We start from the raw sequence: 71,721 nt of genomic DNA, 5'->3' as shown, positions 1-71,721 counted from the left end.
GGCAGAGGCTACAGGTGGCATCAAGCCAAGCCAAGATCGAACCTGCATATGTTCGAGCTTGGCCTAATCTGAATACTTTGAACTCGAGGTCAGCCTCAAGCCTAAAATTGGTATCAAACTCCAACCAACATTTAAAACTAAAAATATAGAGCCAAGCTTGAATGATTTGCGAGTCAGTTTGGCTTGGTGCCACCCCTAGGTGGAGTGCTACCCCACCTCCTCTAGTTTTCTTTGACTATCAAAAAATAACTAATCAAAACCACCTTATTAATTTGAAAATATTTGAAATGGCGAGATATAAAATGCTTATGTGCTAGAAGTTCTGCTTAGAAGTATCAAAATCATATCTTGAATATACAAAGAAAACATAGATAAAAAAAACTAGCTAACAACAATTAAGAAAAATCTCATTTTCCCTATTATCCAATCCATAAAGAATTCCAAAAAATATAACTGGAATAAAAGCTAGTGAGGCACTTTGCCGAGGACTCTATAGTGCACTATGAAAGTGAATTACCAAAAGAAAGTCGATTACTTTTATGTGTTAGTGTGCACAATAAAAAAGTATAGTGGAAAGTAATTTAATTTGTTAGATTATAGTAAAAAGTTTAGTGGAAAGTGTATAAGAAATTTATTAATAAAATATTCTAATAGATTTAACTTTTATAAGATATTTTTATTTAATTTTCCTATTAATAAGTTAAGAAAGATTTTAGATTGTTTGAGTTAACAAAAAAATAAAAAATTAAATATATTTATTTATTTAAATAAATATATAAAAATAAAATATTTAACCAATTTTTACTTTTGAATATCTAAATTCTCTCTTAAAATATTAATTAAATATAATATCTAAAATAATAAATTTATTTAAATAAAAAGAGGGTATTTTATTTTACAAAATTAATTTTATAACATAGTTTTATTTAACTAAACTAAAATATATTTTGAATTTTTAAATAATTAAATAATAATACTAATAAATAGTATTTATTTAATTAAATATATAAAAATAAAATGATTAAACAAATCCTTATTTTTATAATATCCAAATGTTAATCAAAATTTTACTTTAAAATAGTTAAATTCTCACTTTAAAAATAGTCATTAAAAATAAAGAATTTATAACCCCAAGATTTTATTTTCATCTAACAATTACAACCCAAGATCTCTTGTCTGAGATTATTAAAACCAAATCTGAGATTATTAAAACCAAATCTCTTGTACGAGATCCTGTCAGTTATTATCCGGATTTTATCAGGGTAAGGAAAGTAAATAATGGCTAAAATATGAGTACCTTTCATACTCAAACAAGGGTTTCAAGCTACTCAAAGACAACGACGCAGTTCAAGCTATTGAAACACATCTCGGCTTCGTAGATTTTTAGCTAGAGATGAAGAAGATTGAGAATTGACAAGCTCTGCAAGTCACCTTCTCCAAGAGGAATAAGGGACTATTCAAAAAAGTTGAGCAACTCTCCCTTCTAATTGGCGCTTCAGTCCTTGTCATTGCCTTCTCTCCCGTCGGTAGGCCCTTTGTCTTCGGAGACAAGGGTTTGATGCAGCACTACCTCGAAGGCAAGACGAACATCCCAAAGGCGGAGGAAGATGAAGAGCATTTCTCGTTGGACAACATCGACTTGGAGCAATGCACCGTTGATGAGCTCGAGCTTTTGGTCGCCAATCTGGAGGAGGAAGAAGCCGATAAACCGGGGCTCGCGAACGAACTGAATGCGACAAAGCCAGCCTCTGGGCACCAGTTGACGTTCCCGACATTGGAGGTTGCACCTGCTGTTGTAATTAACGGAGTGGAGGCTACACAACTGCATGACGATCTTGAGATATTTCTTATGGAGACCGAAGAAGAAGGAAATACCTCGTCCGAGATTTCGCCAGCATCGGATGATTTCTTTAATGATTTGTCGCCACTGAATGTCTCCGATTACTACCTGGATTCATTCCAGCGTTGATGTTGGGTTTTTTAATTTTTATACTATTTGATTGCTCACCATTTCTGGGTTCTTGCACTGTATTTGTCACATTTGGCTTTTTATTCTATAAAGAGATGATTATACCTTATTCTAATTAATTGACTCTCAAAACTCTCTTTGGGATTGAATAATAATTCTTGCTCATTTTCTAGAAAATTTTCCCTCTTTCACTGTTTACTTCTTTACAGTCGTTACTTCATGGCTTCTTGTGTATTGGGAGTGTATGTAGGTTTCTGTAAATCTCTTGCCCGTCTGGAGACTGGAAGAAAGGTAAATTAGTTTATATTTTTCTTAAATCAAAGGTAGAAGACGACTATTAACCCTAAAACCTATCCAAAAATCTAAAGTCCAACACTAGAATTGCATAAAAAAGGAACCCAGAAATAATCGACCTATCTTGCACAAATTAAAACTTGTATAGGTATTGGTAAAGATCTGGACAACCAGATTGATCTTGCAGAAGTAACTTGTGGCCAGTCCTTTCCAATATAATTGTTAATTGTTCATTTTACTCACTTTAACACCCACTTAGGTCAAACAAGTGAAGACTTTTGTGTGGGGAAGAACCAAAAGAAGAAACAAATAAAACCATCTTTATCCATGACAAAAACCCACCGAATTTAATAAAGGAAAAGCGAAATATAGTACTAAGTCCATATACTAAATTAGGGAGTCTAATTCCTAACATCATACACCAGTTAAAACGGACATAGTTTAAAACACATTCCATTCAATTTCAAAGGTGGAAAAATATCCCAACTTTAGGGCGCAATAAAGAGACTCCTCACTTTCGCAGGATATCTCAAACTAAAAAAAACCTTGGGTGAAGCATAAAAAGACTTGACTCAATCTGAATGTTGGGCACACTCCTATACTTTTTAGGTAGTGGGTTTATATGCATTTATGTAAAGTAACTTTAACAAAAACAATTAGAATAACGTACTTTGAGGAATTAAGGGTGTGAATAAAAAGATAAAAACTCTCATACTTCAAAAAGAAATGAAGCACACGATGCAGCTCTTCATACTTCTAATTAAGAAAAGGCGTTTTTAGACCAATAGATGGATAAAAAGTGATCAAGTTTTACACAAGATGGATAAAAAGTGATAAGGTTTTACACAAGATGGATAAAAAGTGATCAGATTTTATGCTAAGCATATTCGTTAACCGACTTGGTTAAAGCCTTCCACTTGGTCATATTTTAATTACTTAATTGGAGAACTATTTTACAAATCAACTTGCCTTCTATGGCTGAAGATAATATGAATCACAAAATTGACATACTCAGAATCACCTCCATAATGAACTGGTCCACATCGGGTCAGTTTCTTATCACAAATGACCTAGTTGGTCATCTCACCAACCGAGGACCATATATTCATGAAGATGATATATTCTATACCAAAATGGTTAAAGGAGGATACATTGTTTATTAGTTGGCTTATCAACAGTATGGAAGAACATGTCTCCAATAATGTCATTCACCTAGAGACTACTAAACAAATTTGGGAGACATGCGCCAAGTTGTATTCAAGCTCCGACAACTTACAAAGGCCATATGATATTTTACAATGGAGGCTTACCACCAAAGAAGAAGACAATATACATAAATATTTGGACGCTTTCGAGGCTTTCTTCAAGAATGGAAACTTGTCTAGCCAACCTCTATAGATATCTCTGTCCAAGATAAACAGAAAGAGGCCTTGATAACTGTCATATGCCTTGCAAACATTAAACCACATCTTGAAGTTGCTAAGACTCACCTTCTTAGCTCTTCCACGGTTCCCCACTTTTGATGATGTATGTGCTACACTTCTTCGTATTCAGAACACTTCTCCCTCTACTATTGAAATACCATCCACTATGTACTCTGGATATAGGGAACACCATCTGACCAAGGCCGATGCCGAGGAAGAGGAAGAGGTGGAAGGACTGGTTTTGACTGAACAGATGAGAAGGAATGCACCCATTGTAAGGAATATGGCCACACTAGATACACATGCTTTCACCTGAAGGAATGCTCTATATGTGGTAGATTGGGCCACTCTCGAGAAAGATGTTATAAGGCTAATGAGAATAAGGCTAACCAAGCCTTAGTAAGTGATACAAAACTGGAGCAGTCTACCACAACAACTGCAAGGAATACATTTACTGATGAAGACTATGAATTGTTCCAGAAAATAAAGACCATGATGGGGTCCTCCCCAAGTACTTCTTCGTCGACCGCTGCCACCACTGCTTCGGGTATGATTTATGTCTCTTCTTCATCCTAGATATTTGACTTAGGAGCCTTTGAGCATCTTACAAGTAACAGACATCTACTATACTCAGTTTCTCCATGTCTTTCACATAAATTTGTTACCATTACTGGCGGTTCACAAAATAAAGTTCAAGGGAAAGGATCCACTTCTGTTACACCATCACTTCCTCTCACTGATATCCTTTTTGTTCTCATTTTCCCTTTGAATCTTTTATCGGTTAGTCAGCGCACCAAACATTTTAATTGATCTATCTTTCTTACCCACTTCATGTGTGTTTCAGGATCTTATAATGAAGCGAGTGATTGGTGAAGGTCGTGAACAAGGGGGGCTCTACTACCTGGATGTGCCACAAATAAATACAGCATCCACCTGTGACACCGGAACCAGGTTATAGCACAACCGGTTGGGACATCCATCGACCCAATCTCTTCATCATATTTTTTCCTAAAGCGAGGTCGGACCTTCATTGTGAAGCATGTCAAATGAGTAAACATAAGAGGTCTACATATTCACCTCATCCAAAATTTAAAAATGTCTCTCCTTTTTCGTTAATTCATACTGATGTATGGGGACTGTTGAGTGACTCCAACATTTCTCAAGTGAAATATTTTATTACTTTTATTGATGACTTCACTCGTACCACTTGGTTATTTTTTTTAAAGAGTGTTCTAAAATACCATTGATATTTAAATCTTTTCATGCAATGGTACTCACTCACTTCGTTTGGGCAAAAAATTAAAGTCCTTCGATCGGATAATGCCAAAGAATACACATCCAAAGATCTTAACTTGTTTTGTCAAGAAAATGGCATTATTCATCGGACATCATGTGCTTATACCCCTCAACAAAATAGTATAGCCAAACGAAAGAACCATCATATTCTTGAGGTAGCTCGTGGATTACTATATGCCATGAAAGTTCCATGCTTTTATTGGCCGCATGTTTTCTTGGAAAAAAAAATTCCCTACTCTCTATTATTTCCTGATGATGATCCTTTTTCACTGCCTTTGAAAGTCTTCGACAGTCAATGTTTTGTCCATATTTCCTCCCCAAGACACAATAAACTTGATCCAAAATCTATCAAGTGTATCTTTTTAGGATATTATAGTACACAAAAGGGTTATGTTTGCTATAATCCCACTCTTCAGCATTTACTTGTGTCTAGGGATGTCACATTCTTTGAAGACTCTCCATATTATTCTGATAATGCTCCTCCAAGTTTATCTTCTGTACTAGGTTCTCCTCGACCAGTTGTGCCTCATGTTATAGAAACTACTCTGCCCCCAGAAACAATGGCTGACACCACACCTGCTGAGTTTTCGGATCCTACCGAGGTAAGTCCATCTTCTCTAGTTATTTTTGGCCCACAATATGATACTCATCCTATTGAAATTAGGAAAGAGCCCAGATCATGCACCATGCCCTCTACTTCTCATCCCAGAACAAACTTTGTGTCTCATCATCGTCTATCCCCTACTTGTTGTCAATTTTTGTCCGCTATTTCCTCCAAACCTGTTCCACAGTTCTATCTGGAGGCTCTCAAACATTCAGGGTGGAAGGCAGTTATGGATGAAGAAATGTAGGCACATTATGAAAATCAGACATAGACTCTAGTTCCACTTTCATTAGATAAGAAACATGTCGGTTGCAAATGGGTGTTTATTGTGAAACTCAATCCGGATGGGTCCGTAGCTCGGTTGAAAACTCATCTTGTTGTTAAAGGCTATACACAATGTTATGGCATTGATTATGAAGAAACTTTCTCTCCAGTGGCCAAATTGAACATGGTATGTATGCTATTATATCTAGCAGCTAACTCTTCTTGGCAGGTATATCAACTTGATGTCAAAAATGATTTTCTCTCCAGTGGCCAAAAATGAAGAAATGGCGTTTTTAGACCAATAGATGGATAAAAAAGTGATCAGGTTTTACTCAAGATGGAAATCAAAAAAATAATTCCTCTATTGACATGATAATTAAAAAAACTAAGAAAAACCCCAATAAGAAAGTTTGGAAGCAGAATATAATAATGAAAATTTTCTAAAAAATAGACTTCTCAAATAAAGCAATTACTTTTTAACATAACTTGACCAATTTGCAAAGAAAATATTCAAAAGATAATATATGGAATGAGAGATGTTTTATGACTAAGATTTTGAATTTAGAATGAGCAAACAAGGCTTTCTAATTTAAGAATTTCAGACTTTGTAAAAAAAGGAAACTAAACTCTTAATGGGAAAGACTTCAATGAAGGAAACTAATGTAATATGAGATCAAACAAAACAAAAATTAAGGAAAGATACTCAAGTTGGTAAAATCTTGAGTAGATTTTGAAAACAATTAGGAAACTCAACCAACATTAGCGACTCAAAAAGTAAGGCAAAAAATGTGGCTTAAATTCGGATCTTCGCATGCAATAAGATACCAACATGATCTTTGATTATTTCAATGTGGATATCTCTCTATATAAAGATCAGATAGAGAAACGATTTATTGGGATAAGAAGTAGACTCACATAGATTTATTTTGAGATATAATTCTCAATATAACTCCTCAGTAATGTTGCTACAAATTATTCAGGAATTTGAGGCTTTCTACTGCTACGTAACATTTTTCTGTTGTTTGACTTTTACTGCTTCCGATGTCGATTTCTCTTTCTAGAAAAATCTGATTTCAAATATTCTTTTTGAGTTGGAAACTAAACTTAAAATATATTTCCAACATTATATAATTTTCTATGTGAAATATATAGTAAGAGAGTAAAAAATCCAATGAAAAATAGGGATTTGAAAAGAAGAGTAAATGGGAAAATGAGAAACTCCCCTTTTTTTTTCCTTTTTTTGCTTCTTCTTCTTCTTCTTCTTCTTCTTCTTCTTCCCCTTTTTTCCATCTTATTCTCCTTTTTCATCTCAAATCTTTGCCCACTCTGATACCATGTTGATTTCTAAGGTCAACACTTAAACACAAGAGATCTCAAGGGAAGGAGACAAGAGAGGAACTCTAGCTCTTGGAAGAGAAAAGAGAAGAAACCATGAGAGAAAAAAGGAGGAAAAGAAAGAGAGGTGTAAGGATGAATTTGAGCCAAGAGGGAAAGACTTGAATTCTCTAACCCATGCATTGAGGTTGTGTTTAGTTATAGGAAGGTCCTTACAATTGACTACAAATACCCTCAAGACTACATGCTTCAAAAGGAAAAATACATTAGAGGGCATACACTAGCTTACATATTTACAATTCTATGTCATCTCTATGAAAGTTCTCCTTATTTACTATTTATGCCACCCTACACACGTGAGTGTTTATTAACATATACCAATTGTTAGCCCAGGTGGTGTCTCAAGAGGGGATGAATTGAGTATAAAATTAAAAATTAACTTCTTCAAGACTACTTGTTCTTCATTTAGCTTTTGGATTAATTTTGTGTGTGGCGCCTCCTAAAGGTAATGTACATATTTTTCATCCTGAAATGCTTAATTTACAATATCACTTCACTAGCTTATAGTGAATAAATAAAGCAGGTTGGATTAAATAGGGTTAAAATCAAAGTATATTTACATCAAATCAAAGTTGAATATATGTGCACAACAAAGCGAAGTATACACCATGGGTTTAGCAATGCTAAATTGCAAGATTCCTTACATGGTGTACTCTTACTGGTTGCTGCAGTGTGGTCCACTCACTCTTACATCGTTTGCCTCCGTCTGTCTATCTTAACTCTGCGATTGTTACTACTGTCACGCACTGCAGGCCTCAGAAATTTGGCAGCCTGGAGAGCAGATTTTAATCTCCTCAGATGTCCAATGCACTGTCTATGGCAAGAACCAGTTGGGGTACTGCCGTGGGTGTTGCTCCATGTTTCCTGGCTCAGCTTTCTCTCATATTCCGAATGCCACTTCGCTTGCAAGTAAGCTAGTGATCTCTAAGGAGGGAGGGGCATAATGGCTAAAATACGAATATCGTTGTATTTCAAAACCGTTGTGTCTGTTAGGACAGCAAATCTCCTGGATTCAGTTTATGCCCCGAGATTACGATTACAACCCTGAGATTATTAAAACCAAATCTCTTGAGCAAGATACTGTAACAAGCTACTGCAAGACAACTCATTTCCTACTGAAACACAACCCGGCTTCCTAGATTTTTTATCACACAAAATAAGTGAAATAAACGGTAAAGAAATCAGTTGATCTGCTCTGTTATTTCTTTAACAGAGAGAAATTTTCAGCGAGAGCAGAGAAAGAAAAAAAGTGAAAGAATGGGGATGGGAAAGAGAAAGCTGGAGATGAAGAAGATTGAGAATCGCCAAGCTTTGCAAGTCACCTTCTCCAAGCGGAAGAAGGGACGGTTCAAGAAAACTGAGCAACTCTCCCTTCTAACCGGCGCTTCCGTCCTCGTCGTTGCCTTCTCTCCCGCCGGCAGGCCCTTTGTCTTCAGAGATGAGGGTTTGTTGCAGCGCTATCTGGAAGGCCAAACGAACATCCCAAAGGTGGTGGAAGACGAAGATCCCTTTGTCTCCTTGGACAACATCGACTTGGAGCAATGCACCCTTGATGAGCTCGAGCTTTTGATCGCCAATCTGCAGGAGGAAGAAGCCACGATACTGGAGCTCGCGGACGAATTGAATGCGACCAAGCCGGCCTCTGGGCAGCAGTTGACGTTGGAGGCTGCACCTATTGCTGTAATTGACGGAGTGGAGGCTACCCAACTGTATCACGATCTTGAGATATTTCTTATGGACACCGAAGAAGAAGGAAATACCTCGTCCGAGATTTCGCTACCGTCGGAAGATTTCTTTAATGATTTGCCGCCACTGGATGTCTCCGACGAAGATTTCTTTAATGATTTGCCGCCATTGGATGTCTCCGACTACTAACTAGATTCATTCCTGCGTTGATGTTGGGTTTTTTTAATTTTTATACTGTTTGGTTGCTCACCATTTCTGGGTTTGGCACTGTATTTTCGGTGTTTGACACATTTGGTTTTTTATTATGTAGAGAGATGATTATACCTTATTCTAATTAATTGACTCTCAAAACTCTCTTTGGATTGAATAATAATGTTTCTGTAAATCTCTTGCCCGTCTCGATACTAGAAGAGATGTAAATTAGTTTATATTTTTCTTAAATCAAAGGTAGAAGACGATTATTAACCCTAAAACCTGTCAAAAACCTAAAGTACAATACTAGAATTGCATCAAAATGGACAGCAGAAATAATTGACCTATCTTGCACAAAAAAAATTTTGAAGACAAAAACCCAATTTTTACATGGTACTGGACAACCAAATTGATCCCAGTTCTCAATCCGAGACAGTCACCGGATTCAGATTGCAGGACCCCTATTGAGGAGAACCGAGAACTTAATCCTTCGCAGTTGTAAACAACAATTGATGTTTTTTATCATTTCAAACGTGTCAGAAAATATACCATAAATTACAGAAATACAGGAGATAAGAGTTTACATCTTCCTGACATCAGCTGTGGCAAATGGTTAATTAGTGGTTGCATTAGTCTAGAAAAAAAAAAAAAAGACAATGTAAAGTTGAAGATATTTTTGTACAAAAAGGATTTTCTTTTTCTTTTTTCTCCTAGAACATATGAGAATGCCTCGAGGATAGCTGCAGCTTCTACCAAATTCCAAAGACATGGCTTTGGTGTTATACAGAGTGAGCATCATAAAGACCAAAAACCCTGGGTTTGGGTTTTGGGTGGGTGAATAAAACACCCATATCTATTTAGACACCCACTCTGAATAATCTCCTTGACGCCACCATCACGAGCATGATGAGGTACATAAATGAAAATTGGTCAATGGATCTCCTTGAGGACCTCCCTCAAAATTTTCAAGATGTAATTTTTACTGTCTTTGGACAGACATTAAGTAATTCCTACAAGGTGAGGATACAGGACCTCACCATGTCACAGAGAGGACATGGAAATAGTGACTCATGTTTTGAATCCCAAGAAGGGAACCTTCTCTCAGCTCACCACAACTGATATTTTCTGGTTGATGACTATCTTCTAGAGGGTCCCTCTGGATTATGGATATTTCATGGCCAATAGGATGGCCGATATAGTTGTTAACTAAAAGGCGGGTAATCTACTATTCGCACAAGAGATTACCATCACCCTTCTCCAGAGTGGCATAGACCTCTCGGATGAGGTTTCTATGGACATGACAAGGAAGATGTCCATAAGAGAAATCAAAATTGGAAATTTTTGGATTTGTCAAGTGGTGTGGGCACTGGATTCATTAAGAAAATATACCCAAGGAGAAAACCCCGCAATAAGCCACTTCCAAAGACGAGATGAATCTCGAGCCTCTCGAGGAACAATAAGAATTTGCAAAGGGGGAAAGAATGGAAGAGGGTGCATCACCGTCTACTGATCAACTCTCTACTCTTGTAGAAGTCATCGATGATGTTCGGCTTACTCAAGTAATAATTATTTCCTGCCATGACAAGACGACACGGCTTCAAATGATGGAGCAGCAGTTTGACATCATCCTCAGTCGACTTCCGCCTTCATCCGAGTTGACCATAGGATCCACCCTGTACATGATTATACTTATATGTTTTTCGTTTGATACTTGTACACATTTTGTAATCATTGGAACTTCTTTCTAGCGTACGAAAGCGTAAAATTCATAAAAGCATTTTGAATCAAAAGGCACATGCAGAAAAAAATAAAATCTTAGTTTATTTTAGATAGTTAGATTTGTTTAAAATAAAATAATTTTAACATGTTTTAAATTAATAAATAATTTTAACATGTTTTAAATTTTTTAATAATTTTTCAAATAATTTGTTATTTAACATAATTTATCAATATAAAAGATAAAAATTACTTAATTTTATAATATCCGTATTTTTAATTTTTTTAATAGCTAAATTCTCACTCACAAATTTGAAATCAAATATATTTTTAAAATCCTTAATTTATATAAATAAAAAGAGGTTATTTTACATAAAATTACTCTGATAGATTTAATTTTTATAAGATAAACTAAGATAAAATTTAAAAATTTTAAACTAATAAATAAATACATTAAATTCAATTTTTTTAATTTAATTAAATATATAAATTAAGAGTATCGAGAGTTCTTTCTAGCGTACGAAAGCGTAAAATTCACAAAAGCACTTTGAATAAAAAGGCACATGCAGTTAAAAATAAAATCTTAGTTTATTTTAGATAGTTTGATTTTTTTTAAAATAAAATAATTTTAACATGTTTTAAACTAATAAATAATTTTAAGATGTTTTTAATTTTTTAATAATTTTTTAAATAATTAGTTATTTAACATAATTTATCAATATAAATGATAAAAAAAATATTTAATTTTATAATATCCGTATTATTAATTTTTTAATAGCTAAATTCTATCTCACAAATTTGAAATCAAATAAATATTTAAAATCCTTAATTTATATAAATAAACAGTGGTTATTTTACATAAAATTACTCTGATAGATTTAATTTTTATAAGATAAACTAAGATAAATTTTAAATTTTTTAAGCTAATAAATAAATAAATTAAATTAAGATTTTTTAATTAAATTAAATATATAAATTAAGAGTACCGAGAGTTCTTTCTAGCGTACGAAAGGGTAAAATTCACAAAAGCACTTTGAATAAAAAAGCACATGCAGATAAAAAAAATTTAAGTTTATTTTGAACAGTTTGATTTGTTTAAAATAAAATAATTTTAACATGTTTTAAATTAATAAATATTTTTTAATTTATAATTTTTTAAATAATTAGATATTTAACGTAATTTATCAATGTAAATGATAAAAATTACTTAATTTTATAATATCCGTATTTTTAATTTTTTAATAGCTAAATTATCTCTCACAAATTTGAAATTAAATATATTGTTAAAATCCTTAATTTATATAAAAAAAGAGGTTATTTTACATAAAATTACTCTGATAGATTTAATTTTTATAAGATAAACTAAGATAAATTTTAACTTTTTTAAACTAATAAATAAATATATTAAATTAAGATTTTATAATTTAATTAAATATATAAATTAAGAGTACCGAGAGTTCTTTCTAGCGTACGAAAGCGTAAAATTCACAAAAGCACTTTGAATCAAAAGGCACATGCAGATAAAAATAAAATCTTAGTTTATTTTAGATAGTTTGATTTGTTTAAAATAAAATAATTTTAACATGTTTTAAATTAATAACATGTCTCCCCTCTTTTTCCCTATGAGCTAAATTCATGGAGTCTTAAAAATCAACAATTATAATTCCTGACTTAATTAAGGCTAATTTCTAAATATACCTTCTTAGATATTATATTTCTTAATTAATTGAAATTTGAATGCGATAAAAAATTAGGAATAAATTTCTTCACTAACCAAACTTTCTCCATTCAAAATTCAAAAATTGAACTAGGAGGAAAGACACAAAAGATTCTCCTAGCTACAAGTCAAGTTGAAGGAAGTTGATGAAAAACTTGATTTTGTTTCATCCTAGTTTCCCATTATATTGAAGACCCAGAATCCATTTGAGAAAGAGAAAAGTTGATGTTCTTGGATTATCGGAAAGAATGATTATACTTATATGTTTTTGTAATCATTTGAATTTCTTTCTAGCATACGAAAGCGTAAAATTCATAAAAGCACTTTGAATTAAAAGGCACATGCAGATAAAAATAAAATCTTAGTTTATTTTAGATAGTTTGGTTTGTTTAAAATAAAATAATTTTAACATGTTTTTAACTTTTTAATAATTTTTTAAAATAATTATTTATTTAACATAATTTATCAATATAAATGATAAAAATTACTTAATTTTATAATATCCGTATTTTTAATTTTTTAATAGCTAAATTCTCTCTCACAAATTTGAAATCAAATATATTGTTAAAATCCTTAATTTATATAAATAAAAAAGAGGTTATTTTACATAAAATTACTCTGATAGATTTAATTTTTATAAGATAAACTAAGATAAATTTTAAATTTTTTAAACTAATAAATAAATACATTAAATTAATATTTTTTAATTTAATTAAATATATAAATTAAGAGTATCGAGAGTTCTTTCGAGCGTACGAAAGCGTAAAATTCACAAAAGCACTTTGAATCAAAAGGCACATGCAGATAAAAATAAAATCTTAGTTTATTTTAGATAGTTTGATTTGTTTAAAATAAAATAATTTTAACATGTTTTAAATTAATAAATAATTTTAAAATGTTTTAAATTTATTAATATTTTTTTAAATAATTAGTTATTTAACATAATTTATCAATATAAATGATAAAAATTACTTAATTTTATAATCTTTGTATTTTTAATTTTTTAATAGCTAAATTCTCTCTCACAAATTTGAAATCAAATATATTGTTAAAATCCTTAATTTATATAAATAAAAAAGAGGTTATTTTACATAAAATTACTCTGATAGATTTAATTTTTATGAGATAAACTAAGATAAATTTTAACTTTTTTAAACTAATAAATAAATACATTGAATTAAGATTTTTTAATTTAATTAAATATATAAGTTAAGAGTACCGAGAGTTCTTTCTAGCGTACGAAAGCGTAAAATTCACAAAAGCACTTTGAATCAAAAGGTTCATGCAGATAGAAATAAAATCTTAGTTTATTTTAGATAGTTTGATTTGTTTAAAATAAAATAATTTTAACATGTTTTAAATTAATAACATGTCTCCCTCTTTTTCCCCATGAGCTAAATCCATGGAGTCTTAAAAATCAACAATTATAATTCTTCATTTAATTAAGGCTAATTTCTAAATATACCTTCTTAGATATCATATTTCTTAATTAATTGAAATTTGAATGCGATAAAAAATTAGGAATAAATTTCTTCACTTAAACCAAACTTTCTCCATTCAAAATTCAAAAATTGAACTAGGTGGAAAGACACAAAAGATTCTCCTAGCTACAAGTCAAGTTGAAGGAAGTTGATGAAAAACTTGATTTTGTTTCATCCTAGTTTCCCATTATATTGAAGACCGAGAATCCATTTGAGAAAGAGAAAAGTTGATGTTCTTGGATTATCGGAAAGAATGATTATACTTATATGTTTTTCGTTTGATACTTGTACACATTTTGTAATCATTTGAACTTCTTTCTAGCGTACGAAAGCGTAAGATTCATAAAAGCACTTTGAATCAAAAGGCACATGCAGATAAAAATAAAATCTTAGTTTATTTTACATAGTTTGATTTGTTTAAAATAAAATAATTTTAACATGTTTTAACTTTTTAATAATTTTTTAAAATAATTATTTATTTAACACAATTTATCAATATAAATGATAAAAATTACTTAATTTTATAATATCCGTATTTTTAATTTTTTAATAGCTAAATTCTCTCTCACAAATTTGAAATCAAATATATTGTTAAAATCCTTAATTTATATAAATAAAAAAGAGGTTATTTTACATAAAATTACTCAAATAGATTTAATTTTTATAGGATAAACTAAGATAAATTTTAACTTTTTTAAACTAATAAATAAATACAAATTAAGGATGTGATATCCAAGTGTTCGGATACTCTTAGAATTGGGTATTTGAATGCCCAACACAAATACTTTAAAAAAATAAAACTACACACATAAGCATTCAATAACATATAAAATGAAAAGAGACAAACCAAAAAAAATCCTCCAGCAAGTGACTTCTTATTTGCTAGTGTTGGGTTTATTTTAATGAATACTACATTTAGCATTCCTCCTAGTGACAGCGCAATTTATCCAAAAAATAAAATAATAAGGGTTCAAGTCCATCACAAAACAACTAGCCAGGATTAGGATGTCATTTCCCAATTAATCATCACAGGATTTCTCCTAGCATTTGGAAATGTGGGATAATTTACGTGAAAAGCCCCTCACAGCCCTGTCTAAACAGATAGACAACAACCCTAAAACAAAGGCAACATAAATAAGGTAAAAACTGAACATGGAACAAACTAAGTCCAACAAAACAAACACTCCACTCTAATACCATGCTAAGAGCAGATCTAAGTCCATATCAAAATGACTAGTTGAAGTTAGGAAATATGCTTATATCGTGGATTTCCAAGAAACAACACTCAAAAGCCTTGTCTACCATTGAAAAGGAATATGTTGCAACCAGAAGTTATTGTGTTCAACTTTTGTAAATGAAACATCAATTAGAGGATTATAGCTTAGAGCAAAACAAAATGTCGGTATATTGTGAAAATATGAGTACTATAAGCTTAGGTAAGAACCTAATTGACCACTCTCTGTGAAAACATATTGAAATTGGACTTTGTGTCATACAAGAGTTAGTTCAAACCAAGGTAATTAAATTAGAGTTTGTTCCTACATAAAATCCACTTGCGGGTTTACTCTGGATATGGCATGATCGATCAATGTTGAAGGCATGATCAATCAACTTAAATAGCATGATCGATCAACTTAAACCAAATGATAGATCAACATAATTCAATTGATCAATCAACCATGGTAGAAAATGATTTTAAATATGGTTTAAACTTTATTCCAATCATTTAAAATCATTTTCAAAACCCTCCTCAATGCCAGCAAAGCTCTAAAAATCATCCTCTCTTGCTTCTCTATTTGATTTGCCTTCATTTTTTGCCATATTTCACTGAAATTCACCCTCCTTCAAACTAGAAATCGCAAAAATCATTGGTTTGCTCACATGCACCACTTCTTGGGCTTTTAGGATACCCATTCTCAAATCAACCATGGTTCAAATCAAGAGGATAGCAAGGAAGGATCTCCCACCTAGGGAAGACAAATACTTTGCCAAAATACCGTATTGGCACGACCACTTTTGGTAAAAGGGCCAAAGAAGCCACTACATGAAGATAATTTCTACTTGAGAGTATGGTAGAGACATCCCTGATTGACTTACTTGGCTTCTACTGGAAAGAGGTAGAAGGCTTTCATGAAGTATTCAAGCCATATATGCCCATATTAGAAGTTAACAATCCTTTTTACCCCACCTTGGTAAAAGTCTTCTACAATAATCTTGAAATGGTAGACATTGCAAACAGCTACTTGAAAATCCCTACATTTGTGAAGAAGACTCATATCACTCTTACAACAATTGAGCTCAACACCATTTTGGGTACCCCAATGCAAGGGCTCAAGCGTTACATGAAGGAGAGTTGGCCAAATAATTTATGTGATGAGCATCCTCAATCAATCTGAGGAAAGGGACTTTCTCACATCTCACTATAATCAACATCTTTTGGCATTGGACACTGACCCAACGCATTGAGCTTGACTTTGCCTACTTCTTGGTCCTATGGAAGATAGATGTAGGGAGCAATACATATGCAAGCGGTCTACCCTTTTTGGACAACTCATCACTATTATCCTCAAGCGTCATGGAATCGATCTTAATGAAGAAGAAACCATACAAATAGATGACCATAGGAGAAATCAAAGTTGGAAAATTCAGCTTCGCCAAGTATAGAGGCAAGTGGGTTTCAAAAGTCTCAATAAGGAAGAAGGCATTAGTAAGAGAAGGCTTGTCAGATGAGCATAGTCCTAATCAGTTTGGTGAGGAGCAATTCAAGTTCATAAAGAGAAGAAGGTTTGAAGCCTCCTCGAGCTCTTACCAACTTTAGAGACTTGAGAATGATGTAGCCAAACTAGATTCAATCCCTCCTACGTTGCATCATCTCCTTCATTCTCCACCAGACCAGCCTCCACCTTCGGCTTAGTTAATTGACCTAGATTTGACCCTTGTATTCATTTTACATCTATCTTTGAAGGTCAAGTCATTTTGTATTTTTACAAATTTTGATTATAAACAAAAGGTCTTAAGCCATCTTTTGTGTGCACAACTATTCTCACATTTGCAATTTTTTCTTTTTTTACATATGATAAAAGGGGGAGAAGAATCAAAGTTAGCACTAAATTTTGCAAAAATTTGTATTCACAAATTCAGGGGGAGAAGTCGGTTAAGAACATGAAACTCAAATGCATATGGGTATTTTTATTTTTATTTTTTATAATTTACATTTTGTAATCATCAACAAGGGGGAAATTATTGACCTAGGTTGACTCCCATCCATATTTTGATGATTACAAAACTTAATTGAGCTAATAATTATAAATTAAGCATTTTTTATGCTAAGCTTTCAAGTGGCACAATTTCTTCAGTCTTTGCAAAGGAACCAACATATTCATCTTAAGACTTCAAACTCAAATAAATATCAAGTTGTTTTGAAGAAGAATATACAAAAAATTTGAAGACTTGAAGATTAAAGTAAAGTCAAGTAGGAACATCACAAGAACTCTAGCCATGTATGAGAACTGTCAGCCAACCTTCAATCAAAGATACACAAGAGTTTTGAAGCTTTAGGAAAAATTATTTTCAAAATCGTGCTTAGCTAATGTATATCCAGGTTTAAAACTTGCTAGAACACCTTAGGACAAGTTTTATCATGCTTAGAATCCATTTTAGAATACCGGCACTGGTCATGATTAATCATCCAAAGTGCAATTTGGCATGCAATAAAAAGCCTAATCGATCAACCTAACTGGCTTGATCGATGAACTTGGTGGGCTTTTATCGATCATACAATATCCTACCACAATGAGTTGTAAAGCATGATCGGTCATCCGACTTGGATTTGATCGATCATATTAAGTCTAAGCATAATGAACTATAAGCATGATTGATCATAACAACTAGCTTGACTAATTGTACAAAAGTATGTCAAAAAGGTATATAAAGCATGATTGATCATACTGACTTCTGCACTATCAGGGCTACAAAGCATGACCGATCAATCGGATAGGGTTAATCGATCAATCATGTTTTCTCTTAAAGGCATAAAAATTTGTTAATCGATGTTATGATCGATCGACAAGCCTAAGGAATAAACAAAATATAATCGTTACACAGATTGATTGATCATATATTTCAAGTGATTGATCAATGCATTTTGATCGATCAACAAGCCTAATGAATAAAAAAAATATAGTCGTTACACACATTAATTGATCATATATTTCAAGTAATCGATCAATGTGTATGTCAACTTTTTTGGAAACGACTAGATAACACTAGTTTGGTGGGACTCTTAATCAAAAACATTTAATATCCATTTACTTAAAATTCCTATTCAAACCCACTTTTTAGAGAAAAAACTTGATTTTGCATTTCCTTTAAAATCTCTCAAAGTTTCTTTCCATCCTAGTATTATCAATCTCCATCAAGTTCTCTCTTGTGCTGAAAAGGACTGGAGACTTGGATCTCACTAGGAGAAAGTTAATTCTCCTACTCAAAGTGTAAGTTTTCTTTTTTTTTAATATATTTTACTTTGAAATTCTGTAGAGGTTTTCTAGAACCTCAAACTAGAAAAGGAAGCATGTGTATATCTCAATTCACCCCTCCATTCTTGAAAATCCACCCGAGCCTACAATTATCACATTTTCCCTTCAAGTCTTATATGACATTTACAAACAAATAGGCACTAGTTTGTAGAACTGATGCTTTCTCATGAAAGTCCATGGATATTGGAAAATTGATATAGGTCGATTTAACAGGTTACCAAACTTCTATTAATCACATGAAATACTACCAATATTTGGTGACAGGTTCATTTTTCGAGAGCCTTTTGGCATTGCTTTTGCTGAAACCAGTGCAATTGAATGTTGTTAAAATGGGGATGGGTCACACTAGCCAGTTGCGAGGATTTCGCGAATATCATGTCTCAGTAAAATATGCTGTCCCTGTTGCAATAAGATGACCAGAAGATTTGAATACGTTTCAGATAGGAAAATAATATTTGGGCGATAACGTCAGAGTTCTGTGCTGAACAGAACCATCAAGGAGAAAAAACCTCAACTACAAGTTTATATTTCTTTTAATTTAGAATACCCTTTTGCAATCTGCTCTCTTGCAAGCCAATGTAACACTGTTGAAACGGGGAGTTTCCACTCCAGCTTCCGCACTTAAAAACTACTTCTGTCAATCTTGCTACTAGATACACTGAGTGCTATAACCTAGATTTCCTTCCCATGTTGAAAAAGGAATTTTACATATTTGTGTCAATCTACAACTCTATCCATGTATTTAAATGCTTTGGTTTCGTGTATTTACTGACTACTTCCAACCAACCAAAAAGTTCTCCAACACATCAGACTAACGTCTGAGAGTGAACAGTTTGTTGCAAGAACTAAACCATGTATGAGCCTGCTACTCCGCTCTCTGGATTTTCCTGCCACCCAGATGCTGCTTTGAATTTGCAGACTGGGCAGGTTCCCTGTTGGCGCAACCACGGATCGATGCAGTTTGCATGAAACTGAAACACATTTGACAGTAGAAGTTAAATAACCAATCAACAAATCCAGTGGAACACTTAAGCAACTATGTAAATAGGCATCCACACAAATTTCCATTAACCCAAAAAGCTAATTGGTTCTAGTTTTAGAAAAACCTGATGCGGGCATGGAAGACTACGAATCAACTCTCCAACATTGACTTGTTCCAAGCAAACACTACAAGTGAGCTCATCATCGGGATTTTTGGTACACCCATCCAACTTAGATGAGTCCTGTCTTCTCTGCATAAAAGAAATAAACAACAACAGAAAGAACTGAGATGAAGAAACATAAGGAACCATATGGATGAGAGGGATTTTTTGTGCCTCATTGATACTTGGGCTAATGCACCAGAAGTCTTTCAAGTATTAAGACATGAGTGCTATAGTCCTAAGGCAGCATGTTTCCCATATTGCCTATAGGTCTTGTACCCTAGCTGCACCATTGAAATTTGAACATCCCCTGCTTCGTTGATTGGGACCACTGAGAGGAACAGCGAGCGAAAATAAATTTGAACAGGAAAGCAGTATTAAAAACCTATCGAAGAGTGGACAACTAGACAGGAGCTTGGAATGCCCAAGGCAACAAGTTCCCTAAGATTTGTGCATGTCATCTCAATAAAAAGACTTTAAACCACCAAGGTAGAAAATGGCAAGAGGGACCACTGACCACACGATATCAAAATGTTTTTAAGAGTTTATCAATCGTTTAACAGTGGAGTTGCCACCAAAGAAAATTACAAATTTAACTGACTTTTCCAGCCATCCATCTGTACAGATAATACAGCTTCCTGTATTATCCTGCATCTGTATCCTTTTAATCACCCCAAGATGAGGTATCACATGATGATGTTGACATAATCCTGAGAGAAAATCACCCTAGGCAGTACATGAAGATCCACTTATAGATATGAAAGAATAGTCTTAGTCACCAAGTTTGAACAAAAATACCGATATGAACATCCACCAACTGACCATAATAAGAGCCAAATGCAGGGAATATGACCATGTTGACATAGCCAACAAACAGAAACCGAAAAGCAAGACAATGTGGCATAATAAAGAAGAAGAAAAAAAGAAAAGAAAAAGGAAACCAGTAAGAATTTTCACATTACTAAAATAATAGATATTTGTGTATAGATAAGGCTCTCCCATCTAAATAAAGAAGAAACGATACCTCTGTCATGGATGCAGAAGAAGAAGCCTGCTGAAGTGATGATCCTCACCATAGAAGAGAAAGATATTGCATTAGTTCCTCCTCAAAATTTATCAGAGCATCTCATCCATGAAGAAAAAAAATGGCTCTCCATTGTTAGTCCAAAACCAAATAAAGCACACCCAAGGTCATGAACAGAGAACATGAAGAGACCATTAGACTGATCAATCAAATATAAATAAACAACATTTTAATACCTATTATTACAGACTGATATAGCAAACATAAGACCATAACTGAAGAACTTGAAACTTACTTTTGTGGACTTGATGACTGATGAGACTGAATTTTGTATTTGTGAACTGGAAGAGCATTAATCTCCTCCTCACTCATTGAGGGAGCACCAGGAGAATTATCACTGTCAAGTGCTCTCAGAGCATCGTAATCTGCAATGAAGTAAATGATGCAATTCAACCATATAGGCTTCCAAATACCTCCATGCAAGAGACTTCCCTTGCAGCTTTCCAGATACAAGGAACAATGCAAATAGTCAGTAAAGCTGCAAAGTTTTAGATTATACCGGCTGGCTCCATGCAAGAGACTTCCCTTGCAGCTTTCCCTAAGTAATAGATTTTTTTTATTTTTTTTGAACACATGATTTATTGATAAGAAGAGAAATATTAAGAAAGCAACAAAAAGAACAGTGAGTACAATTAACCACCTGCAATGGCCTTTGTTTGTGCAGCTACCACCTCCATGGTGCGTCCTGATTCTCGCTGCTCAAGTGTCTCACCAAGACAAGCAATCACCTTTAAACCTTGAGAAAGGGCATAAACAATCTTGTCTCCAACAAACTGCCATTACATGTATAAAAATGAAAGGAAAATTTTCAGAACTAATATAATTATTCTGCAAAAGGATCCGATTAAGAAAGCATTTTTTTACAAACAACATTTATTTAATTGGGTTTAAGCCAGTATGATCAGGAGGTCAGTATATAAAGTCAGGCTATGACTGATGAAACATCAGCGGGACCTTCAATCCTCACTTAAAATTAAATGGTTTAAGCAGTCAAGATGCATGGTACCAATCAAAGAAAAATTAGCTTGCCCAGAAGAACATGACTTATAAGAAGGAAATAAGTGATATGCAAGAAACTAATGTTTGCACTATTCAGGATCCCTTTAAAGCAACTGAAAATGACTTACTTCATTGGATTCATTCAGTAGACTTCTTCTCTCTGAATGGCTAACCCCGAGATTTTACTTTTAAAATATCTAAATTCTCACTCTGAAAATAGTCATTAAAAATAATGAATTTATAACCCCGAGATTTTATTTTCACCTAAACATTACAACCTTAGGATCCAGATTTTATCAGCAAGGAAAGGAAATAATGGCTAAAATACGAATATCGTTGTATTTCAAAACCGTTGTGTCTGTTAGGACAGCAAATCTCCTGGATTCAGTTTATGCCCCGAGATTACGATTACAACCCTGAGATTATTAAAATCAAATCTCTTGAGCAAGATCCAGTAACAAGCTACTGCAAGACAACTCATTTCCTACTGAAACACAACCCGGCTTCCTAGATTTTTTATCACACAAAATAAATCAAATAAACGGTAAAGAAATCAGTTGATCTGCTCTGTTATCTCTTTAACAGAGAAATTTTCAGCGAGAGCAGAGAAAGAAAAAAAGTGAAAGAATGGGGATGGGAAAGAGAAAGCTGGAGATGAAGAAGATTGAGAATCGCCAAGCTTTGCAAGTCACCTTCTCCAAGCGGAAGAAGGGACTGTTCAAGAAAGCTGAGCAACTCTCCCTTCTAACCGGCGCTTCCGTCTTCGTCGTTGCCTTCTCTCCCGCCGGCAGGCCCTTTGTCTTCGGAGACGAGGGTTTGTTGCAGCGCTATCTCGAAGGCGAGACGAACATCCCAAAGGCGGTGGAAGACGAAGATCCCTTTGTCTCCTTGGACAACATCGACTTGGAGCAATGCACCCTTGATGAGCTCGAGCTTTTGATCGCCAATCTGCAGGAGGAAGAAGCCACGATACTGGAGCTCGCGGACGAATTGAATGCGACCAAGCCGGCCTCTGGGCAGCAGTTGACGTCGGAGGCTGCACCTGCTGCTGTAATTGACGGAGTGGAGGCTACCCAACTGTATCACGATCTTGAGATATTTCTTATGGACACCGAAGAAGAAGGAAATACCTCGTCCAAGATTTCGCTACCGTCGGAAGATTTCTTTAATGATTTGCCGCCACTGGATGTCTCCGACGAAGATTTCTTTAATGATTTACCGCCACTGGATGTCTCCGACTACTACCTGGATTCATTGCTGCGTTGATGTTGGTTTTTTTTTTAATTTTTATACTGTTTGGTTGCTCAATGATCCAGCGAGCTCGTTAATCCTCGTCCAGTATATCTCTGCAGGTATCTTCATTATTCTCATCAATCCAGTAAATCTCTGGAAAGTTGCCTCCGAGCCAGCACACAGATTACTGAATATTGCTCGACTCTTCGCTGGGCTGTACTCTAGCCCGTTATACGCTGACATAACTTGCTGGTTCATCGCCAACCTATATCTTTTATTGCCTCTGCTGGAAATTCATCTAGCATGTTACGGATTGATCTCTCTGTTCCTATAATTGATGTCTATCGTCAATCAAGCATCTCTGTCAGATTGGTTTATTTCCGGAAGTTCCCGCTCTGTCTCTGCTGGTTCACGGTAATCGGGTGGTTCTCGTCCTGTTATTGATGTGGCTTGATTTATTTTTCCGAAATTTTCTTTCACTCTGCTGCTGAGTTGCTGTTCCGCTCTGTTTGGATGCCAGCGCTCTCCGAGGAAGACGACCGACCCTGACGAAAAGACGCATTGTTGAAAATTTTAATTTTTCCTAAGTTAGGAAACTCATCGCTGGTTTTGAGTCTCGCGCCGAACTGCGCCTGTTCTGACCCAACCCGGACCGAGCCGACATCACCCCGTGATCCTGCTGCCCCAGCTTTTGCTTCCGTTATGCTGAGTTAACTCGGGTCAACTCGGACCGACACAAGCCTGTCCTATTCAACTCGGTCCGATCAACCCGACTTGACCCACTACTTACAGAAGATAGGAGTGTGCCCCACATCCAGCATGAGTTATGACTGGAGTATGGAGCGATGTCATACGGTTTGGAGTGATTTTACTTTCACTTATCTTATGCCAACTGGGCCTCATGGAAGAGACCACCAGCGTGATAGGGAGTGTTGGAAGATATGGAGAACTATCATTTTATATGAGAATATCCTATACACCATTAGTAGTAAGTTGGGAGTTTATGTTCTCTCACCACAAGCTTGAGGGGGAGTGTTGGAAGATGGACCAAGCCAACACAACCAAGGCCTACAAATGTAATGTATTGGAAGATGGGGCCCCAGCCCATAAGACCAAGGAAGGCCCACACATCCAAAAGATATAGAAGATGGGCCCAACCCATAAGACCAAGGAAGGCCCACACATCCAAGAGATGTAGAAGATGGGCTCAAGGCCCATAGACCAAGGAGAAGGCCCACATACCCCATACAACGATGGCAAGATGGTAAATAAAGAGTCATCTCATAGAGATAGCATTAATGTAATTAGGTTAAGTTCTAGGGGCATTATTGTAATATTATAATTTAATTAATCTATAAATTGAGCTTAGGGGGAGGGTTAGGATAACAAATCCAAAACCTCTTCTTCCTCCCATTCCCAATGGGTGTCTCACTCTTTTTCCCCATGAACTAAATCCACGGAGTCTTGAAAATCAACAATTATAATTCCTGATTTAATTAAGGCTAATTTCTAAATATACCTTCTTAGATATCATTTTTCTTAATTAATTAAAATTTGAATGTGATAAAAAATTAGGAATAAATTTCTTCACTTAAACAGAACTTTCTCCATTCAAAATTCAAAAATTGAACTAGGAGGAAAGACACAAGAGATTCTCCTAGCTACAAGTCAAGTTAAAGGAAGTTGATGAAAAACTTGATTTTGTTTCATCCTAGTTTCCCATTATATTGCAAACCCATAATCCATTTGAGAAAGAGAAAAGTTGATGTTCTTGGATTATCGGAAAGAATGATTGAGTAGATAATGAAAAAAAAATCTTGGAGTTCAACTTTATTATATCCCTCCAAATGGTTCAAATCTCATATTAAGTAGCCCAAGCTGATTGGCATACAACCATATATGTAGAAACTTTCTGTTTAGGGTATTTCCTGGAATGAACTGTTGCTTGTCGAATTGGTGGTCCAGGTGGCATGCTTAGATATCCCCCCTAGTGCCTTTGTCAGGTTCAACTACCCCAAACTACAAGTTGTTTCCACTTGCACAATTCATTGACCTCATATCTTTTGAACTTGAATCTTCATTAAAATTGAATTCAGCTATCTCCTTGTCATTGGCTCCTCCTACATGCGGTGGTCTACGGTTCTCAAATTCACCAAATTAGCCGCAATGTCTTCTGAGATTTCATAGCATATAACTTGGTTAACCATCCCTTCTAGAAGTTCCCACCATAATTCCACTAAACCCTTGACATCATTAAAATTACTTTTGTCATCTTTGCCTTACCTGTCCCCCTCAAACATTATTTGAGAATTGTTTTTGTCATATATGCCTTACTAGTGCCCCTTAAAGCATTAATGAGAATTACTTTCATCATCTATGCCTTACTAGCCCCCTTAAAACATTTAGTTACTACTCTCTACAATTGTTGCCCCTTCAATGACCAATGACCCTCATTCTTGATTCTTGAGGTTCAACTATAAAGTGGCTACTCATGGAGGTGGCTCCCAACTTAACATAGTGGGAAAGAAATACTCTACAAATAGAGTAGCACTCATCCTTAAAACAAAACTCAGGACTGATACAACATGATTAGGGGTTGATCATGTAAAAAAATCTCCTTGTTGGAAGACACCTCAAGTGGCATTAATGTAATAACATTACCCACATCAAAGAGGTGGCACAAAGAGTAATTAAATGTTTTTCTCATAAAAATGATACAATAGTGTAATTAAAGAAAATGATATATATCTACATATGTCTTTTCCTTTTGAAAGCTAGTAGCCCTAAGGGCATTGCAGTCATGAAACCTTCCTTCATAAACTATAAATAGAGGCTCAAGGCAAGAGGTAGATCATCAAATATCCCCTCTTCTCTCTCTAATTCGTCCTTGGACTTTTCTCTCAAAGTATCTCCCTTTCTCCTCTCCTTGGCCGTCCCTTTGTCTTCAACTCTCTTCCTTCTTCCTCTCTTTTTCTTCTCCTCTTCTTCTTCTTCTCCTCTCTCTCACCCTCTACTCGAGGACCTTATCTTGGGATCCTAAATCCAACATGGTATCAGAGCAATGGGTTTAGGATCTCAACACTAAGGTGGTGATTAACCAAGTTCTATCAAGCTTCATGTATTATTGTTGGTGAAGATTCTCCTCAAGAAAATCAGCCTATCTTATGTAAGGGGCTTACATGTTGTAGGAAGATATGATGTAATTAGGATATCATTTATGTAATTAGTTTATGTTTCTTGTGTCTTCTTCACTCTTACTAGGGTGAATGACATAATTATAATATTATATTTTTATTAGTTATAGATAGAGCTTAAGGGGAAGAGTTTGGACACATGTCGTGAACCCCATTCTTCCTCCTCTCTTATCTCCAATGTGTGTTCTTCTTCTTTCTCAATGGAGTCCTGAAAAATCAACATGGTACCAAAACATTGATTTTCAGGATTCATAGCTATGGTCTTTTAGAATTCCAATCTTTCTATCTACTCGGAGCTATGGTCTTTTAGAATTTCAATCTGTAGTATAAAGCTATCAATTCCTTACATAAGCTCATATGTGCAGAGGCAACTGGAAAGTCTAGGTGCACAACGTGTAGGCCTTGAAGACATGCTTAAAGAGATGAAAATAAAGGTGAGAAGTTATAGCTTATAGGGCCAAATTTTATGCATTACTTGCTCTCTTGTGGAGGTGTAATCTATATGCGAACCACTCTTATTCTGAGTGTTATTGAATATGTTTTAGTTTGTAATTAATACATTGTCACGATTGCTTATGCATATTTTTTTCACAAATGTATTTACATTTTTTATGTTTTTATGAGAGTCATAGGTTCGTGTTATTATTGCTTGTTGCCCTTAGGAGCTTCATCTCTCTATTAAATTCTTCATTTTATTTAAAAGAAAACATTGTAAATTAAAGGAGTTATGTTTGGAAAACAGTTACCTAGAATGGACATTCTCTTTTATTCATGGAAAAAACAACACAAAATTTGTTTCTTCCTTGGTAGCTTCTGAGGATCTTTTATTGGACTTTCTTGAATAACTCTTCGAGAGGAGTCTTTTTAATTCAAACCATGATCCCAAGGAAATTTTTAGAAGTAAAGATCTCGAGATTTAAATCTGAAGACATTTTTTTATGACATTGATGACAAATATGGATATTATTAGCTTTATGTGTAGCTGGTTCAGTGGTTCTATCCTGGATCCTATGTTTTTGCCTTCCCTACAAAACTTAGATAGGCCCAATTCATGTGTTTAATAGGTCACATGTTATGATTGTGCACGGTTCCATTGGAACAACTGAGCCAATGATTGTTCAGATTTATTTCCAAGAAACATTAAGACAATGGTCCCTCCAAACGTATTTCTACCTTGAAATATTTTTTAATTTTCTTATCACCTAAAGTAGTGATGAGAAAATATATGCAAAAATCGATCAAACTAATGTTAAAAAAATTGATGTAGTGAAATAACTAGCTTCGGTTCAACCTGGGTGAACTTGATTTGACCGCCATTGACCTAGTATGATATCATCCAAACGTTAAAATAAAATAAAATAAAATAAAATAAAAAATTGACCAGGGAAGCTCTCTTCCTATTATCTAGTTTTAAGTAGTAGGGAGGTGAAGGCTAGGGGTGGCATCAAGTCAAGCCAAGCTCGAACCTGCATATGTTTGAGCTTGGCTTGATCTGAATACTTTGAACTCGAGCTCCAACCAACATTTAAAACTATAAAAAATATAAAAAAAAATATTGTGATGAACTTAGTACCATTGAGTTGCAAGCTATTGTAGAATGTGTCCTAGAGTTTGCAATGGAGCATACTAATGTATAGTTACCAACTTAATAGACGTAAAAAGAAAGAGCAAACACCTCTACCAATAGTGTTTATTCCATTGGTAAACAACAACGTTAGATGTTGAGGGATAAAAAAAGGTTGAACGATCGATCGTATTTGAGGTAAATAAGAACAACTATCAACTAACTAAAGAGGGAATTGACGAGACCTATTGGAGTAAAAGGTATTTTCATAAAAAAAATTATGCTAACAAGTTGGCTCACGAACTAATAAGTCGAGCTTGAAAAATCTCGAATTTGGCTTGTTATACTTAATGAGCCTTATTTCTAGTTTGCGCTCGAGCCAAACTCAAGAAAAACTGAATTGAGCCAAGACTTTTTCGAGGCAAGCTCGAACGGTTTCCAAGTCAATTTAGCTTGGTGTCACCCCTAAGTGGAGTGTTGCCCCACCTCTTCTGGTTTTCTTTGACTATTAGAAAATAACTAATCAAAACCACCTTTTTAATCTGAAAGTTTTTGAAATGGCGAGATATAAAATGCTTATGTGTTAGAAGTTCTACTTAGAAGCATCAAAATCATGTCTTGAATATACAAAGAAAACATAGATAAGAAAACTAGCTAACAACAATTAAGATATATCTCATTTTCCCTATTATCCAATGCATAAAGAATTCGAAAAAGAATAAGTGGAATAATGGGTAGTAAGGCAGCAAAAATGAGCTTTTTTCATAGTCATGCAACTCTAGTGATGAGGACTCTAAAGAGGGGGGAGGTATGTAAGAAATTTATTAATAAAATATTCTAATAGATTTAATTTTTATAAGATATTTTTTATTTAATTTTTTTATTAATAAGTTAAGAAAGATTTTAAATTGTTTGAATTAATAATTATAAAAAATAATAATCATATTTATTTATTTAATTAAATATATCAAAATAAAATACTTTACCAATTTTTATTTTTATAATGCCCAAATGCTTAATCAACTTGTTACTTTTTAATATCTAAATTCTCTCTTTAAATATTAATTAAATACAATATTAAAAATCATAAATTTATTTAAATAAAAGAGGGTATTATACTATACAAATTACTTTTATAGATTTAATTTTATGACATAGTTTTATTTAAATTAAATAAAATATATTTTTAAAATTTTAAATTAATGAATAATCCAAAAAAATATTTTTTAATAAAATAAAATAAATTAAAATGATTAAAAATCCTAATTTTTATAATATCCAAATGTTAATCAAATTTTTACTTTAAAATAACTAAATTCTCACTTTAAAAATAGTCATTAAAAATAAGGAATTTATAAAAATAAAAATAAAAATATTTAAAAAATCCTTATTTTTATAATTTCAAAATTTTACTTTAAAATATCTAAATTCTCACTCTTAAAATATTTATTAAATATAAGGAATTTATCAAATAAAAAGGGTATTTAATTATATAAATTTAATTTAATTGATTTAAATTTTATTTTAGATAGTTTGATTTGTTTAAAATAAAATAATTTTAACACGTTTTAAATTAATAAATAATTTTAACATGTTATTAATTTATTAATAATTTTTAAAAATAATTAGTTATTTAACTTAATTTATCAATATAAATGATAAAAAATACTTAATTATATAATATCCGTATTGTTAATTTTTTAATAACCACTCTGCCCTCTGTTGCCTAAACATCAAATCAAATAGAAAAACTACCAATTTCGTTCATATATTTTAACATCAAATAGGAAACTACCAAAGCAATGGTGATAAATTAGGAAAGCAGGTTGCTTAGATTTTTATCAGACAAAGAAATGAAATAAACGGTAAAGTTTTTTTTGCGTCTTTATAAAGGAATCAGTTCTGCGATGTTGTTTCTTAAGAAAAAATTTAGAGCGAGAGCAGAGAAAGAGAAGCGAGTGAGAAGCCATGGGAAAGAGGAAGCCGGAGATGAAGAAGATTGAGAATCGTCAAGCTCTGCAAGTCACCTTCTCGAAGCGGAAGAAGGGACTGTTCAAGAAAGCTGATCAACTCTCCATTCTAACCGGCGCTTCAGTCCTCGTTGTTGCCTTCTCTCCCGCCGGTAGGCCCTTTGTCTTCGGAGACGAGGGTTTGATGCAGCACTACTTCGAATGCGAGACGAACTTCCCAAAGGCGGTGGAAGACGAAGAGCATTTGTCCCTGGACAACATCGACTTGGAGCAATGCAGCGTTGATGAGCTCGAGCTTTTGGTCGCCAATCTGGAGGAGGAAGAAGCCAATATACTGAAGCTCGCGAACGAATTGAATGCGACAAAGCCGGCCTCTGGGCAGCAGTTGACGTTCCCGACGTTGGAGGCTGCACCTGCTGCTGTAATTGACGGAGTGGAGGCTACACAACTGTATGACGATCTTGAGATATTTCTTATGGAGACCGAAGAAGAAGGAAATACCTCGTCCAAGATTTCGTCAGCATCGGAATATTTCTTTAATGATTTGCCGCCACTGGAGGCCTCCGACTACTACCTGGGCTTCTATGCCTGATCCTGGGGTTGGGTTTTTTTAATTTTTATACTGTTTGATTGCTCACCATTTCTGGGTTCTCACACTGTATTTCTGTATTTGACACATTTGGTTTTTTATTCTGTAGAGAGATGATTATACCTTATTCTAATTAATTACTTGACTCTCAAAACTCTCTTTTGGATTGAATAATAATTCTTGCTCAGTTTACTTCTTTACCGTATTTACTTCATGGCGGCTTGTGTATTGGTTTCTGTAAATCTCTTGCCCGTCTGGAGACTGGAAGAGATGTAAATTAGTTTTATATTTTTCTTAAATCAAAGGTAGAAGACGATTATTAACCCTTCAATTCTGGTTCTAGGATTGAATGATTACTTGGGTTCTAGTCATTTTGATGTGGACTTGGATCCGTTATTAACATGGTATTAGAGTGGCGTGTTTGTTTTGTTGGACTTAGTTTGTTCCATGCTCAGCTTTACCTTATTTATGTTGCCTTTGTTTTAGGGTTGTTGTCTATCTGTTTAGACAGGGCTGTGAGGGGCTTTTCACGTAAATTATCCCACATTTCCAAATGCTAGGAGAAATCCTGTGATGATTAATTGGGAAATGACATCCTAATCCTGGCTAGTCGTTTTGTGATGGACTTGAACCCTTATTATATTATTTTTTGGATAAATTGCACTGTCACTAGGAGGAATGCTAAATGTAGTATTCATTAAAATAAATCCAACACTAGCAAATAAGAAGTCACTTGCTGGAGGATTTTTTTGGTTTGTCCCTTTTCATTTTATATGTTATTGAATGCTTAGGTGTGTGTAGTTTCACTTTCAACATAATTTACTATCCTTGAAAGCAAAATATTTTTTGCTTTCTTGACTCTTTATTACTAAAACCAAAAAAAGAGTAGGATGGCAATTTTTTTTTTCACTTCAAAGGTAGAAAGGGTTGTTTTAAAATTTTATTCACGGTGCTTGCACTTGGTGGTCTGTTCTAATGATTAGTGAAGTATTTTTTTAAAGTATTTGTGTTGGGCATTCAAATACTCAATTCAAAGAGTATCCGAACACTTGGATATCACATCTTTGTTTCCTTTTATGGGCTTTTGTCAGCAACATATTTGCATGAACTAAATATGCTGTTGTCTTTGACCTGTGCAGTATTGATAAAAAGCTCTCTCAAAATACAACCAAATACAACCATTGTGTTGAGGAAATGCAATACAGTAAATCTTGCTGTTAGAAAGCTTATTATCTGTATTATGAGTCATATATGCCCTATTTCTAACTGCTGTTGAAAGTTATTTAGGTAAGGGATTATACATTTAACCTGAGTTCTGAGTCACCCCTTCTGGAGGTTTCAAGTCTGCAATGGTGTTCTCCATGCAGATGGATTGATTTTGATTTTTCAAGTGTTTTAAAATTCTTTTTCATTTCTATCTAAGAATGCTTGTTTGAGTTTTCTTTTCTTTTCTTTTTCAAAATTTATAATGCATATCTGGTAAAAAAAATTCACGTTCACTTGTTTTTAATGCAACTACGTTCACTTGTTGTCCAGCGAACCTACATTCACTTGTTATTTCTACTAATGTATTGTCATTTCCCAGGTTTACTAGCAGAAGTTATTTTGACTAGCTATTCAGTGAAGGCATCAGATTTGGAGAGATTCTGATAATTTTACACTCTGTTAGTGGATATTTACTTCATTTAACTCCAGCAAAGATGAGTTTTGGTTTCCGAGGGACTAGAGCGGACCTAGAGAGTGGATTCATCCCAGAAAGGCGTGCTGTGGTACATTCTTGACGTGATCAATTTTTGTTGATGAGTTATTTTTTGTATATTTTGCACATGTAAGCTCATTTGGTTGAGCATTTCTCATTTATGTTCTAACATCCAGCGTGTGCATCCTGGGGGTCGGCCAGTGAATACCAATTCAATGGCTTTTCTTGTCACAGGTACCGTTTTCTCTCTCACTTTCCTCACCTTTTTTTTTCTTTCATTTTTTATGGCCCCTTGGATTAATATCTTTTGCTTTTCTCCTTATGTGGGTTAAAAAAATGATGGAGATGATCTCCCCTTTATATCTCTTAACTCTAATCCTTGCTGAATCTGATTATTCCAGCAGTTCTGTTGCTGTTCATGATACTGAACTCACATCAGTTGTCACCAAACTTTCTGGTATTCCTAGACTTTAATTAGTATTTTGTCTATAGAAACTGCTTTGCATGCTAAGAAGATAATGCAGCATTTTATATTATCTTCTAAGAAGATACATTTCTTTCTTTTTTGTAGGTTTGGTTGGTTTTGGGTGTTTTTCTTATGGCTACAAGCCTCAGGATGTATGCAACTTGTCAACAACTTCAAGCCCAGGCCCAGGCTCATGCGGCAGCAGCCAGTGGCCTGCTTGGTCACTTCGAGTTACGGCTTCAAATGCCACCTTCTATTGCTTTTGCAATGAGAGGAAGATTGCAGGGCCTCAGACTCCAATTTGCACTGCTTGATCATGAATTTGATGACTTGGGTATGAAAATGTGTAGTTATGCAAGGATGCATTTGTTTTGCATCATAAATATTTTAAGAGATTTGGTGGAGAACTAGTGGCTATTACTTATTAGAAGTTTATGTTTTGCCCTTTAAATCTTACGAAAATGAGTCAAGAATTTGTCTTGTTTAATCTTCCGGCTGTTTCTAACTGTGAGGTCTATACCGAACTTTTAGAGCATTTGTCCTGTTTCTGTAGTTTTTGTCTTCATATGACTGAAGATTTATTTGGAGGCCTATATGGTTGAATTGCATCGTTTACTTCATTGCAGATTACGATGCTCTGAGAGCACTTGACAGTGATAATTCTCCTGGTGCACCCTCAATGAGTGAGGAGGAGATTAATGCTCTTCCAGTTCACGAATACAAAATTCAGTCTCATCAGTCATCAAGTCCACAAAAGTAAGTTTCAAGTTCTTCAGTTATAGTCTTATGTTTGCTATATCAGTCTGTAATAATAGGTATTAAAATGTTATTTATTTATATTTGATTGATCAGTCTAATGGTCTCTTCATGTTCTCTTTTCATGACCTTGGGTGTGCTTTATTTGGTTTTGGACTAACAATGGAGAGCCATTTTTTTTCTTCATGGATGAGATGCTCTGATAAATTTTGAGGAGGAACTAATGCAATATCTTTCTCTTCTACAGTGAGGATCATCACTTCAGCAGGCTTCTTCTTCTGCATCCATGACAGAGGTATCGTTTCTTCTTTATTTAGATGGGAGAGCCTTATCTACAAAAATATCTATTATTTTAGTAATGTGAAAATTCTTACTGGTTTCCTTTTTCTTTTCTTTTTTTCTTCTTCTTTATTATGGCACATTGTCTTGCTTTTCGGTTTCTGTTTGTTGGCTATGTCAACATGGTCATATTCCCTGCATTTGGCTCTTATTATGGTCACTTGGTGGATGTTCATATCGGTATTTTTGTTCAAACTTGGTGACTAAGACTATTCTTACATATCTATAAGTGGATCTTCATGTACTGCCTAGGGTGATTTTCTCTCATGATTATGTCAACATCATCATGTGATACCTCATCTTGGGGTGATTAAAAGGATACAGATGCAGGATAATACAGGAAGCTGTATTATCTGTACAGATGGATGGCTGGAAAAGTCAGTTAAATTTGTAATTTTCTTTGGTGGCAACTCCACTGTTAAACGATTGATAAACTCTTAAAAACATTTTGATATCGTGTGGTCAGTGGTCCCTCTTGCCATTTTATACCTTGGTGGTTTAAAGTCTTTTTATTGAGATGACATGCACAAATCTTAGGGAACTTGTTGCCTTGGGCATTCCAAGCTCCTGTCTATTTGTCCACTCTTCGATAGGTTTTTAATACTGCTTCCCTGTTCAAATTTATTTTCGCTCGCTGTTCCTCTCAGTGGTCCCAATCAACGAAGCAGGGGATGTTCAAATTTCAATGGTGCAGCTAGGGTACAAGACCTATAGGCAATATGGGAAACATGCTGCCTTAGGACTATAGCACTCATGTCTTAATACTTGAAAGACTTCTGGTGCATTAGCCCAAGTATCAATGAGGCACAAAAAATCCCTCTCATCCATATGGTTCCTTATGTTTCTTCATCTCAGTTCTTTCTGTTGTTGTTTATTTCTTTTATGCAGAGAAGACAGGACTCATCTAAGTTGGATGGGTGTACCAAAAATCCCGATGATGAGCTCACTTGTAGTGTTTGCTTGGAACAAGTCAATGTTGGAGAGTTGATTCGTAGTCTTCCATGCCCGCATCAGGTTTTTCTAAAACTAGAACCAATTAGCTTTTTGGGTTAATGGAAATTTGTGTGGATGCCTATTACATAGTTGCTTAAGTGTTCCACTGGATTTGTTGATTGGTTATTTAACTTCTACTGTCAAATGTGTTTCAGTTTCATGCAAACTGCATCGATCCGTGGTTGCGCCAACAGGGAACCTGCCCAGTCTGCAAATTCAAAGCAGCATCTGGGTGGCAGGAAAATCCAGAGAGCGGAGTAGCAGGCTCATACATGGTTTAGTTCTTGCAACAAACTGTTCACTCTCAGACGTTAGTCTGATGTGTTGGAGAACTTTTTGGTTGGTTGGAAGTAGTCAGTAAATACACGAAACCAAAGCATTTAAATACATGGATAGAGTTGTAGATTGACACAAATATGTAAAATTCCTTTTTCAACATGGGAAGGAAATCTAGGTTATAGCACTCAGTGTATCTAGTAGCAAGATTGACAGAAGTAGTTTTTAAGTGCGGAAGCTGGAGTGGAAACTCCCCGTTTCAACAGTGTTACATTGGCTTGCAAGAGAGCAGATTGCAAAAGGGTATTCTAAATTAAAAGAAATATAAACTTGTAGTTGAGGTTTTTTCTCCTTGATGGTTCTGTTCAGCACAGAACTCTGACGTTATCGCCCAAATATTATTTTCCTATCTGAAACGTATTCAAATCTTCTGGTCATCTTATTGCAACAGGGACAGCATATTTTACTGAGACATGATATTCGCGAAATCCTCGCAACTGGCTAGTGTGACCCATCCCCATTTTAACAACATTCAATTGCACTGGTTTCAGCAAAAGCAATGCCAAAAGGCTCTCGAAAAATGAACCTGTCACCAAATATTGGTAGTATTTCATGTGATTAATAGAAGTTTGGTAACCTGTTAAATCGACCTATATCAATTTTCCAATATCCATGGACTTTCATGAGAAAGCATCAGTTCTACAAACTAGTGCCTATTTGTTTGTAAATGTCATATAAGACTTGAAGGGAAAATGTGATAATTGTAGGCTCGGGTGGATTTTCAAGAATGGAGGGGTGAATTGAGATATACACATGCTTCCTTTTCTAGTTTGAGGTTCTAGAAAACCTCTACAGAATTTCAAAGTAAAATATATTAAAAAAAAAGAAAACTTACACTTTGAGTAGGAGAATTAACTTTCTCCTAGTGAGATCCAAGTCTCCAGTCCTTTTCAGCACAAGAGAGAACTTGATGGAGATTGATAATACTAGGATGGAAAGAAACTTTGAGAGATTTTAAAGGAAATGCAAAATCAAGTTTTTTCTCTAAAAAGTGGGTTTGAATAGGAATTTTAAGTAAATGGATATTAAATGTTTTTGATTAAGAGTCCCACCAAACTAGTGTTATCTAGTCGTTTCCAAAAAAGTTGACATACACATTGATCGATTACTTGAAATATATGATCAATTAATGTGTGTAACGACTATATTTTTTTTATTCATTAGGCTTGTTGATCGATCAAAATGTATTGATCAATCACTTGAAATATATGATCAATCAATCTGTGTAACGATTATATTTTGTTTATTCCTTAGGCTTGTCGATCGATCATAACATCGATTAACAAATTTTTATGCCTTTAAGAGAAAACATGATTGATCGATTAACCCTATCCGATTGATCGGTCATGCTTTGTAGCCCTGATAGTGCAGAAGTCAGTATGATCAATCATGCTTTATATACCTTTTTGACATACTTTTGTACAATTGGTCAAGCTAGTTGTTATGATCAATCATGCTTATAGTTCATTATGCTTAGACTTAATATGATCGATCAAATCCAAGTCGGATGACCGATCATGCTTTACAACTCATTGTGGTAGGATATTGTATGATCGATAAAAGCCCACCAAGTTCATCGATCAAGCCAATTAGGTTGATCGATTAGGCTTTTTATTGCATGCCAAATTGCACTTTGGATGATTAATCATGACCAGTGCCGGTATTCTAAAATGGATTCTAAGCACGATAAAACTTGTCCTAAGGTGTTCTAGCAAGTTTTAAACCTGGATATACATTAGCTAAGCACGATTTTGAAAATAAATTTTCCTAAAGCTTCAAAACTCTTGTGTATCTTTGATTGAAGGTTGGCTGACAGTTCTCATACATGGCTAGAGTTCTTGTGATGTTCCTACTTGACTTTACTTTAATCTTCAAGTCTTCAAATTTTTTGTATATTCTTCTTCAAAACAACTTGATATTTATTTGAGTTTGAAGTCTTAAGATGAATATGTTGGTTCCTTTGCAAAGACTGAAGAAATTGTGCCACTTGAAAGCTTAGCATAAAAATGCTTAATTTATAATTATTAGCTCAATTAAGTTTTGTAATCATCAAAATATGGATGGGAGTCAACCTAGGTCAATAATTTCCCCCTTGTTGATGATTACAAAATGTAAATTATAAAAAATAAAAATAAAAATACCCATATGCATTTGAGTTTCATGTTCTTAACCGACTTCTCCCCCTGAATTTGTGCATACAAATTTTTGCAAAATTTAGTGCTAACTTTGATTCTTCTCCCCCTTTTATCATATGTAAAAAAAAAAAAAAAAACTGCAAGTGTGAGAATAGTTGTGCGCACAAGAGATGGCTTAAGGCCTTTTATTTATAATCAAAATTTGTAAAAATACAAAATGACTTGACCTTCAAATATAGATGTAAAATGAATACAAGGGTCAAATCTAGGTCAATTAACTAAGTCGAAGGTGGAGGCTGGTCTGGTGGAGAATGAAGGAGATGATGCAACGTAGGAGGGATTGAATCTAGTTTGGCTACATCATTCTCAAGTCTCTAAAGTTGGTAAGAGCTCGAGGAGGCTTCAAACCTTCTTCTCTTTATGAACTTGAATTGCTCCTCATCAAACTGATTAGGACTATGCTCATCTGACAAGCCTTCTCTTACTAATGCCTTCTTCCTTATTGAGACTTTTGAAACCCACTTGCCTCTATACTTGGCGAAGCTGAATTTTCCAACTTTGATTTCTCCTATGGTCATCTGTTTGTATGGTTTCTTCTTCATTAAGATCGATTCCATGACGCTTGAGGATAATAGTGATGAGCTGTCCAAAAAGGGTAGACTGCTTGCATATGTATTGCTCCTACATCTATCTTCCATAGGACCAAGAAGTAGGCAAAGTCAAGCTCAATGTGTTGGGTCAGTGTCCAAAGTCAAAAGATGTTGATTATAGTGAGATGTGAGAAGGTCCCTTTCCTCAGATTGAGGATGTGTGTGACTATCTTCTTGAAGAATCTCAACTTCATGTTTTGACATTTGATTTTGATTTCCTAGGAACTTCCAACATTGAAGACGAGTGGGATGGTGTCTTAGATTGATTGAGGATGCTCATCACATAAATTATTTGGCTTACTCTCCTTCATGTAACGCTTGAGCCCTTGCATTGGGGTGCCCAAAATGGTGTTGAGCAAAATTGTTGTAAGAGTGATATGAGTCTTCTTGACAAATGTAGGGATTTTCAAGTAGCCATTTGCAATGTCTACCACTTCAAGATTATTGTAGAAGACTTTTACCAAGGTGGGGTAAAAAGGATTGTTAGCTTCTAATATGGGCATATATGGCTTGAATACTTCATGAAAGCCTTCTACTTCTTTCCCGCAGAAGCCAAGGAAGTCAATCAGGGATGTCTCTACCATACTCTCAAGTAGAAAATTCTTCAAGTAGTGGCTTCTTCAGCCCTTTTACCAAAAGTGGTCGTGCCAATACGGTATTTTGGCAAAGTATTTGTCTTCCCTAGGTAGGAGATCCTTCCTTGTGGTCCTCTTGATTTGAACCATGGTTGATTTGAGAATGGGTATCCTAAAAGCCCAAGAAGTGGTGCATGTGAACAAACCAATGATTTTTGCGATTTCTAGGTTGAAGGAGGATGGATTTCAGTGAATATGGCAAAAAATGAAGGCAAATCAAACAGAGAAGCAAGAGAGGATGATTTTCAGAGCTTTGCTGGCGTTGAGGAGGGTATTGAAAATGATTTCAAATGATTGGAATAAAGTTTAAACCATATTTAAAATCATTTTCCACCATGGTTGATTGATCAATCGAATTATGTTGATCTATCATTTGGTTTAAATTGATCGATCATGCTATTTAAGTTGATTGATCATGCCTTCAACATTGATCGATCATGCCATATCCAGAGTAAACCCGCAAGTGGATTTTATGTAGGAACAAGCTCTAATTTAATTACCTTGGTTTGAACTAGCTCTTGTATGACATTGAGTCCAATTTCAATATGTTTTCACAGAGAGTGGTCAATTAGGTTCTTACCTAAGCTTATAGTACTCGTATTTTCACAATATACTGACATTTTGTTTTGCTCTAAGCTATAATCCTCTAATTGATGTTTCATTTACAAAAGTTGAGTACAATAACTTCTGGTTGCAACATATTCCTTTTCAATGGTAGACAAGGCTATTGAGTGTTGTTTCTTGGAAATCCACGATATAAGCATATTTCCTAACTTCAACTAGTCATTTTGATGTGGACTTAGATCTGCTCTTAGCATGGTATTAGAGTGGAGTGTTTGTTTTGTTGGACTTAGTTTGTTCCATGTTCAGTTTTTACCTTATTTATGTTGCCTTTGTTTTAGGGTTATTGTCTATCTGTTTAGACAGGGCTATGAGGGGCTTTTCACGTAAATTATCCCACATTTCCAAATGCTAGGAGAAATCCTGTGATGATTAATTGGGAAATGACATCCTAATCCTGGCTAGTAGTTTTGTGATGGACTTGAACCCTTATTATTTTATTTTTTGGATAAATTGCGCTGTCACTAGGAGGAATGCTAAATGTAGTATTCATTAAAATAAATCCAACACTAGCAAATAAGAAGTCACTTGCTGGAGGATTTTTTTTGGTTTGTCTCTTTTCATTTTATATGTTATTGGTTTATCTTTTTTCATTTTATATCCTATAAAAATTAAATCGATCAGAGTAATTTTATGTAAAATAACCACTTTTTTATTTATATAAATTAAGGATTTTAACAATATATTTGATTTCAAATTTGTGAGAGCGAATTTAGCTATTAAAAAATTAAAAATACTGATATTATAAAATTAAGTAATTTTTATCATTTATATTGATAAATTATGTTAAATAAATAATTATTTAAAAAAATTTATTGAAAAGTTAAAAACATGTTAAAATTATTTTATTTTAAACAAATCAAACTATCTAAAATAAACTAAGATTTTATTTTTATCTACATGTGCCTTTTGATTCAAAGTGCTTTTATGAATTTTACGCTTTCGTACGCTAGAAAGAAGTTCAAATGATTACAAAATGTGTACAAGTATCAAACGAAAAACATATAAGTATAATCATTCTTTCCGATAATCCAAGAACATCAACTTTTCTCTTTCTCAAATGGATTATGGGTCTGCAATATAATGGGAAACTAGGATGAAACAAAATCAAGTTTTTCATCAACTTCCTTTAACTTGACTTGTAGCTAGGAGAATCTCTTGTGTCTTTCCTCCTAGTTCAATTTTTGAATTTTGAATGGAGAAAGTTCTGTTTAAGTGAAGAAATTTATTCCTAATTTTTTATCACATTCAAATTTTAATTAATTAAGAAAAATGATATCTAAGAAGGTATATTTAGAAATTAGCCTTAATTAAATCAGGAATTATAATTGTTGATTTTCAAGACTCCGTGGATTTAGTTCATGGGGAAAAAGAGTGAGACACCCATTGGGAATGGGAGGAAGAAGAGGTTTTGGATTTGTTATCCTAACCCTTCCCCTAAGCTCAATTTATAGATTAATTAAATTATAATATTACAATAATGCCCCTAGAACTTAACCTAATTACATTAATGCTATCTCTATGAGATGACTCTTTATTTACCATCTTGCCATCGTTGTATGGGGTATGTGGGCCTTCTCCTTGGTCTGTGGGCCTTGAGCCCATCTTCTACATCTCTTGGATGTGTGGGCCTTCCTTGGTCTTATGGGTTGGGCCCATCTTCTATATCTTTTGGATGTGTGGGCCTTCCTTGGTCTTATGGGCTGGGGCCCCATCTTCCAATACATTACATTTGTAGGCCTTGGTTGTGTTGGCTTGGTCCATCTTCCAACACTCCCCCTCAAGCTTGTGGTGAGAGAACATAAACTCCCAACTTACTACTAATGGTGTATAGGATATTCTCATATAAAATGATAGTTCTCCATATCTTCCAACACTCCCTATCACGCTGGTGGTCTCTTCCATGAGGCCCAGTTGGCATAAGATAAGTGAAAGTAAAATCACTCCAAACCGTATGACATCGCTCCATACTCCAGTCATAACTCATGCTGGATGTGGGGCACACTCCTATCTTCTGTAAGTAGTGGGTCAAGTCGGGTTGATCGGACCGAGTTGAATAGGACAGGCTTGTGTCGGTCCGAGTTGACCCGAGTTAACTCAGCATAACGGAAGCAAAAGCTGGGGCAGCAGGATCACGGGGTGATGTCGGCTCGGTCCGGGTTGGGTCAGAACAGGCGCAGTTCGGCGCGAGACTCAAAACCAGCGATGAGTTTCCTAACTTAGGAAAAATTAAAATTTTCAACAATGCGTCTTTTCGTCAGGGTCGGTCGTCTTCCTCGGAGAGCGCTGGCATCCAAACAGAGCGGAACAGCAACTCAGCAGCAGAGTGAAAGAAAATTTCGGAAAAATAAATCAAGCCACATCAATAACAGGACGAGAACCACCCGATTACCGTGAACCAGCAGAGACAGAGCGGGAACTTCCGGAAATAAACCAATCTGACAGAGATGCTTGATTGACGATAGACATCAATTATAGGAACAGAGAGATCAATCCGTAACATGCTAGATGAATTTCCAGCAGAGGCAATAAAAGATATAGGTTGGCGATGAACCAGCAAGTTATGTCAGCGTATAACGGGCTAGAGTACAGCCCAGCGAAGAGTCGAGCAATATTCAGTAATCTGTGTGCTGGCTCGGAGGCAACTTTCCAGAGATTTACTGGATTGATGAGAATAATGAAGATACCTGCAGAGATATACTGGACGAGGATTAACGAGCTCGCTGGATCATTGAGCAACCAAACAGTATAAAAATTAAAAAAAAAACCAACATCAACGCAGCAATGAATCCAGGTAGTAGTCGGAGACATCCAGTGGCGGTAAATCATTAAAGAAATCTTCGTCGGAGACATCCAGTGGCGGCAAATCATTAAAGAAATCTTCCGACGGTAGCGAAATCTTGGACGAGGTATTTCCTTCTTCTTCGGTGTCCATAAGAAATATCTCAAGATCGTGATACAGTTGGGTAGCCTCCACTCCGTCAATTACAGCAGCAGGTGCAGCCTCCGACGTCAACTGCTGCCCAGAGGCCGGCTTGGTCGCATTCAATTCGTCCGCGAGCTCCAGTATCGTGGCTTCTTCCTCCTGCAGATTGGCGATCAAAAGCTCGAGCTCATCAAGGGTGCATTGCTCCAAGTCGATGTTGTCCAAGGAGACAAAGGGATCTTCGTCTTCCACCGCCTTTGGGATGTTCGTCTCGCCTTCGAGATAGCGCTGCAACAAACCCTCGTCTCCGAAGACAAAGGGCCTGCCGGCGGGAGAGAAGGCAACGACGAAGACGGAAGCGCCGGTTAGAAGGGAGAGTTGCTCAGCTTTCTTGAACAGTCCCTTCTTCCGCTTGGAGAAGGTGACTTGCAAAGCTTGGCGATTCTCAATCTTCTTCATCTCCAGCTTTCTCTTTCCCATCCCCATTCTTTCACTTTTTTTCTTTCTCTGCTCTCGCTGAAAATTTCTCTGTTAAAGAGATAACAGAGCAGATCAACTGATTTCTTTACCGTTTATTTGATTTATTTTGTGTGATAAAAAATCTAGGAAGCCGGGTTGTGTTTCAGTAGGAAATGAGTTGTCTTGCAGTAGCTTGTTACAGGATCTTGCTCAAGAGATTTGGTTTTAATAATCTCAGGGTTGTAATCGTAATCTCGGGGCATAAACTGAATCCAGGAGATTTGCTGTCCTAACAGACACAACGGTTTTGAAATACAACGATATTCGTATTTTAGCCATTATTTCCTTTCCTTGCTGATAAAATCTGGATCCTAAGGTTGTAATGTTTAGGTGAAAATAAAATCTCGGGGTTATAAATTCATTATTTTTAATGACTATTTTCAGAGTGAGAATTTAGATATTTTAAAAGTAAAATCTCGGGGTTAGCCATTCAGAGAGAAGAAGTCTACTGAATGAATCCAATGAAGTAAGTCATTTTCAGTTGCTTTAAAGGGATCCTGAATAGTGCAAACATTAGTTTCTTGCATATCACTTATTTCCTTCTTATAAGTCATGTTCTTCTGGGCAAGCTAATTTTTCTTTGATTGGTACCATGCATCTTGACTGCTTAAACCATTTAATTTTAAGTGAGGATTGAAGGTCCCGCTGATGTTTCATCAGTCATAGCCTGACTTTATATACTGACCTCCTGATCATACTGGCTTAAACCCAATTAAATAAATGTTGTTTGTAAAAAAATGCTTTCTTAATCGGATCCTTTTGCAGAATAATTATATTAGTTCTGAAAATTTTCCTTTCATTTTTATACATGTAATGGCAGTTTGTTGGAGACAAGATTGTTTATGCCCTTTCTCAAGGTTTAAAGGTGATTGCTTGTCTTGGTGAGACACTTGAGCAGCGAGAATCAGGACGCACCATGGAGGTGGTAGCTGCACAAACAAAGGCCATTGCAGGTGGTTAATTGTACTCACTGTTCTTTTTGTTGCTTTCTTAATATTTCTCTTCTTATCAATAAATCATGTGTTCAAAAAAAATAAAAAAAATCTATTACTTAGGGAAAGCTGCAAGGGAAGTCTCTTGCATGGAGCCAGCCGGTATAATCTAAAACTTTGCAGCTTTACTGACTATTTGCATTGTTCCTTGTATCTGGAAAGCTGCAAGGGAAGTCTCTTGCATGGAGGTATTTGGAAGCCTATATGGTTGAATTGCATCATTTACTTCATTGCAGATTACGATGCTCTGAGAGCACTTGACAGTGATAATTCTCCTGGTGCTCCCTCAATGAGTGAGGAGGAGATTAATGCTCTTCCAGTTCACAAATACAAAATTCAGTCTCATCAGTCATCAAGTCCACAAAAGTAAGTTTCAAGTTCTTCAGTTATGGTCTTATGTTTGCTATATCAGTCTGTAATAATAGGTATTAAAATGTTGTTTATTTATATTTGATTGATCAGTCTAATGGTCTCTTCATGTTCTCTGTTCATGACCTTGGGTGTGCTTTATTTGGTTTTGGACTAACAATGGAGAGCCATTTTTTTTCTTCATGGATGAGATGCTCTGATAAATTTTGAGGAGGAACTAATGCAATATCTTTCTCTTCTATGGTGAGGATCATCACTTCAGCAGGCTTCTTCTTCTGCATCCATGACAGAGGTATCGTTTCTTCTTTATTTAGATGGGAGAGCCTTATCTATACACAAATATCTATTATTTTAGTAATGTGAAAATTCTTACTGGTTTCCTTTTTCTTTTCTTTTTTTCTTCTTCTTTATTATGCCACATTGTCTTGCTTTTCGGTTTCTGTTTGTTGGCTATGTCAACATGGTCATATTCCCTGCATTTGGCTCTTATTATGGTCAGTTGGTGGATGTTCATATCGGTATTTTTGTTCAAACTTGGTGACTAAGACTATTCTTTCATATCTATAAGTGGATCTTCATGTACTGCCTAGGGTGATTTTCTCTCAGGATTATGTCAACATCATCATGTGATACCTCATCTTGGGGTGATTAAAAGGATACAGATGCAGGATAATACAGGAAGCTGTATTATCTGTACAGATGGATGGCTGGAAAAGTCAGTTAAATTTGTAATTTTCTTTGGTGGCAACTCCACTGTTAAACGATTGATAAACTCTTAAAAACATTTTGATATCGTGTGGTCAGTGGTCCCTCTTGCCATTTTCTACCTTGGTGGTTTAAAGTCTTTTTATTGAGATGACATGCACAAATCTTAGGGAACTTGTTGCCTTGGGCATTCCAAGCTCCTGTCTAGTTGTCCACTCTTCGATAGGTTTTTAATACTGCTTTCCTGTTCAAATTTATTTTCGCTCGCTGTTCCTCTCAGTGGTCCCAATCAACGAAGCAGGGGATGTTCAAATTTCAATGGTGCAGCTAGGGTACAAGACCTATAGGCAATATGGGAAACATGCTGCCTTAGGACTATAGCACTCATGTCTTAATACTTGAAAGACTTCTGGTGCATTAGCCCAAGTATCAATGAGGCACAAAAAATCCCTCTCATCCATATGGTTCCTTATGTTTCTTCATCTCAGTTCTTTCTGTTGTTGTTTATTTCTTTTATGCAGAGAAGACAGGACTCATCTAAGTTGGATGGGTGTACCAAAAATCCCGATGATGAGCTCACTTGTAGTGTTTGCTTGGAACAAGTCAATGTTGGAGAGTTGATTCGTAGTCTTCCATGCCCGCATCAGGTTTTTCTAAAACTAGAACCAATTAGCTTTTTGGGTTAATGGAAATTTGTGTGGATGCCTATTTACATAGTTGCTTAAGTGTTCCACTGGATTTGTTGATTGGTTATTTAACTTCTACTGTCAAATGTGTTTCAGTTTCATGCAAACTGCATCGATCCGTGGTTGCGCCAACAGGGAACCTGCCCAGTCTGCAAATTCAAAGCAGCATCTGGGTGGCAGGAAAATCCAGAGAGCGGAGTAGCAGGCTCATACATGGTTTAGTTCTTGCAACAAACTGTTCACTCTCAGACGTTAGTCTGATGTGTTGGAGAACTTTTTGGTTGGTTGGAAGTAGTCAGTAAATACACGAAACCAAAGCATTTAAATACATGGATAGAGTTGTAGATTGACACAAATATGTAAAATTCCTTTTTCAACATGGGAAGGAAATCTAGGTTATAGCACTCAGTGTATCTAGTAGCAAGATTGACAGAAGTAGTTTTTAAGTGCGGAAGCTGGAGTGGAAACTCCCCGTTTCAACAGTGTTACATTGGCTTGCAAGAGAGCAGATTGCAAAAGGGTATTCTAAATTAAAAGAAATATAAACTTGTAGTTGAGGTTTTTTCTCCTTGATGGTTCTGTTCAGCACAGAACTCTGACGTTATCGCCCAAATATTATTTTCCTATCTGAAACGTATTCAAATCTTCTGGTCATCTTATTGCAACAGGGACAGCATATTTTACTGAGACATGATATTCGCGAAATCCTCGCAACTGGCTAGTGTGACCCATCCCCATTTTAACAACATTCAATTGCACTGGTTTCAGCAAAAGCAATGCCAAAAGGCTCTCGAAAAATGAACCTGTCACCAAATATTGGTAGTATTTCATGTGATTAATAGAAGTTTGGTAACCTGTTAAATCGACCTATATCAATTTTCCAATATCCATGGACTTTCATGAGAAAGCATCAGTTCTACAAACTAGTGCCTATTTGTTTGTAAATGTCATATAAGACTTGAAGGGAAAATGTGATAATTGTAGGCTCGGGTGGATTTTCAAGAATGGAGGGGTGAATTGAGATATACACATGCTTCCTTTTCTAGTTTGAGGTTCTAGAAAACCTCTACAGAATTTCAAAGTAAAATATATTAAAAAAAAAGAAAACTTACACTTTGAGTAGGAGAATTAACTTTCTCCTAGTGAGATCCAAGTCTCCAGTCCTTTTCAGCACAAGAGAGAACTTGATGGAGATTGATAATACTAGGATGGAAAGAAACTTTGAGAGATTTTAAAGGAAATGCAAAATCAAGTTTTTTCTCTAAAAAGTGGGTTTGAATAGGAATTTTAAGTAAATGGATATTAAATGTTTTTGATTAAGAGTCCCACCAAACTAGTGTTATCTAGTCGTTTCCAAAAAAGTTGACATACACATTGATCGATTACTTGAAATATATGATCAATTAATGTGTGTAACGACTATATTTTTTTTATTCATTAGGCTTGTTGATCGATCAAAATGCATTGATCAATCACTTGAAATATATGATCAATCAATCTGTGTAACGATTATATTTTGTTTATTCCTTAGGCTTGTCGATCGATCATAACATCGATTAACAAATTTTTATGCCTTTAAGAGAAAACATGATTGATCGATTAACCCTATCCGATTGATCGGTCATGCTTTGTAGCCCTGATAGTGCAGAAGTCAGTATGATCAATCATGCTTTATATACCTTTTTGACATACTTTTGTACAATTAGTCAAGCTAGTTGTTATGATCAATCATGCTTATAGTTCATTATGCTTAGACTTAATATGATCGATCAAATCCAAGTCGGATGACCGATCATGCTTTACAACTCATTGTGGTAGGATATTGTATGATCGATAAAAGCCCACCAAGTTCATCGATCAAGCCAGTTAGGTTGATCGATTAGGTTTTTTATTGCATGCCAAATTGCACTTTGGATGATTAATCATGACCAGTGCCGGTATTCTAAAATGGATTCTAAGCATGATAAAACTTGTCCTAAGGTGTTCTAGCAAGTTTTAAACCTGGATATACATTAGCTAAGCACGATTTTGAAAATAATTTTTCCTAAAGCTTCAAAACTCTTGTGTATCTTTGATTGAAGGTTGGCTGACAGTTCTCATACATGGCTAGAGTTCTTGTGATGTTCCTACTTGACTTTACTTTAATCTTCAAGTCTTCAAATTTTTTGTATATTCTTCTTCAAAACAACTTGATATTTATTTGAGTTTGAAGTCTTAAGATGAATATGTTGGTTCCTTTGCAAAGACTGAAGAAATTGTGCCACTTGAAAGCTTAGCATAAAAAATGCTTAATTTATAATTATTAGCTCAATTAAGTTTTGTAATCATCAAAATATGGATGGGAGTCAACCTAGGTCAATAATTTCCCCCTTGTTGATGATTACAAAATGTAAATTATAAAAAATAAAAATAAAAATACCCATATGCATTTGAGTTTCATGTTCTTAACTTGCTTCTCCCCCTGAATTTGTGAATACAATTTTTTGCAAAATTTAGTGCTAACTTTGATTCTTCTCCCCCTTTTATCATATGTAAAAAAAGAAAAAATTGCAAATGTGAGAATAGTTGTGCACACAAAAGATGGCTTAAGGCCTTTTGTTTATAATCAAAATTTGTAAAAATACAAAATGACTTGACCTTCAAAGATAGATGTAAAATGAATACAAGGGTCAAATCTAGGTCAATTAACTAAGCCGAAGGTGGAGGCTGGTCTGGTGGAGAATGAAGGAGATGATGCAACGTAGGAGGGATTGAATCTAGTTTGGCTACATCATTCTCAAGTCTCTAAAGTTGGTAAGAGCTCGAGGAGGCTTCAAACCTTCTTCTCTTTATGAACTTGAATTGCTCCTCACCAAACTGATTAGGACTATGCTCATCTGACAAGCCTTCTCTTACTAATGCCTTCTTCCTTATTGAGACTTTTGAAACCCACTTGCCTCTATACTTGGCGAAGCTGAATTTTCCAACTTTGATTTCTCCTATGGTCATCTATTTGTATGGTTTCTTCTTCATTAAGATCGATTCCATGACGGTTGAGGATAATAGTGATGAGTTGTCCAAAAAGGGTAGACCGCTTGCATATGTATTGCTCCCTACATCTATCTTCCATAGGACCAAGAAGTAGGCAAAGTCAAGCTCAATGCGTTGGGTCAGTGTCCAATGCCAAAAGATGTTGATTATAGTGAGATGTGAGAAAGTCCCTTTCCTCAGATTGATTGAGGATGCTCATCACATAAATTATTTGGCCAACTCTCCTTCATGTAACGCTTGAGCCCTTGCATTGGGGTGCCCAAAATGGTGTTGAGCTCAATTGTTGTAAGAGTGATATGAGTCTTCTTCACAAATGTAGGGATTTTCAAGTAGCTGTTTGCAATGTCTACCATTTCAAGATTATTGTAGAAGACTTTTACCAAGGTGGGGTAAAAAGGATTGTTAACTTCTAATATGGGCATATATGGCTTGAATACTTCATGAAAGCCTTCTACCTCTTTCCAGTAGAAGCCAAGTAAGTCAATCAGGGATGTCTCTACCATACTCTCAAGTAGAAATTATCTTCATGTAGTGGCTTCTTTGGCCCTTTTACCAAAAGTGGTCGTGCCAATATGGTATTTTGGCAAAGTATTTGTCTTCCCTAGGTGGGAGATCCTTCCTTGTTGTCCTCTTGATTTGAACCATGGTTGATTTGAGAATGGGTATCCTAAAAGCCCAAGAAGTGGTGCATGTGAGCAAACCAATGATTTTTGCTATTTCTAGTTTGAAGGAGGGTGGATTTCAGTGAAATATGGCAAAAAATGAAGGCAAATCAAATAGAGAAGCAAGAGAGGATGATTTTTAGAGCTTTGCTGGCATTGAGGAGGGTTTTGAAAATGATTTTAAATGATTGGAATAAAGTTTAAACCATATTTAAAATCATTTTCTACCATGGTTGATTGATCAATTGAATTATGTTGATCTATCATTTGGTTTAAGTTGATCGATCATGCTATTTAAGTTGATTGATCATGCCTTCAACATTGATCGATCATGCCATATCCAGAGTAAACCCGCAAGTGGATTTTATGTAGGAACAAACTCTAATTTAATTACCTTGGTTTGAACTAACTCTTGTATGACACAAAGTCCAATTTCAATATGTTTTCACAGAGAGTGGTCAATTAGGTTCTTACCTATGCTTATAGTACTCATATTTTCACAATATACTGACATTTTGTTTTGCTCTAAGCTATAATCCTCTAATTGATGTTTCATTTACAAAATTTGAGCACAATAACTTCTGGTTGCAACATATTCCTTTTCAATGGTAGACAAGGCTATTGAGTGTTGTTTCTTGGAAATCCACGATATAAGCATTTTTCCAAGCAATTGAAGGCTACCTCCAGTGCTCTTCCGATCAATTCTAAATCTTGCAAAATCGACACCAGAGTACTGTATTAGTTTGAGTGGGATTCTCTAGGATCGTATTAAAATCTACTAAATAGACAATACTTAAAACATAATATCCAATCTATTAGTTGATAAACAAAGTAGGGAGCCCCATCTTACTTCTTTATAATTTCTGATATATGTGTCTACTTGAGTTGTCCAAATCTAGCTTTACGGACGAACTCATGCGTGTGCTAATTGATTGAGATTTTCAATGTTTAGCAATCATTTTGCCTACTTGGACTAATTTATGATAGTTCTATTTTTAGTTTATATAACTTGAAGTCCACGAAAGAAAGTGAGTCAACCATCAATCTCATTTTAAATTTATTCTTCAACACTTTAGTGAATTCCTCACACAGTGAGGTGTTGATAGAACCAAAAATGATATCATTCACATAGATTTGGACAGTAATAGGATTTTGATAATGATTCTTGGTAAATAAGGTCTTATCTTCACTACCTCTTTTAGATCCATTTTTCTGCAAGAATTCACTAAGTCGTTTATAACACGCTCTAGGAGCATTTTTTTTTACCCATATAAGGCTTTATGAAATTTGTATACATGGTCTAGCTTGATCACATCTTCAAATCCTTCAGCTTGTTCCTTCAGATGTTCTAGATTAATTTGCTTCATTATGCAACAGGACCCCTGTTGACTTCGATGAGGATATCTCCATATAAAGAGGTTGAATTGACTTAAAACTTGTTACTTCCGAATCTAGACTTGAGTATCTTTCATTAACGTATAACTTTCCTAGAAATAGATAATCAGATAGACTTCTATCTCTAGATTTTAGCCACATTGATATTCTCTTCGGTTACGGTTGAGACAGAGAAAATCCCAGGGAAGGATTGCTCTGATACCACTTTGATAGAAGCCACTTGTGAGAAATCCTATTTTTTCCTAAAAGCCCAAGGAAGAGTTGAAAGAGAGAGAGTAAGAGGGATGGAATAAGAGAGAAGAGAAGAAAGAGAGACGCAAAGTAGAGGGAGAAAGGAAGATAGAGAGAGGTACTAGGAAAAGAGAGAAGAAAAGAGGAAAAAAGAGAGGAGAGGTACTAGGGCACAGGTTGGAGAGAGAGAGAGAGAGAGAGAGAGAGAGAGAGAAGAGAAATAAGAACTAAAAATAAAATAAATTCTTTTATCCTTAGCCTAACTCTCTATTTATAGTTAGATTTTACATCCAAAAGATAAGATAAGCTCCTGTTACAACTCAAAAAGATAAGAATGATTCCCAATCGAACTCTTTCCATGTATAGGGCACAACTCTATCTCTATCTAAAACTATATCTAGAACTCTTAATAAGTCTTTCACCGTATCTTAACTTCTTGGGCTATCTGCTTTATCCATCACTCTTTTGAACTGTCAAATAAATTACATGAGTACACCACAAGTGGTATCCCCTAGATTTTCTAAAAAAACAAAATTAAATTGCCATTTCTACCCTTAAGGTGGTGCCCCCTAGATTTTCTAAAAATAAATGCCCCCTAGATTAGAATATGTGCCCTTGTCCTAGGATGGTCCACATGTGCTTTTACATGAAATTGGGTTTTATCAAAGTATGACCATCAAGTGTATGATTACACTCAATCCTAAGGTGAATATACATGTAATTCAACAACTCTACTAATTTATATTTAAAATTAAAAGCAATTGATAGAAGTTTGCTCAAATAGGCTACATGAGAATTTTTTCAAATCTGACCAATGATGTGAAAATCGGAACCTATAATGATATAATAAAATTAGGCCGAACTTCCAAAAATTAGAAACCAAGTATTCTAACCTGATTTTAAAATCAATGCTCATAAATACTTAGCCTTCAATGAGAAACACTCTGAAAAATACTTGTTCATGGACTCTTAATGGCACTAGTACTTACTAGAAACCACATTACTATGTTTTTTTTTTCCGCCCAAATGGGGTCAAATCCACCCATGGGTTTGACTCCTACATTGTGCTTCTTCAATAAATGAGTTGGATGCACTCTTAATTCCATAAGTTTCAATAACTACGGTTTGACTCCTGTCACTTGGGTTCAAAGACTTCCTTCTTTCTAGACCTCTCTTAGACCTTGGATTCGGATCCTAGTGTCTAATGAGTTCAGCCAATTGTAAGTGGACTTTGACTACTATAAGTGGGTTTCCCTGCATTCAGATGGGTTTGAATCCATGTATGGATTCAAATCCCTTTTCAAAAAATTCAAGAGATTCTTTCTTTTATACAATATTTTCATTCAAGGATTCATGAAAAATAGATGGGTTTGTTAACATAAAAATTCAAGTACTTGGAGGTGTCATAAAAATTCAACCAACAACAATGTCTTGAAGCAAAATTTATAAAATAAATTGATGTATTCATTCAAAATGATATGTTCAAAATATAGTTGGTACATAGCTTCTCAAAATAACATAAGTCTTATTAGACACATCTATGTGAAGAGACCGGTTGTGGAATAATCAGATAGTAGTAGCTGGCTAATCGCGAGGCCAAGCTCCTCAAATATAGTGTGGAATGTGCGGTTGTCTTCTTCCTTAGGTGCAATCTCCTCAAGCATAACAGACTCTAGTTGAGGTAGATGGCTAAACTCAATAGGATGATCTATCTGTAGGAGGAGCCCAAAATGCCATTGGAGAGTCATCGCTTGTGACTCAAGACACTTTACTTTCAGGGTAATGGAGTCTCTAGGTTGTCTAGGTTGAAATGTGGGCTTGACAGTTTCCTTCTGACATTGAATTTGCGTAGTGGTGGATAAGTGTGTGGTGTTAGATCCGTAATAGTAAATTCTAACCCAGAATTTACAACATGCTAGAATATTAGGATTAAAAACTGACATACCTTGATCCATTCTGTAAATTTCGCCTTCTGATGCAGAATCTCTATGACGAACGATAAGAACGGATATGGTCTTCCTCAACTAAATCGCCTTATTCCTCAATGGGACCTTCGTCTCTCTTCCAGATGGGGAGAAGGGAAATTGTGTGTGATTTAGTATATATGGGGACCATAACCATGTTGTGTCTCTTTATATAGGGTTCCCATAATTCCCTATGGTATCTACTCAAGGGGCCCATATTCATGGCCCATATCCATGGCTCATTCCTTAATGGCTTAACAAAATTAGATCACTTAATTTCAGCCCTTCCATTAATAATAGAAAATATAATTGCATAATAAATATGTTACCCAAATTAAAATAGGAAATATGAATTTTCTAACAATCTCCCACTTGGGTTACATATCATTCCTGAAACAATTATATCACAATTCTTTATGCGCGCGTCTGTATACTATTAATAATGGAACCATCATATATATTAATAATGGAACCACTGCGACTTTCATCACATTACATTCGTGACTAAACCACGATGATCACCATACTAATACACTCAATGACATAGATCAAATATGGATGAGTAGCATGGAAATTACATGCAATGTGATCTCAAACATGCCTATTTCCAAGTGGTCCTTCTTTAGTCTTTAGTGAGATTTTTCCATAGTCCTTAATGCAATGTGAACATTGCACATAGAAAAACACAAGCAAGTTCATAAATAAAATAATAAGCAAACAATTTTATTAAAAAATCAAATAACTCAGTGTTTAAAGCAAACATATAGTACAAAAATGACTCCCACTAAACCAAGGTATCCTCATAAATAACGCCCATATGAGTAGTGTGCTCATGAAAGACCTTAGGAAGTAAACCCTTGGTTAATGGGTCTGCTAGCATAGAGTCCGTCCCTATATGTTCTATAGAAATCTGCTTATTCTGAACTCTCTCCTTAACAACTAGAAACTTGATGTCAATAAACTTTGACTTCGTCGAGCTCCTGTTGTTGTTGGAATAAAGTACTGCCGAGTTATTGTCACAGTAAATCTTTAATGGCCTGTCAATGCTATCTACCACTCGTAGCCCAGTGACAAAGTTTCGCAACCATATTCCGTGGTTGGATACCTCAAAACAAGCAATGAACTCCGCAGCCATGGTTGAAGAAGCTATAAGAGTCTGCTTAGCAGACTTCCATGAGATAGCTCCTTCACCCAACATAAAGATGTAGCCTGATGTGGAGCGTCTGCTATCTTGGCATCCATCAAAGTTGGAGTCAGAGAACCCAATGATCTTTAAACTGTCTGATCTCCGATAAGTAAGCATGTAGTCTTTTGTTCTCCTCAAATAATGCATCACGCGTTTGACTGCCTTCCAATGTTGCATACCCGGATTACTCAAATACTTGCCCAGAATTCCTACTATAAACGCTATGTCGGGACGAGTACAACTTGAGTATACATTAAACTCCCTACTACTGATGCATAGGGAATTTTCTGTATCTCTGTTCTTTCAAGATCATTTTTAGGGCACTGTTTGAGACTAAATTTGTCTCCTTTAGCGACGGGTGTATCTCCTGGTTTACTATCTTTCATGCCGAATCTACTCAACACCTTATCAATATAGCTCTTTTGTGACAACCTAAGGATACCTTGAGAACGATCTCTAAGTATCTGTATACCTAATACAAAAGAGGCATCACCAAGATCTTTCATCTCGAATGTCTTCGTCAGAAATTTCTTGGTTTCATGCAGTAAGCCTATATCGCTACTAGCGAGTAGAATATCATCGACATATAATATCAGGAAGATGTATTTACTCCCATTGAACTTATGATATACACAATCATCAACAACATTCGCCTCAAAACCGTATGAGGTTATGACTTGATGGAACTTGTGATACCATTTACGGGAAGCTTGTTTGAGACCATAGATGGATTTCTTCAATTTAAAGACCATAGACTTTGGATCACCAGATACAAAGTTTTTTGGTTGTACCATATAAATCGTCTCATCAATGTCTCCATTGAGAAACACAGTTTTGACATCCATCTAATGTAGCTCTAGATCTAAATGAGCCACTAGTGCCATTATTGTTCTAAAAGAGTCTTTCGAAGATACCAGAGAGAAAGTCTCTTTATAGTCTATGAATTCCCTTTGAGTAAAGCCTTTAGCGACTAGACGGGCCTTATATCTCTCGACATTGCCTTTTGAATCCCTCTTGGTTTTAAATATCCATTTACAACCAATGGGCTTCGTACCTTTAGGCAACTCGATGAGATCCCAAACTTCACTGTCTTTCATAGAATTTATCTCATCCTTCATGGCATCAATCCACTTTTGAGAGTTAGAACTGCGCAAGGCTTGACATAAGTTAATCGGGTCATCTTCTGTCAATCTGACGCCATCCTCATGTTCTTGGAGAAATATGATATAATCATCTGGAATCGCATTTCTCCTCTCTCTAGTGGATCTCCTTAATGGCACCTCTTGAGGTTGTTGAGTTTGTACTAAAGGTAGTGCAAGAGGAAGAGTCTCATTGTTGTCTTGATCTGGAACAATGTCAGGAATAGGAGTCTGAACATTGTCCTCTAGTGCCTGAACTGTGTCTTGAACAACAACAGGTATGAAGACCTGATCACTATCAATAACAGATTCTTCTTCAAAGACAACATTCCTTATGTTTTCTTCCCCTCCAAACTCAATATCCTCAAGGAATCTCACATTTCCCGTTTCAAAGAAGAATTGTGATGTGGGATCGTAAAACTTATAACCTCGAGAGCGTTCAACATACCCAACGAAATAATAGCTAACCGTCCTTGAGTCCAGTTTTCTTTCATGTGGCCTATAAGGCTGGGCCTCAGCTGGACAACCCCAAATGTGCAAGTGCCTAATGCTAGGCTTCTTGCATGTCCAAAGTTCATAGGGGGTTTTGGCAATTGCTTTGCTCGATACCCTGTTAAGGATGTACATTGCGGTCTTGAGAGCTTCTCCCCAAAGTGACTCTGGCAAAGAGGAATGACTGATCATACTCCTTACCATATCCTTAAGACTTCGATTTCGTCGCTCTGCAACACCGTTCATGCTGGGTTTGCCCGGCATGGTGTATTGCGGAACAATTCCACACTCTTTGAGGAAAATCGCGAAGGGTCCTAGACGTTGTTCTCCTGATCCATCATACCGTCCGTAGTATTCACCACCACGGTCGGATTTGATAGCCTTGATTTTCTTTCCAAGTTGAAGTTCAACTTCAGCTTTGAAAGACTTAAAGACGTCCAGGGATTGTGACTTCTCATGTATTAAATATAGGTAACCGAATCTAAAGTAATCGTCTATGAACATAATGAAGTACTGTTGGCCATTCCATGAAGCTGTAGGGAATGGACCACAAATATCTGTATGTATAAGTTTAAGACATCTTTAGCTCTTTCGGCACCTAATTTTCTAACATTTGTTTGTTTCCCCTTGATGCACTCAACACAAACTTGGAAGTTTGTAGTATCTAGGGGTTCAAGAATTCCATCCGACAAAAACCTTTGAATTCTCTGTTTAGAGATATGTCCTAAACGTTTGTGCCATAATGTGGCGGAATTCTCACTTAATTTTTGCTTCGTACCATGTGAACTAATTTGCAATATTTCTTTATAGGAACTAACAACATCAAACATATATAGATTATCAATTAAGGGACCGGAATCAACAAAATTTGAATTTTGGTAGAGACTAACTTTATTATTTCCAAAAGAACAAGAAAAACCTGATTTGTCCAAAATGGAAATAGAAATTAAATTCCGCCTAAAAGACGGTGCAACAAATGTCTCAAATAAATCCAATAAAATCCAGTGTTTAATTGTAATATGAAAGTTCCTATAGCTTCTACTGCAACTTTATTGTTGTCCCCCACAAAGATGAATTTTTCAGCATCACTTGGCGATCAGCTCCACAGGCAACCCTGCAAAGACATACTAATGTGAGTGGTAGCACCAGAATCCACCCACCAAGTGTCTTTAGGTACAAAAGCTAAATTAACTTCAGAACAAACTAAAGTTAGAGGCATAGCCTTCTTTACATGCCAAGTAGCATACTTGGGACAATCCTTCTTCATATGTCCCGACTTCTTGTAGAAGAAGCAGGTAAACTCCTCAGCTTGCTTCTTCAGTTTTTTAGTCTGAGAAGAACCTACCGCAATATCCTTACCTCTCTTCTTGTTCTTGTACTGAGAGGTGGAGGCCAAGTGAGCACTTTCAGTCTTATCCCGTTGCTACCTCTCTTCCTCTTGCACTAGCAAGTCCTCAGACAGCTCTAACTTAAGTGACTTGAGTTTTGATGTGAGATGAGACATTTCTATGATGTACTCTCTTATGTTCCCTTTGCCTTTATACTTCATCGAAACGAGTTTAGCCAAAAGGCTACTCGCCTCTGACTTTTAATTCTTGGCAAAAGATTGGTCAATTTCTTCTAGGAACTTCTTGACGCTCTCGCTCTCTGTCATAGAGCCCCGAAACGCTTCCAGAATGGAGAGTATCATGATCATCAAACACATTCGGTTAGAGCGCTCCCACTTCTCAATTTTAACCTCATTGAGGTTATCAGGAGTAGAAATGGGTGGCTCTGCCCGAAGTGCAAGATCTAAATCCATACAACCGAGGACAATTTCAACGGTATCTTTCTAGGCCTTAAAATTCGTCCCGCTTAACATTGGAATGCTGCTTATTTGAGCAGTAACATTTGAAGCAGTAGCAACAGAAACTGTATAAAGAACAAAATAACCAAGCATACTCACATTAACTAGCATGTCATATAAAGAAAAATAGACAAGTACAAAATAAAATCCAATTGGGGACCCATCTCAAGGTACCTAGTACAACATTAATTCCTAGTCTTTGGACAGAGAAATTAATTATAAGTGGTACTCTCAGTGCAATGATCAAATACTGACAATCAATTCTGTCAAACAATTGCCTTTCTTTGGACCGACTATTATTCACATGAAAAGTCTTTATAATTGTCACACATTTATCATCACAGGTAAGTTGTTTATTTGGCCAAATTGTGTCTTCCTTTGGGCCGAGCACAATTTGCATAAATAACTCAGTACAAACATCTATGTATTTCTAGTCAAATTATTCTACACTACAGAGGTTACTTTGGCAACATGTAGCTTAAAACAATTTGATTGAAAATACTAGACCAACTGAACAAATTTATTTATTTTTTATTCAATTGCCCAACACTGTGGCACCGCCCCATTGGCGTCACGGCGTTGGCCTTTATTTCCTTGGAGCTGCAATAAATGTTTTGTAATGTAATATATATAAACAAAACATTTAGTCAACTGTAACAAACAAATAAGAGCAACCTTATTGGGCATATACGCCAAAAGCAAAGCTTCAGCTCGGTCGAGCCAGCTTAGCCCGAGTCGACCCAATCTACAACAACCGGTTCAAATTGACTCACCCGAGTCAATCTCAATAGGTAAGTCTTACCAACCCCGAGTTGCTAAATTTTTTTTTTCGATGCTACAGTTTATCCAACGGACATAGCAGCGCACACAACGGTTGTTGTGGTTGTCCAACGGACAAAGCACCATGCCCGCTACAGTGACCGGGCATGACGGTTGCCCAACGGGCATGGCAGCGCACACAACGGTTGCTGCGGTTGTCCAACGGACAAAGCACCGCTCATGTTACAGTGACCGGGCACAGCGGTTGCCCAACGGGCATGGCAACGTGCCTGGTGGTGACAACGGGCGCTACTGTCACCCAACGGCGATGGCAGCCCTCCCGACAGGCGCTGCTGCAGCCCAAGGGCCACGGCAGTGCTCCCGACGGGCACTGCTGTCGCCCAACGGGCACGGCAGCGCTCCCGACGGGACCTGCTGTCACCCATTCTTGTCGATGGGCTCTGCAACGCCGGACTTTCTGTTTTCGGCGCTGCCGTTCACCCATACTTCTTCCGTTGGCCCGTTCCCTTCCGACGACGAAAAAAAACAATTCCGTCGGGCGCTGCAGCGTGCCCAGGCGTCCTCCGTCGCCTCCCCCTTTCCCGTCGAAGGACGTTGCAACGTTGGAAGGGCTCCGGGGGGGGGGGGGGGGGGGTTGGGTTTCCGTCGCCCTTTCTACCACTCGCAAAGAGAAGGGGGTCAGGGGCCGTCACCCTCTCTGCCACAGGCAGAGAGAAGGGGTTCGGGGGCCGTGGCTGGAGCATTTCCCAGCGGACGCTGCAGCCCGAACCTGGAACGTCGGACATCGGCCTCCGTGGCGACGCTGACCGACGCACACCCCCGGGATGAATTTCGTGGAGAAAGTAAATTTTTCTTTCTCCGTGACGCTCTCCACGGAATTAATCCAAAAATCCTAATAATCTAACAGGACTGCTCTGCTTCCACTTGTTAGATCCGTAATAGTAAATTCTAACCCAGAATTTACAACATGCTAAAATATTAGGATTAAAAACTGACATACCTTGATCCATTCCGTAAATTTTGCCTTTTGATGCGGAATCTCTATGACGAACGATAAGAACGGATATGGTCTTCCTCAACTAAATCGCCTTATTCCTCAATGGGATCTCCGTCTCTCTTCCGGATGGGGAGAAGGGAAACTGTGTGTGATTTAGTGTATATGGGGACCATAACCATGTTGTGTCTCTTTATATAGGGTTCCCATAATTCCCTATGGTATCTACTCAAGTGGCCCATATTCATGGCTCATATCCATGGCCCATTCCTTAATGGGCTTAACAAAATTAGATCACTTAATTTCAGCCCTTCCAAAATAATAGAAAATATAATTACATAATAAATATGTTACCTAAATTAGAATAGGAAATATGAATTTCCTAACATGTGGAAGTTCTTCTTCTTCTTCTTCTGGATGGATATCAGGCTTGGATGGTGTGGTAGGCGTTTGAGATGGTTGAGCTCCTTTTGAATGGTGGATGAGAGGGATTTCATCTCCAAGTGCTCAGAATCCAAGTAGGATGCAAGTTGCACCCTAAAAGTCTGTGAAGTTGGGATTTTCCAATCGAGTGAGGGAGCAATTTTGGCTTTCTTTGAAGTCATTGGGCTCGGATTTCTGATTTGGATGGAGATTATGGAAAAAATTCTGGTTTGAGCGGGGAGAGAAGATTTTGAAAAAGTTTTGGTTTGAACGTGTAGACACTATTTAAAACCAGACATGAGTGTTTGATCCATATAGTGAATTTGAATCGTTTGGGTACATTGTAACTTATCAGGAGTTAATTGGATTTGATCCTTTAGTGGTGGGTTAGAATATGCTTTTGAGTAGGATTGCATATCTTGCTTGAAATTATTTGACTCCTATTTGGATTCGAATCCATCTTCCTTGATTCATTCCCTTTCCTTGAAAATTTGATTGTCTACTGAAGTTCCATATTTACCATCCTTAATTCATTTCTAATTTTTTAAAAAACTTATAGAAGGAAGGGATTTTGTGAGAATAGCAGCAATTTGATCATTTTTAATACAAAATTTAAATTTAGTACGCCCATTTTGAACACAAATCCCTAAGATAATGATTCATGATTTCAATATGCTTTGTCTTGCTATGATGAAAAAGATTCAAGGATAAATTAATCATAGTATTATCACAAAAAGTAGGGATAAAATCAAATTCAAACTTTTAGTCTTCTAGCATATCCTTCGTCCAAAGAATTTGTGTGCACATATTCATCCCAGAAGATTGAGAGAGCTACACAATTTTGCTTCTTTGAGAACTGTGACACTAAGTCACTAAGTAGCTTCCTGATAATGATATGTGCAAGATGTGTTTTTTCTATCATCAAGCAAAATCAAAATTCAAATAGTCTAAAAAAGAAAAGTCATTAGTTTGGGGGTAAAAATAGAGCACAATGAAGAGTTCCCCTAAGATATTTTGAAATTCTCTTTACAACAACTTGGTTGTGGAGCTTAGTCGAGTTGCTACACTCATTTTGTCTTCTATGTTATATTTCTTCACGACATCCCTAATATATTATGTTTGAGAGATGTAAATTATTTCTTTGTTTTGTTTTATTTGTAGACCAAGGAATAATTTTAATTATTCCAACTTACTCATTTTAGTTTTACTTTGCATAAGGTTTCATTTGGATAATCAAACCCTATTGTCATCAACAACATAGATGTTATTAGAAAGTGAATCACTCGGGTGGTTCAACTTGGGAGGATGCGGCAAAGCATGAGTTATGGGTGGAAAGGCAGAGGAATCGAAAAAAAAAAATTCAAAGGATGGTAGATGCAGAAGATCTGCTCTGATACCTTGTTAAATGTTGAATTGAACCGCACCTTTACAATTGAACAAGGGTGGTATTTATACAATTTAGAATAGAAATATAAACTTTACTTGATAAAATAAATACAATATAGGATAAATCCTTTTATTCGATAACTGAAAGGATTATGCTTATCCCTTATCAAAGAGATGTAGAAGCTGATCATATCTACATGAAGCCCTTCGATACCAAAACCATTCTCTTAGTGTCACTAGGCCAAACCACCAATGTCCTCCTTAACATAAAAACCCACAACCCAAATTTCATATTTCTCATGATGGCAGGACCTTATTGCACCCTTTGCGACACCTTCAATAATTTTACAACCGCCGGAACTCTGGAGTACATAAACCCTTCTTCCCCTACCTGTAGTGTTGGTATCAATAAAGCATTCGTTATCAAGCCAGCCCATCAACTTTCAATGACACTTCCTTGCTTCGACAATATCACAGAAGCTTCACAGGCTGGCCTCTGATGAGTACCCCTGTAATGTCCCGGAAACTGTTGACAAAGATTTCTTCGTGACGGTAAGACTTGGCACCAAATTTGGAGCTTCGTTGAAAGAAGTCTCCAAACATGCATCCCGGCCTTACCACACCCACTACGCTTGCACGTCGGGGAGGCTGATCGAGTAACCGACAACCTTAAGCTATACAGGAGTAATAACAAGATTGACGCCAAGTTCAGGTGGAGGAAAACGATGGTGGGTTCGTCTAAATCAAGTGGGTTGATAAGTCCTCCTCAGGTCAGGGAGGATCTCTAGAAAGTTGGCCCACACCAACCGACCGTTCACCACGGTGACAACACGTCACGCTACTGTAATTCTCTCGAGCTACCAAACTTAGACATGAGATGGGTATCGATGGGGCCTGTTCATGTCTTGGTTAGCAAGGCTCACTGTTGAAGGAGAAGACGTCCCCTGCTTTTTGCCTGGCTTAAGATCATTAGCTCCTCTTGAGGAACTCCTGTTTGCTTATATAAAAATTCGTGATACTCGTTGTAAGAAATTAACTACCACCAGATTGTTGGAACCTGGAACTTGAGTAAAAATGTGGAAATGTACTGTGAGATGTAAACGTCTTTCCAGTTACATCACGGGTGGGAATTGCATGGATAAAAGTTTTGAGTAGGTAGACTGGACCAAGTAGTTGGTCCATTGATCTTAAGAGTTGTAAATGATATACCAGTTTCAAGTTCTATTCATGCTGTGGTCTGAAAAGATTCAATTAAATATTTATAATCCCCACAAATTGATGATAAGGATTTATATTTAATTTATACTGATTTTACTACAAAATATTTACAAGAGCTAATCGGTTTTTCTGCCTCTAGGCTTCGGCCTCTGATCCCGATAATAGGAACCTGGTCTTCGGGCTTCTGTTACGCCGTATTATCCTTCACACTGTCTTGCACTGTCTTGCAAGAGGTAAAGAGGGTAACAAAGGTTTAACTCTTATGAAATCAAAAAAGGGAGCTGGAGGAAAATTAAAAATTGTGACTTTGATAGCACTCTAGAGTTAAACACGACAAGGCCCAACAAACACAAAAACTCAGGAAGAAACTTAGGCTACTAAGTTTATTAATCAAACATCCGTTCCACCAACTCGACTCTCTTTTCTATATAAACATTACACTCAGAGGAGAGCTTCGTTACTACCCTTGAGCTGTTTTCTTTGTTCAAGAAATTAAAGAGGGAAGAAATGGGAGGCTCTCAACTGGCGTCAATGCTTTCCGTCACCCGCGTTCTTCTGCTTGCACTTTGTAGCTTGTGCCTATTGCCGGAGCCGGTGTGTGCTCAGGCCGGCATTACTCGAAATTACAAGTTCAACGTAAGCATTGCAATTCGTTTTGCTAATGGAACACTAAGGATATAGTTCTGAATTCGTTCAACTTTCATTTGTGCAGATTCAACTGCAGAACGTGACCAGACTGTGCCGGACCAAGGCGATACCCACCGTTAATGGGAAGTTCCCAGGGCCTAAAATCGTAGCTAGAGAGGGTGATAATGTGGTTGTTAAGGTGGTAAACCATATCAAGAACAATATCTCTATCCATTGGTAGGAAACTCTTTAGCCTTTTCCATGTAGTAAATCATAGTTTTTCTTTCCAAATCCTGTCTAAGTGGCTGATTTGAGCTCGTATCACAGGCATGGGATACGCCAACTCGGAAGTGGATGGGCAGATGGTCCTGCTTATATAACACAGTGTCCCATACAAACTGGCCAAAGTTATGTCTACAATTTCACTATTACCGGCCAAAGAGGAACACTCTTTTGGCACGCCCACATCTCGTGGCTCCGGTCGACCATCTATGGCCCCATTGTCATCCTTCCTGCACCCGGCGTTCCTTATCCGTTTCCTAAGACACACAAGGAGATTCCGATCATCTTTGGTAAGCAAAAAATAGTCGCTCCCAAAAAGTTAAAAACTTATATGACGGGATAAATTGTGTCCAAGGTCTATCCCAAAATAAATAACTTTGGAAGTTTTTACTCAAGATCTTTATAGTCACTAATCCATGTTAGACAATCGGACTACTTGCAGGAGAATGGTTCAAGGCGGACACTGAAGCCATAATCACGCAGGCTCTCCAGACAGGTGCAGGTCCTACTGTCTCCGAAGCCTACACAATCAATGGACTTCCTGGGCCTACCTACAACTGCTCAGCTAAAGGTCATTTTTCCTAGTCTGCAAAAACAAATTGTCCTAGAAAATGTTTGCAAGTCTGGTGTTTTCCTGCTTAATAATGACTATATTTTCTTTGGTTGGCTTCTTCATTCAGATACTTTCAAGCTCAGTGTCAAGCCCGGAAAAACCTATCTTCTCCGCCTGATCAATGCTGCAGTCAACGACGATCTCTTCTTCAGCATCGCTAACCATAGTCTTACGGTTGTGGAAGCTGACGCCATTTACGTGAAGCCCTTTGAGACTGATACTCTCCTCATAACTCCCGGCCAAACAACCAATGTTCTCCTAAAAACCAAGTCTGAGTACCCAAATGCTACCTTTCTCATCGCTGCCAGACCCTATGCGACCGGACAAGGCACCTTTGATAATTCAACGACGGCTGGATTGCTTGAATATAAGCACCCTCACTCTTCTCTGAATGTTCGCATGAAGAAACTTCCCGTCTTCAAACCTACTCTTCCGGCTCTTAACGATACTTCCTTTGCTTCCTATTTTACCAGAAAATTTCGTAGCCTAGCCAACGCCAATTTCCCCGCCAACGTACCCCAGACAGTTGAGAAGCAGTTCTTCTTCACCATCAGCCTAGGCACAGATCCTTGCCCGAAAAACACGACTTGCCAAGGACCCAATGGCACCAAATTTTCAGCTTCTATCAACAATGTTTCGTTCATTCTACCGACTACTGCACTTCTGCAATCTCATTTCTTCGGCCAATCTTTTGGAGTTTACACCACAGATTTCCCTAACAACCCAACGACTCCCTTCAACTACACTGGTACACCACCCAACAACACGATGGTCAACAATGGTACTAAAGTAGTGGTGCTTCCATTCAACGCAAGCGTTGAGTTAGTGCTTCAAGACACCAGCATTCTGGGTGCTGAATCCCATCCTCTCCATCTCCACGGTTTCAATTTCTTCGTAGTGGGACAAGGCTTCGGAAACTTCGACCCTAAGAAGGACCCTTCCAAGTACAATCTCGTCGACCCTATGGAACGAAACACAGTCGGAGTTCCTTCCGGCGGTTGGCTAGCCCTGCGCTTCCGAGCAGACAATCCAGGTTAGTATTAACAGGCGACCGATCAACCTTCTTCATGGGTGAGTTCCATAGGAAATATCACATACCTTTCTTATGCTTACTTGGCCTACTTTGTGGATATGGCTACAGGTGTATGGTTCATGCATTGTCACCTGGAGGTTCACACCAGCTGGGGCTTGAAGATGGCATGGCTGGTTTTGGACGGAGAACAGCCGAACCAGAAACTGTCACCTCCACCAGCCGATCTTCCCCAGTGTTGAAAGCTTGAAACATACTAATTGCTCCGGATTGATTTTAACTTATTTCATTCTTCTGTAATTCTGCTAGCTTATTTCATGGCCGTTGTTCGGTTAGAAGAGAGTTGCTAACGACAAGTTCCTAAACGTGCTGCTGCTTTCCATAACGTTCACGAAGAGAGTGATCATTACGTCTCATTTGATGATCAATGTAACTCGAATTTTTCTCTTACATCTCTTATATCAATAAAAGATGAGTTGTTCCCTGTGTTCTTATTATCTTGGGTTAACAAGAAAAGAAGTTGCAGAACGCGTTGAAGAAACACGAAATTGCATACAGCAAATAATACGGGGGTTTCAGCAGCTCTGCAGCAAACTGAAACGTTTTTGCCGAGATCCACCAGAGCTTACACTTCAAGCAATTCATTCTGCGATTGGACTTGCAGCAATATGATCAATATCAAAGTAGCAAATATCATAACTTCAAAACATGAGATAAATTTCTGACAAATAATTTAGAAATGTTTGAATTTTGCATCATGGACAGTGAAGCTTGGGAAACTCTCTGAATTTCTTTCTAAAATGTTTTTTAGTAAGTTGTTGATCTTAAGGCCTGTTAGTGCCCCTGGCTCAAAATTTGTACCCTACAAAAAGGTAGACATGTTTTTCCTAGGATATATATTTTTAATATCTTTAATACAAAATCCTATTAGTGCCTTACTAGGAAATTACAAAAAAAATCTTTCAAATTTTCCTTATAGCAGCTATCTGTGTATTTTTCAAATACACGGAAATTATTACCATTCTTATCCCATTAATTTCTAGTAAAATAAGATGTCAAATATAACTTTCAAATATAAGTTTCAAAACCTTCATATCTAGAAACAAATTGTTCATGTTAAATCAACTATTCCACTATAAAATCATCCTATATTTGAGCTTTTATATTTCTACGAAATTGGTTAGCTAATTGATTTTTTTTATTTCTCCATTTCCTCCTCTTTGTTGAGACCTTAAGCTGATTAATTTCCTCCTCCAAATCATCTTCTTATTCTTCTTGATATTGTTCAAACTTTGCATCATCCCAATAAGTTTTACTAGTTACTCTCATTCAATCCCTTCATCACTACAATTTGATATCCTTATACAATTGTGTATAATACAACATGTAATGACAACTTTCACTTGAGTAAATTATAGGTATGGAAGTGCTCAATCTAAAGTTGCAAATCGTCGCTTCTATGTGTGAAGATATACAAGCCAGCCATGGAACCAATATCAGCCATGGAAAAAGCACCAACTTCTCCAATCTTGCAAACCAAATCCACATGTGCATAAGAAGACTCTAGAACAACTTCAAACCTTACTACATTGCGTGACCAACGAAAGAAGATTGCAATCTCTCAAGATAAGAACAAACGGATTTCCAACATTATCTCCTCAAATCTCTCAAGATCCTATAATCTCTGAATCTACAAGATGAAATCAAGATCCTTCAATTAAGGACTCAAGATCCACTAATTTATTATAATCTAAGTACATAAGCCCCTATTTATAATTTAGAAAAGTAGTACAGTCCAATTACAATTAAACTATCTTTGTCTCAATTATAATCAAAGTTTAATACTTAAATATAAGTCCTAGCATAATTAAACAATTGGACATAAATAGAAGACTATCATAACTAAAATACCTTTTAATTGAAATTCATTTATGGGACCTTCTTGCATAATAATTTTAGCTCTGTAAGACTTCTTATTGTGAGAGTCATATAAGACTCTTTCATATATGCTCTTCAGTACTCCCTCTCAAACTGGAGTTTATAACTTCAACTTGTAATGAAAAAGATTCTTGGTTTTCAATTTTCGTTTCCTGGAAGAAAAAAAACCTTCACGGATGCAATTCTTCATAGATATGAAATTTTTTATCTTTTGTGCTCCTCCTTTTCTTGAATATTTTGGTTACATAAAAATTACCACAACATGTGGAATAAAATATCCCCTTTCTTGTACTAGTGTCATTGCTCTGCACATCTCTTCACGAGACGATGAGTTCTCTCCAATTTTGTCTGCCTCAGCCACTACTAGCGTCATTGCTCTTCCACATCCCTTCACCAGACAATGAGTTCTCTTTAATTCCAGCCGCTACCAGTGCCACTGCTCTTCCACATTTCTTCATCGGAAGATATGTTCTCTCCGATTCTGTCCACCTCAATCGCTACCAGTGTCACTGCTCTTCTACATCTCTTCATCAGACGATGCGTTCTCTTTGATTTCGTTTGCCCTTGTTGCCACCAATGTCTCTGCTCTTCCATATCTCTTAACCGGATAATGCATCCTCTTTGATTCTGTCAGCCCCAACCGTTACTAGTGCCACTGTTCTTCAGTATCTCTTCATCAGACAATGTGTTCTCTCTAATTCCGTCCACCCCAACTGCTACTGGTGCCGCTATTCTTCCACATTTTTTCACTAGATGATGCGTTCTCTTCAATTTTGTCCACCCCAACCGCTACTAATATCGTTTCTCTTCCATATATTTTCATCGGACAATGGGTTCTCTCTGATTCCATCTGCCTCAGCCGTTACCAATGCTGCTACTCTTCCAGTTCTTTTGCTTCTAAGAACCCTCGAAACACATCTTTTTTTGAATGATGCAGAATCTCTGATTTCGTCTAGTCTAGTCGTTAATAGTGTCGTTGATCTTCCCGTCCTTTTGCTTCCAAGAACCCTCAAAATAAAATCTCCTTAAATAACCAGTGCCAAGTTCACTATTTCATTTGCTACGAGACAAGATTGGCCTATCTTGAGGGAGAATGATAAGGGATAAACATAATCCCTTCAGTTATCGAATAAGATCCCATTGGATTTGTCCCACGTTGTATTTATCTTCTCATATAAAGCTTATCTTTTCTATTCTACATTGTATAAGTACCACCCTTAATAAATTGTAAAGGTGTGGTTCAGTTCATTTTCTAATATGGTTCAGTTCAATATCTAACAACTTATAGGTCATCCCATGGTTTGTATTCCAACTCTAATGATAATGACTGCAAATAATAATGCTACATGATGTTAACTATCCAAACACGATTGCTAAAATTTGAAACAGACACTCTAAATATCATATTGTGCATGGTAAATGAGAATGTAATTTAGGAAGGGTGTGGCAAAGTGCATTTATAGGGTATGAATATTCTGGTATGTACATATTGGTTTGGTCTCAATGGATGTTTTCCTTCACTAAAATATTACTTACTATAAGAGTTTAAACACCAGGTTGGTGTTCCTAGTTTAAGATTATTTTTATAACCTACATATAAGTAGGATTGATAATTTTATCCATTTATTGGTTATTTACCCATTTTGAATATGGATTGAAAATTGTTACCCGATTAAAGATTCGTGTAATTTTACCCATTTATCACTTATTAAATAGAAATTATCTGGATAATTGATATTTTATATCTAATAACCTGATTACTTGAAAATATTTAAAGATAATTTGATAATTTTCTTTTAGTACATAACCCTACCATTTTCACCCCAATCCTTAACCTAATCTCATTTTAACTATTTTATTGTATTTTTATTTTTATAATGGTGCCTGTCTCCTCCAATTGATAGTACTTGTACAGCTCAACGAGAGCTTACCCTGGCTTTTGCCATTATTTTGGAAAAGCTCCTAAATGTGCATCGCTCCAGTGGATAATTGACATTGATCAAGAACATCTCAACATTATATCAGCTACACTGTTGCTTTCCTAAATTGTATGGCTGGCTGTTTATCTGCTTTCGCTTTCCGATTGAAAACTCCTCGCTGGCGAGAGCTTGAGCACGGTGAACAGAAACCATACGACATTCTGGGTAGGTCCAACTTAACTTTCTGTGTCTGGAAATTTTCTGAAATTAAACATTTCCAAGGATTTAATGCGAAGTTTATCGGGATTGAGAGAACGATGGATCAGACAGGCCATTTGGACCGTATCGTCAGACGCAGCTAAACTGTAAAGATGACTTGAATGAATAAAGATGTAATCTGATAAAGAGGCTGTCATGTCCCATATTAGGTCACGACTTTGATCTTACGTTTCTGTTCTGCTATGGGCGTCCACTTCCTTCTTGGATGGGGACTCATGCACCGCCTACGAGTAGCAGTTTCAATGAACTTGTGGTCCTCTGTCATCGCCATGCGACTCCAGACGAGGCTGAAATTAATCAGACTCTAACTATGTCTCTCCAGATAACGAAACATTTTCTAGGAATTCATTTTATTTTGTTTTTCCTGGTCTCCATCACCCACAGGAATTTTGGTATATTATCCAATTTTTTTAAAAATAATAGCACAAATACCTAATTTTTAAATTTAATTACATAAATACCCAACTTTGACTCATCAACTACACGTGTGTAGAATATAATAATGTAGAATAATATTGTTATAATTATCATTGATCAAGTGTACACTATTTATAGAATTACAACAAAAATAGTAGTTGATTACAAATCTATAATTTGAGTCTGCCTCTAAATCAATTACCTTTTATCTTTATATCTATTATGCCCCCGCAAGATGGAACTTCGAGAGGAAAATCCAATTTTGATCTTCAATAAGAGGAAGCGTGTTCTCATAAGTGGTTTGGAGAATGCAACGACACTGATAGTGGCTGAGAGGAGCAACGGCTAGGAAGATCATCGAACAGGAGGCGATTAGGGCAGAAAGAATTACATTGTCCGGAGGAAGAGTAGCGACACTGGAGGCGATTGGGGTGGATGGAATCACATCGTCCAGTGGAAAGGCAGCAGTTGGGGGCGGAAGGAATCGCATTGTCCAGAGGAAGAGTAAAGGCATTGGAGGTGGTTGGGGCAGACGGAATAGCATCGTCTAGTGGAAAGACAACAACTAGGGCAAACAAAATCGCATCGTCCGGTGGAAGGGCCGCGGTTGGGGCGGATGGAATTACATCGTCCCATGGAAGACCAACGGCTAGGGTGGACAAAATCACATCATCTGGAGAAGAGCAATGACTGGAGTGAATGGAATCGCATCGTCTGGATGGGAAGAAGAGTTTTGCGATCAATCGTTGGCGAGATTGTACGGTGACTGCGGAAAGCTATTTAGAGCGACAGAGAAGGGGAAATAAAAGTAGCATGTATGGGTGGCGGCAGTCAACTGCGGATGCTTTCGAGAAGGATTTCCAACGACGGTAGACTAGTTCTGATTAATCGATCGGGAGCTCTGATATCATGTAGAATATAGTAATGTAAAATAATATTATCGTAATTATCATTGATTAGGTGTATACTATTTATAGAATTGCATCAAAGACAATAATTGATTACAACTTTACAATTTGAGTTTGTCTCTAATTCAATCACCTTTTATCTTTATTTATATTATTATCTTTATCTTTATCTCTATCAATGTGAATAGTCAAAGGTGACATGTAAGCTTTGATCGCTTATGTGGTGCCACATCATCACGCCATATCAGCTATCACGTCATCGGTAAGCCACATCATCCTCTATGTAGGATGACACATCATGCATCACGTCATTGAATGTCACGTAAGCCCTCCATGTCAATTTGCCTTTTTTTCTCCTATTTTCTTTTCATGATTGATTTAGGTTTTTTTAAATTTAAAATTTTTTAAATACATAAATTTTTGGGTTTAAAAAATCTTACACATTTCATTTCATTACCTTCACTTTAATAAAAAATATATAAATTTTGATTATTAATTATTTAAAAATAAATAAATATAATTAATACTTTATTTTGCATAATACCTTAATGTAATTATTTTACTTTAAGATATTATTTAATTTAATACAATATTTAGTAAATTTTAATTCAATTTTAAAATTCTTATTTGTCGGTACAAATATTTTACCTTCTTTTTTATAATAACAAAACATAAAATTAGTTTATTAATTAATTAAAATCTTTTATACTTACCTATTTAACACCTTTAGTTACCTTAATAACATTATTTAATTGAAAAAAATATTGTAAAAAATATTTTAAAGTTTAAAAATCTAATTTATCAGTACACATTTTATTACCTTATGTTTAAAAATACTTAAAAGTAATTTTTTATAAATTTACTTAAATCATAATTTTTTCTAAAATATTATTTTTTAGAAAATAAATATTTTAAAAAAATTAAAAATTTTAAAATATTGTATAAATTTTAGAATATTTTAAATTAATTAAAAATATATATTCGATGATGTGGATTTTTGTGGGGGTGACATGGTAGGTGACATGGCGTAAAACTCTTCGGGTACTGATATGACATGATGACACGGTACCACCCAAACTGTTAAAACTTTTGTGTCACCTTTGACTGTACACATATGCAGTTGACCAATCAAAATTGAGTATTTCTGCAATTAAGTTCAAAAGTCGGTTATTTATGTAATTATTTTTAAAAAAGTATAGATAATATACTAAAATTCCTTTTAAAAATCTAACCATGGGACGGAATTGCTCTTATTGGGGGTCTTCCACTTCTTACCCAGGGATACCACACGGAAGTGCACTTCCAAGGTACTGCAAAATTACCTCTTCTCTAAAAACAATTGGCCATGAAAGTAAAATGCCCTTTGGAAGCAGCATTCGGTTGTTTCCTTGAAAATACTAAATAGAGACAGTAACAAACAAACAGAATTGAGTGTTTGTTCACTTAAAATCCATGGAAATTATAGGCCATTTTGAGTGTTTCTTCCTTGTATTTCCTGCAACTGAGAAATTTCAAATTAGCCATTTCTCGTGGAGAGGAAAAGCCCCGACTCCCTTACCACCCTTTTCCATCAAACTAGAACAATCTGATTTGTTCCCAAGCTCTTATTCACTACAAACGACTTATCTCAAACCATCCGTCCCTCCTCAGACCGCCACGTGTCACCCCTTCCAATCCCGAGTGTGTGGCCGTTAGGAATTCGTAAGCTGATCCACAGAATTCCCAGCACAGCACCTTGCCCACACTCCTCTATAAGACTTTTCTGTTTCTCTCCCTCTCGACTAGGT

At 36.1% G+C, this 71,721-nt stretch overlaps 8 protein-coding genes across 11 annotated transcripts in view; 6 read left to right on the top strand and 2 right to left on the bottom strand.

Annotated features, from left to right (window-relative positions):
• Positions 1–19,124: 19,124 nt before the first annotated feature.
• Positions 19,125–20,781, bottom strand: LOC137966736 (E3 ubiquitin-protein ligase SDIR1-like). The gene is made up of 3 exons (XM_068813433.1): positions 20,740–20,781; positions 19,680–19,805; positions 19,125–19,544 (listed from the first exon to the last, which is right to left on the bottom strand). Exons 1-3 carry the CDS (start codon positions 20,746–20,748, stop codon positions 19,419–19,421), a joined length of 261 nt encoding a protein of 86 aa, XP_068669534.1. The 5' UTR covers positions 20,749–20,781; the 3' UTR covers positions 19,125–19,418.
• A 1,644-nt stretch (positions 20,782–22,425) lies between these two features.
• On the top strand, positions 22,426–23,064 carry LOC137965179 (agamous-like MADS-box protein AGL15). The gene has a single exon (XM_068811554.1). The coding sequence runs from the start codon at positions 22,426–22,428 to the stop codon at positions 23,062–23,064; it is 639 nt and encodes a 212-aa protein (XP_068667655.1).
• Positions 23,065–29,757: 6,693 nt separating this feature from the next.
• LOC137965178 (agamous-like MADS-box protein AGL29) lies at positions 29,758–30,351 on the top strand. Its single transcript, XM_068811553.1, has one exon. It carries the CDS (start codon positions 29,758–29,760, stop codon positions 30,349–30,351), a length of 594 nt encoding a protein of 197 aa, XP_068667654.1.
• LOC137966363 (E3 ubiquitin-protein ligase SDIR1-like) lies at positions 30,271–35,176 on the top strand. Its single transcript, XM_068812952.1, has 9 exons — positions 30,271–30,358; positions 31,934–32,117; positions 32,224–32,281; positions 32,449–32,504; positions 32,619–32,847; positions 33,140–33,259; positions 33,521–33,564; positions 34,497–34,622; positions 34,757–35,176. The coding sequence occupies exons 2-9, from the start codon at positions 32,049–32,051 to the stop codon at positions 34,880–34,882; spliced, it is 828 nt and encodes a 275-aa protein (XP_068669053.1). The 5' UTR covers positions 30,271–30,358; positions 31,934–32,048; the 3' UTR covers positions 34,883–35,176.
• A 6,575-nt stretch (positions 35,177–41,751) lies between these two features.
• LOC137965177 (agamous-like MADS-box protein AGL15) lies at positions 41,752–42,390 on the bottom strand. Its single transcript, XM_068811552.1, has one exon. It carries the CDS (start codon positions 42,388–42,390, stop codon positions 41,752–41,754), a length of 639 nt encoding a protein of 212 aa, XP_068667653.1.
• A 1,644-nt stretch (positions 42,391–44,034) lies between these two features.
• LOC137966739 (E3 ubiquitin-protein ligase SDIR1-like) lies at positions 44,035–45,691 on the top strand. Its single transcript, XM_068813441.1, has 3 exons — positions 44,035–44,076; positions 45,011–45,136; positions 45,272–45,691. The coding sequence occupies exons 1-3, from the start codon at positions 44,068–44,070 to the stop codon at positions 45,395–45,397; spliced, it is 261 nt and encodes an 86-aa protein (XP_068669542.1). The 5' UTR covers positions 44,035–44,067; the 3' UTR covers positions 45,398–45,691.
• Positions 45,692–62,405: 16,714 nt separating this feature from the next.
• Positions 62,406–64,953, top strand: LOC137965563 (laccase-17-like). The gene is made up of 6 exons (XM_068811829.1): positions 62,406–62,557; positions 62,634–62,785; positions 62,876–63,120; positions 63,273–63,401; positions 63,511–64,476; positions 64,585–64,953. The coding sequence occupies exons 1-6, from the start codon at positions 62,429–62,431 to the stop codon at positions 64,713–64,715; spliced, it is 1,752 nt and encodes a 583-aa protein (XP_068667930.1). The 5' UTR covers positions 62,406–62,428; the 3' UTR covers positions 64,716–64,953.
• Positions 64,954–71,711: 6,758 nt separating this feature from the next.
• The window catches only part of LOC137965710 (ribulose bisphosphate carboxylase/oxygenase activase, chloroplastic), a 2,619-nt gene continuing 2,609 nt past the window's right edge, over positions 71,712–71,721 (top strand). For 2 of the 4 annotated variants that reach the window (XM_068812031.1, XM_068812030.1), the window contains exon 1: positions 71,712–71,721. This exon is cut by the window's right edge and continues 111 nt beyond it. The gene's annotated coding sequence lies outside the window, so the exon portion shown is untranslated. The other 2 variants (XM_068812029.1, XM_068812028.1) reach the window with 1 other exon arrangement.

This window comes from Aristolochia californica, unplaced genomic scaffold (assembly GCF_029961685.1).
Source record: "Aristolochia californica isolate CCGP_79_NKW_82.1479 unplaced genomic scaffold, dmAriCali1.0.hap1 SCAF_5, whole genome shotgun sequence".
Lineage (NCBI taxonomy): Eukaryota > Viridiplantae > Streptophyta > Magnoliopsida > Piperales > Aristolochiaceae > Aristolochia > Aristolochia californica.
Note: the sequence above shows the minus strand (reverse complement) of the source record. Positions and strands in the feature narration are given on the sequence as shown.

Excerpts from the sequence above, each read along its gene's own strand:
- LOC137966736 (XM_068813433.1), bottom strand. Across the intron at positions 19,545-19,679 it reads GTCTTCCATGCCCGCATCAG|TTTCATGCAAACTGCATCGA; the intron begins GTTTTTCTAAAA and ends AATGTGTTTCAG.
- LOC137965179 (XM_068811554.1), top strand. The coding sequence starts at position 22,426 with ATGGGGATGGGAAAGAGAAAGCTGGAGATGAAGAAGATTGAGAATCGC.
- LOC137965178 (XM_068811553.1), top strand. The coding sequence starts at position 29,758 with ATGGGAAAGAGGAAGCCGGAGATGAAGAAGATTGAGAATCGTCAAGCT.
- LOC137966363 (XM_068812952.1), top strand. The coding sequence starts at position 32,049 with ATGAGTTTTGGTTTCCGAGGGACTAGAGCGGACCTAGAGAGTGGATTC. Across the intron at positions 32,118-32,223 it reads TCCCAGAAAGGCGTGCTGTG|CGTGTGCATCCTGGGGGTCG; the intron begins GTACATTCTTGA and ends TCTAACATCCAG. Across the intron at positions 34,623-34,756 it reads GTCTTCCATGCCCGCATCAG|TTTCATGCAAACTGCATCGA; the intron begins GTTTTTCTAAAA and ends AATGTGTTTCAG.
- LOC137965177 (XM_068811552.1), bottom strand. The coding sequence starts at position 42,390 with ATGGGGATGGGAAAGAGAAAGCTGGAGATGAAGAAGATTGAGAATCGC.
- LOC137966739 (XM_068813441.1), top strand. Across the intron at positions 45,137-45,271 it reads GTCTTCCATGCCCGCATCAG|TTTCATGCAAACTGCATCGA; the intron begins GTTTTTCTAAAA and ends AATGTGTTTCAG.
- LOC137965563 (XM_068811829.1), top strand. The coding sequence starts at position 62,429 with ATGGGAGGCTCTCAACTGGCGTCAATGCTTTCCGTCACCCGCGTTCTT. Across the intron at positions 62,558-62,633 it reads CTCGAAATTACAAGTTCAAC|ATTCAACTGCAGAACGTGAC; the intron begins GTAAGCATTGCA and ends TCATTTGTGCAG. Across the intron at positions 63,402-63,510 it reads CTACAACTGCTCAGCTAAAG|ATACTTTCAAGCTCAGTGTC; the intron begins GTCATTTTTCCT and ends TTCTTCATTCAG.